Below are 72,089 nucleotides of genomic sequence, written 5' to 3' on the forward strand. Positions count from 1 at the left end.
TTTTCTATAAGTTCAATTGAATTTGAGGAGTGCATGATGAAAATTTCACATTAATCAAGACCCGTCTTAAAACGCTTTCAAACTCATCGTACATCTCTTTTAATGGTACACAAATCTAACCTTTATCCTAACAAATTAAACCGATATCAAAAAGGATTGAGCAGAATGCGAGTGTTTTTTTTTCTAGAATTCAACGAGATATTGAGGAAGTTAGGAGGGGGTGTCATAATGAATGGAAACTCTCTCTCCTGAGAAAGTGGAGGAGAAATCCTACATGTGAGCAGAATTGGATACTATGAAAAAATTTGAAAATTTTATATTATGAAGTCACTCAAATTTCTTCTCTCAAGGAGCGTTAAAAGATTAGAGATTTGTGTTTGTTTTCTTATTATCTATCTACTTGTAATCTGAATGTTTATATGTTTCATTTGGTTGTTTCTTTTCTAAATTAAGACTAGGGCTTGTTTAGTTTGATTCAAAAATTCATTTTTTTTTTCTATTTTAAAGTTTTTTTAATGAAATAAAAATAAGTCATTTTCCCAAAAATAAAAAATTGTTGGAGGTCATCTCCCTAAAAAAGAATAGGAGAATCTTTTAAAACAATTTCTGCAACCCTTTAATTCTTTTTATTTATTATTTCTAATTATTCTTTGTGTTAGATATCTTGTCTTGAAATAAAATAAATATATATAAATGATGTTACAAAAAAAATTAATTAAATACAATGTTACAAAGAATGAAATCACCATAATACAATGTTGATTCGAGGCATGTGCTTAGCATATTTCCCTTAAAATAGTTTCACCGTCTCCCCTTGTGCTAGAACTTATCGTAGATGGTTGTCTCCCAAGGTATACCGAATTTAGTAGTGATTCAACACTGGAATCACTATGCAACGAACTTCACAAATTACCTGAATTGATCACCGGGTTTCAACGGAATACGACGAGTCAATAACTCAAAGAATACTCCATTGAGTGAAGAACTCAAAGAACACTCAAGAGAATAAAGAAAAAACCGTTCGAATTCTAAAGAGATAATGAAATGAGTGAAGAAGAGATATGAGATATATGAAGAGTTCCAACATGAGGAGATTAAATTCACATTTGAATTTAGTATGAATTTATATTTATTTGGATTAAATTACATTTAATTTATTTATCCAAATTCTCATTTCCATTTTATTAATGGAATTAGTTTAAAATTCCAACCATCCCCACATTAATGGAAATTGAAAGATTAAATCGTTGAAAGGTTCAATAGTTGAATAATACATAGGATATGTAGGTGTAACCATTTGAACCTTCCCTTATTAAAGTATATAACTTTACTAGACGATTAGTAGACTCGATATTCTTGGACTATTCTGCCATTTGTATAAATGATTATACACTTTCACATAGAATTCTTCCTAATGCATGTTAAACTCTCATGGTTGTGTCCATTTTGGTCATGGAATACGTGTCTGGTTCTATGAAAGGGTCTATAATTGAGTTGTGCAAATCTTTTAAAGTGGCGCCACTTCTCCCTCACATAGGTGATCTCTTTGCTCACAAAGAGTCATTAAAATCGATTTGCTTATCCTCGTTAAAATATATATTGTTTAGTTATAGGATTAATCATCAACAATAAGCTTCCAATTCAGTACAATTAAGTTGTCCCATTGAACTTAGTTCTTGGGATCTCCAGTCTATATAGGTTGGGTTTTTTTCATACCAACTTATAATAGACTAATGTCTTTAAAAGACTTTCAAACTAACTCTCTATTCAATAGTTTGGTTATGGATCTACAATGTTATCATTGACTAATATAGTCAATTGCGACAACTTTATTAGAGAGTATAGTCAAATATGACAACTCAGCGCAATCAGGAGTCACTATGGATCAAATGGGTGCATACGAGGTTTATGAAATACGAAACCAGCATCTGGACCTGCAAAATTCATGAAGGTAAGAGCTGGTCTCTAAAAAAAATTCTTAAATTAAGAAGCGATATTGTAGATCTTTATGACATCTGGTTAGGGGAAGGGAAAGGCACTCTATTCTGGCACGACCCCTGGTTCGAAAACCAACCTATCATCCATAAGGAGGAGTTTCAAAATACCCGCATCAGAAGGTACTGCACAAAAGCGAAAATCAGAAAGAAAATATGTGAGGTAACCCGGGAAAAGTATAGAAAGTAGAATGAGCTCCTCTTGTATGGTCAACAAAGATTATCCCTAGACACCAGTTCCTCTTATGGCTCGCCTTCTGGGAAAGACTCAGCACTCGTGATCGTATCCTCAAGTATATGAGCATCCTGGATACGAGTTGTCTTCTATGTAGAGGAAATGAAGAAACCATAGATCACCTATTCAAGAGTTGTTGTATTGCTTTAGAGATTTGGGACAGATTCTATAAAAGTCTAGAGATGTTCAGTTTCTCGAGCGAATGGAATGAAATCAAAAATGCAACACTACTCAAAGTCAAGGGAAATAGATTTGCAACAAGCGTTTTCAAGTGCGGCTTTGGAGCAGTGGTGTATAACATTTGGCAAGAACGGAATGCAAGGGTATATGACTGAACCCGCAGGAGAATTGAAGAGTTATGGAAAGATATTGTATCGGATTGCAGCGCCCTCGCGGGAACCTGGACAAGAATTCCAAGCACGAAGCATAATTCCAAGCACATTTCAAGCAGAATTCCAAGTTATGGAAAGATATTACAGTTCTGCTTCGTGCTTGGAATTCTTGTCCAGGTTCCCGCGAGGGCGCTGCAATCCGATATAATATCTTTCCATAACTCTTCAATGCTTCTGCGGGTTCAGTCATATACCCTTGCATTCTGTTCTTGCCAAATGTTATACACCACTGCTCCAAAGCCGCACTTGAACACGCTTGTTGCAAATCTATTTCCCTTGACTTTGAGTAGTGTTGCATCTTTGATTTCATTCCATTCGCTCGAGAAACTGATCAGCTCCTGACTTTTATAGAATCTGTCCCAAATCTCTGAAGCAATACAGCAACTCCTCAATAGGTGATCTATGGTTTTTTCATTTCCTCTACATAGAAGACAACTCGTGTTAGAATGCTCATATACTTGCTGATACGATCACGAGTGCTGAGTCTTTCCCAGAAGACGAGCCATAGGATGAACTGGTGTCTAGGGATAATCTTTGTTGACCATACAAGAGAAGCCCATTCTACTTTCTATACTTTTTCCCGGGTTACCTCACATAATTTTTTTTCTGATTTTCGCTTGTGCAGTCCCTTATGATGCGGGTATTTTGAAACTCCTCCTTGTGGATGATAGGCTTATTTTCGAACCAGGGGTCGTGCCAGAATAGAGTGTCTTTCCCATCCCCTAGTCGGATGTCATAAAGATCTGCAATATTGCTTCTTAGTTTAAGAATATTTTTTAGAGACCAGCTCATACATTCATGAATTTTGCAGGTCCAGATGCTGGTTTCGTATTTCATAAACCTCGTATGCACCCATTTGATCCATAGTGACTCCTGATTGCGCTCCAAAGCCCACAAATGCTTGAAGGTGAGAGCTTCGTTTCACTCGATACGGTTCTTCAAACCGATGTCTCCCTTGTCCTTCGGTTTGTAGAGAGCGGTCCATTTGACTTTTTTTCCTCCTCTTCCGCTACTGCCCTAGATAAAGTTCCTCATCAGTGTATCGAGCTCCTTCATTACCTTCTTCAGAATGACCATTTTCTACGCTCAGTACCCAACAATGCCCATAACCACGGTTTCGATAAGTTCGATCCTCCCTGCATAAGAAAGATTTTTCGCCGGCCTGCCAGATATCGTGTTTTTTACCTTTTCAATCAGCGACTTGCAGTGTGAGATCTCGATCTGCTTTGCGGTTAACGGAATTCTAAGTACCTCACGGGAAAACTGACTTCCTTGATATATTTTTAAAAGATATAGAATAAAAAAAATAATTAATTTCCATTTTAATTATAGTGATCCTTCAATAAGAATGTGATTATTACCTAAATTATAACAAAATATTAATTTTTTTAATATACTTTAAAGAAAATTATAATAGAAAATTATTTCTTGGAATTATTTACAAATCCCTGTACGTATATGATGACCCTAGATGACATCAACCCAAATCTTTAAATTTGTTGTTGCTTATTTTTATTTATAAATGTCCTTCATTTCTCTACAATTGCAGTTGCATATCACATTTTCTCCTCTCATTCTCATGGCTTTATTAATTTCTTTAATCATCATCCTAACTTTGATATGGTTAACTTCACTTCTAATGAAGATGTTTTCCAAAAAGGAACAACGAATGTCACTTCCTCCAGGACCAATGGGGCTACCCATTATTGGGAGCCTCCCTTTCTTACATCCCGAGCTTCACACTTACTTCACTTTCTTGTCCAAGTCCTATGGCCCGATTTTCTCCCTCCGTCTTGGAAACAAGATCGTTGTTGTAATCTCCACTCCCTCTTTGGCACAAGAAGTTCTCAAAGATAAAGACACCATCTTTGCCAACCGAGATGTCACTATTGCTGGTAAAGTCGGTTTCTACGGAGGCTCGGACATTTTGTGGAGCCCTTATGGACCTGAGTGGAGGATGCTAAGGAAAATCTTCGTTCAAGAGATGCTTAGGGGACCCATGGTGGATTTTTTCAATGAAATCCGCCAAAGGGAGGTTCGAAAGATAGTCAATAGTCTTTGGGTCAGGAGGATGTCACCGGTGGATGTTGGTGAAGAGGTGTTCATGACAGTGCTGAATTCAATAACCACCGTATTGTGGGGAGATGAGATGGCGGAAAAGAGTCTTGGGACTGAGTTCCGGCCCTTTGTGGAAGAAATTAACATATTGTTGGGAACACCAAATATATCGGATTTAATTCCATGTCTATCTTATTTTGACTTGCAGGGTATAGAGAGAAAGATGAAGAGATTGGTGAAGAGGTTTGATAAATATTTCGATTGGATAATAGATGAACGGATGAGAGAGGATGATAATAATGAGAAGAAAGATTTTCTACAAGTTCTATTGAATTTGAGGAAAGGAGCAGGGGATAATAAAACGCCTCTAACTGTTACCCATCTTAAATCACTTTTATTGGTATATATCTCTATTCTCTATCCAAAAAAATTAACTCCATATCTTAAGAGATTTAATTGAAATAAATGAACATTTTGCTAGAAAACATTGTACACCAAAATGACTTATTTAAGATAAGACTAGGGTCTATGCACACATTTAATACCAGTCATGTTATGATTTGACATGATCTGAGTTAAAACCAAAATTTATTTGTGGAAAGTTTATTTTTATTTGCTTGGTACAGGTACAAAGATGGAGAGGTTAGAATTTTATAATTTATTTTTTGAAATAATTATAGATGAACAAATGTGAGAGTATAATTTAGTAGATGGTACATGATAATGAAGAACCATGACACACTTCATTATCACATTTATGTTGTCATTAGCATTTATTGATTTTATTCTAATATTGATAGGATATGGTTCTCGGAGGAGCAGATTCAACATCAAACATGGTAAAATTTGCATTGGCCGAGATGATGAACTACCCCCATGTAATGAAGAAAGCGCAAAAAGAATTAGAAGTCGTGGTAGGCATAGACAATATGGTTGAGGAATCACACCTTAAAATATTACCATATTTATACGCAATCATGAAAGAGACCTTACGCTTACACCCTGGGGTGCCTCTCCTATCTTCACGATGTCCTACCGAGACTTCAATCGTTGGTGGATACACAATCCCCAAGGGTGCTCGTGTTTTTATCAATGTTTGGTCCATTCACCGAGATCCTTCTATTTGGGAAGATCCGCTCAAGTTTGACCCTGAAAGGTTTATGAGTTCAAAGTGGGACTACAGTGGAAAAGACTTGAACTACTTCCCATTTGGATCAGGCAGAAGAATTTGTCCAGGCATTCAATTAGGAGAAAAAATGTTTCTTATCCTATTAGCATCGCTTATTCACTCTTTCGAGTGGAAAGTGTCTCAAGGGGAGAAGGTAGATTTAGAAGAGAAGTTTGGGTTGGTATTAAACAAGAAGAATCCTCTTATGGCAATACCAATACCAAGGCTTTCCAATCAGGCCGTATATATGTAGGAGAGCATTGAGTTGGAATTGTCGGATAAAGAGAGTTTTATTGATAAGTAATAATAAATATGAAGAAAAATCGAGAAGAGTTTTAATAGGTTTTTAGTGTTTGATTTTTCAAAATTCCGCTCATTACCTTTAACATTCTTTTCTCCCTTCTCAAGTTACAAGTGTTTGTGTAATGTATCTTGGTGAATGATATTTGTAATGTAATGTTTGTGTTCATTGTGTCAAATTACTGATTTACTATGTAATTTTTATTGTTTTGTTTTAGTTAATATATTGGTTATGTTTATGATTACATAGAAAGAAATCGTCAAACTTTATCCATAGAAAGAAAAATAAATTAATGCCATATTTTTAGAAGTAAAACTTTTATATCATTTGGTTATTTTTTTTTTTTTTTTAAATCAAAGATGTGAAGAATGTTAACTACACTCAAAACGGAGTAGGGTTCCACAAAGAAGACGGGGCAAAATTTTATATATAAGATTGCACCGAAATTTTAAGATCTAAGCGTTGTATGTTTGCGATTAATGTGATATATCCTTTTTAAAAATTTTCACATGGGTTGTGCCATGTGTGATATTTCTATTGTTTTGTTTTTGAGTTTTGAATAATTTTTTTAACAAATAATATCATAATTTATACTCAACTAATTTTTTATTTATAAGTTTCTTATTTGATTACGATCTTTGAGATTGAATAGTCTAGTTAACCTTTAAAAATAAAAGCCGTGAATAATATATTGTACTTTATGAATTCATTTCACTGTTATCAATTATACACTACAACAAAAAAAGACTTTCGACGACGCTTAAAAAGACTTCTGCCAACCTTTAAAAGCGTCGCCAAAAATATTACCGACATTTATATATGCGTCGCCAGAAGCAGGGTGGGCGCAAGTTATAGCAACGCTTAATTAAGCGTCGGTAACATTAATTTAAGCGTTGTTAAAAGTCTTTTTAATTTTTAAAAATTCTTTTTATTATAATATTGATTTATTTATTTTTTTACAATTTTTGTTTATTTTTTAAAATAAATAATATTTAATACTAATTATTAGCAATTTTAATTATAACAAAATTAACATAAATTCTTTAAATAAAATATCTCATTTAATTGTATCATAGTAAAAAGATTCAAAAAGATCTAAAACAAACAAAATAATTTTGAACAACAAAACTAAATTAAAAAACTGAAAATGGATAATTAATGTAAAAAATATTCTTTTTAAGATTAGAAATAGAAAAAAAATATATTAATGTGATATAAATATAGACAATTTGAAAGAATAAAAAAAAAACCTAGTTGATGTGTCCACATTTCTTTCTTCTTGCCGTTGACAACTTGAGGATTTATACTTCAGTCAACCATCAATACCATCAAAAGGAAAAACCAAATACGAATGATTAATTTTTCTTTAACTGTATATAACTCAAACAAAAAGTATAAAACTCATATCTAATACAAGAAGATAGGAAGAAGAATCATAATATTCGCTCATCTAATATTTATACTTAGAGAGTTCTAACAATGTACTACCAATAAAGAATATTGTAATAATCAAAACAAAAAAGACATAAAAAAAGGTAGAAAAATACCTTTAAGTAGATTCAAGTTCGCATAAAGTGGAAGATGTCTCGACAGCTCCCTTGTCAATCAACAAAGATTACAACTCAAATTGATCACATCCTTCCAACTAAAATCACACTGCATTGAAAAATGACAGCAATACCTTTTGAAATATAAAAAATGAATGAATGAATGAAATAGAATGCATTGTTTGGGGAGGTACTTACGGTCGACATTGTTGCTAAGTGTAAGAACCTGCATACCTGACCTTGTCTTATAAATTTTCTATTCATATTATTCTATTCTTTTCTCATGAATGGATTGGAAAATCAGAATATTTTTTAAAAATGTCAGTTTTCATTAAGCCCTTTGGTTCTATCAGAACGCATGAAGCTTTTGATTCTATTAGAACCGTATTTTTTCCCTTCGAATATGACTTGGAAAATTAGAATAGAAATTAGAAAAGAAAGTATTATTAACACATATTTCATAACAAGATATATAACTTTTCTCATATTTGCAAAATAAGTCAATGGTTCAACACGAGCAGCACCACTATAGACTAGTGCACCTTCCGCGAATAACACAATGTCATCAAATTTAGCATAAACTGAACCTCGGGGTTGGTTTATATTGCAAATCTGAAACCATAATGATATGATGATAAAAATGTTAAAATAGATGAAGATGTGATTTATATTGATACAACCAAATCTTACTTGTATGCTTTGTTTGAAATTTGTCAAATAGGCCAGACAAATGCAAATAAGGGGAAGCCATTGTCTGACTTGCCAATACATTAAGTAGAGTAGTCTTCCCGAGCCTGATGGTCCCATGATAACAAGCAATCGTCCTGTTTTTTCCTCCTCACTAACGTTCTTAAGAAAAAACCTTATCCACGGGTATAAACTAAAACATTCACACAAAATATGCAGCCAAACGTGCAATTTCATAGCCATTTAAGTGTTTCAACTAAAAACAGTGTGACTTTCTTTCATTAATACCCATTACATATCTTTTGTAGTTTCCATTTCAAATAATATACTCATGGAAACTGTTGTGCTCATTATGGCTCTAGTGAAAAAGCAAGACAGGTTAGGTTGAATATCAAAGACATGATTTAGACATTCTAACTTTACATGTTACCCTTAAGTTGAATGCATACAATTTTGATTACTAAATGTTTATCAATGACATGATTGTGATCATTAAGGCTCTAGTGAAAAAGCAAGACAGGCAAGGTCGAATATCAAAGACATGATTCAGACATTCAAATTGTACATGTTACCCTTAAGTTGAATGCATACAACTTTGATTACTTAATGTTTATTAAGGACATGATTGTGCTCATTATGTCTCTAGTGAAAAATCAAGACAGGTTAGGTCGAATATCAAAGACATGATTCAGACATTCAAACTATACATGTTACCCTTCAGTTGAATGCATAAAGTATAAATTTCTTAATGTTCATTACTTTGATAGCTAATATAATTCAAATCTAAGCATAAGCATATAACAAATGAAAATATCTTAATACATCCTGCATCATCTCTAGATGCAATTGTTGATTCAGTTAAGTTAAGAATTCGATTAACAGAATCCCAAATATAAAGCATAATCAAATGTCAATTCCCCAAAGGCATATGAAAATACAGGTAAATGAAAATATATAAACTCACCCATGAGCATCTTATAAACAAGCAATGGCTGTTCCAATTTCCACATCTGTTGCGAGAATTGAGCAATCTAGCGAACCAGTCACGATTGCTGGTTCAACATAAGAAAACAACTTAAAAAACATGTTCATAAATAAACCTTATAAAATCTAACAATAGAATGTTCAATAGAAAAATCAATTACCGCGACCATCGTTTATAAAACAAAGTGTCCTGCATGATTTAGTATGTGCTTTAACTTCCAGTAACCTTAAGAAACGGATAGAAAACATTATATAATTTCTCAATCCGAGATAATGTTCAATAATATAATTTAGTTATACAAATACTCATAAATTTGTTTGTTATTTTCTCGTCGAAACCAATAACTACATTTTTTTTTTCAAATAGCCTTAAAACAGAGTGAAAGACAAAAAGAAAAACATAACTCCCACCTTTCTTAATCAGCAAAACAACAAGTGTATTCATTGAGAAATCGTCTTTCCCACTCAAATCAAGAAACCCAACCAGCCTATCAACCACCACACCTTTACAGATGCACAAAACATATCTCTTTAAGTAATTTTCCTTTTCAATTTTTATAGATGAGTATGATCAAAGATATGATGATGAATGAGAGACTAACCGAAAGAATATAACACAAAGAAATGTCTTGATTGCAAGTTTTGCAACAAAAAATGGCGCATTCTGCATTTGTATTATAAATTTTAAAAAAAAAGTTTTGAAACAAAATTTTAATGACAAACAAGTTTTAAGTGTTTCCAAATTGGGGCATAATAGAGAATACTGACCTCTGCATCAACCTTGATGAACTTGGTGTCAAGATACCTTGGTGTAAAGGCCTTTAAATGCTTGTCCATTAATCCTAAAAAAGATTCAACAATTTCCAATCATTCACAGCCAGTATGCAACAAAATATACATATATTTCAGAAATGATTATTTATAACATTTTAGAATTAACGGGGCCTATTTGAAAAAACTTTTTGTTTTCAGATCATGATCTTAATCTAGATACAGATGAGAACTGATAAAAAATAATAATTCATGTCTAAGAAAGTTCTATTTCCAAACATTATCTAAAAATGTTTCCAAATTGTCAGAATTGAATAGTATAAATATTTCAAACCAAACAAGCTTCCAAGTCATATGAACGCACTGATGAGGCTAGCTTGATTATATCAACAGAAATGAAGATATTTTGTTGAATCTTCTCAGTGTAACAATGAAATGGTTCCTCAGAAAAGATATCAATGATGTTCACGAGAGATCATCAAGTGGATATGCATGCATAAGCTTCAAATGTAAGGTTCACCCTTCATGTGATTGTAATGCATGAGATTGATAGAAGAAATGAAGGAAATTTGGATCTACTCAATTAAACTCAAATCAAAGAGATGGGTCTTCTTATTCAAGCATCAAATAGATGAAATGCCTAGCTGGATTTTAGTTTCAACATCTATTCACCAAAAACCTTGTTATGTTTAAATGTGGATAAGGTTATGTTTAGTTCGGGAGATTGGAATTAGGGGTCCAATTACAAATAATTTGTTTGTTAACAACTTAAAATAAAGATTAGAATTATAATTCAAATGGAATTGAATGTATACTGTTTTTTAAGTTTTAGCTCCATCATTTTCACTTAGGAATTGAAATTCCATGATTTCTTTAAAAATAAGAACATAATTACAAATTATAGATCGAATTGCAATTATGAAGTGTGAAATATGTAATTAAAACAATCATCTACATCCAATTCCATTGGTAATTCTTCAAACAAACAAAGGATATGGAATTGGACTCGAATTCCAGTTCTAATTTCATTTTTTTTGGAAAAAACGAGTTCTCGTCATTTCATTAAAAATTCCCAAAAATGGGGAAAAAAACCACGAGTTTAAGAGATCATTATAGACAGGCCTAGAATAATTTTAAAGTCATAATATTCTGAATAAAAGCTAAAAAGCTAAAAATGTAAATGAATTATCTGATTACAATGCTTTCAATTCTAGGGAGTTTAAAAAATGATAAATTCCAGTTCCTACAGATATTCCGTTTCTGCTTCGTGCATGAAATTCTTGTTCACGTTCCCACAAGGGCTCTACAATCCGATACAATATCTTTCCATAACTCTTCAATACTCCTGCGGGTTCTGCCATATATCCTTGCATTCCGTTTTTGCCAAATGTTATACACCACTGCTCCAAAGCCGCACTTGAACACGTTTGTTGCAAATCTATTTCCATTGGCTTTGAGTAGTGCTGCATCTTTGATTTCATTCCATTCGCTCGGGAAACTGATCAGCTCCAGGCTTTTATAGAATTTGTCCCAAAGCTCTGAAGCAATACAGTAGCTCCCGAATAGGTGATCTATGGTTTCTTCATTTCCTCTACATAGAAGACAGTTCGTGTTCGGGATGCTCATATACTTGCTGATACGATCACGAGTGTCGAGTCTTTCCTAGTAGGCGAGCCATAGGATGAACTGGTGTCTAGGGATAATCTTCGTTGACCAAACAAGAGGAGCCCATTCTACTTTCTGTGTTTTCAAATTTTGTATGTACCGTGCATAGCTTATATTGTCTTAAGCTTTCTATAGGGCTTGATGATGTGGTTTATTTACATAATTCTACTATATTTGTAATAACATTATAAAATATGGGCTAATCAAATTGTTTTATCTCTTCAAAAATCATTTTAAATTTTAAATACTAGGGATAGTTTGGTCATTCAATCAAAATAAACCTTTTTTTATCTCAAACTGAATTATTTGAAAATATTTGTCTTTTTTTGAAAAAACCCAATATCAAACAAGCTCTATGAAGAATTGAATCTTTTACTATACTTTTTTTTCTAAACACATAAGAAAAGAGGACATGATTAGAAGGAAAGTAAAGAGGAAAGAAGGAAAAACTCTTTACTTGCATCTATAGAACTCCATATGGTAGAAGTTATGGTAGAAGTGACAAATGACGGTTTTTCAGTTCTAGTGACTTCTCCCATGAATAACATATGCTTATAAATTTCTTTAATGAACCCAAATAATTCCAAATTCTCGAACGAAGAGGTATATTTTCGAGGACTTCGACCCGAATATATGTCATTTATCACCTCGATTCAAGGATTGGCGCAATAGCCTTGGCTCGAGGAGTTCGAAATCTCTTGTCATCTCAAGAGTCGTTGGTCGCACAAATGACTAGAACGAGTATAAATGAGGAGTCGAACAATGCGTTATCCATGAAGAAATCAAGCTGGAAAAAGAGAAAGTCGAAGAAGGAAGAAACATGTCAGGATTCTTCAAATATTCCTAAGAAGCCACTTAAGTATTTCAGGTGCGGCAAGACTAGACACTAGAAAAATTTTCGAGTAAATTTGGATGGATATTTCGCTAGTTCAAATCTCAGAGAAAAGTCTGACCAACGTGTTGAGGAGGACTAGGACAAGTATTTTCATTTTGATGTGATGATTTTGAAGGAAAATCAAACATAGGCATCTCATGGTAAACATGAGATCGATCAAAGGTGGATCGTTGATTTAGGGTGCGGACATCACGTTACAATAGATGATTTTATGTTCTCATCAAGTCAAATTTATAATGGGGGAGGTGACATTGTCACGACAGATAACTTAGTTCATGAAGTTAAAAAGGAAGGATCGATTGTCATTAATAACGGCAAGGGAGAACCTATTACTCTAAAGAATGTCTATCACGTTTCGGGAATTCGGAATAACCTTTTCTCGGTAGCAATGGTTGTAGATGCTGTAAATCTTATGTTATTCGGTCCACATGATGTGAAGTTTTTAAGGAACGTGAAAGAAATCTAGGCGGATGTGGTTCACAATGGAACTCAAGTAAATGATCTCTTTGTCCTTTCAACATCAAATTCGTACATCGAAAAGGTGAATGACAAAAGCACCTCTTTTATATGGAATGTAAGGATTCTGCATCTCAATATGACTAAGATTAGTGTTATGTCTCAAAAAAAACTTGTAGAAGGTCTACCTGAAGATCTGAGGATCGAGGAGGGCAGTGTGTATGAAGGATGTCAATATGAGAAGACTCATCAACTTCCATTCGACAACTCTGTATCGAGAAGCAAGGGTCCTTTGGATCGAGTTCATTGTGACTTGATGGGATCAACTCATATTGTTCTCTAAATTTCTCGAGTTCAAGGATACGGTAAAAGGAGAATATGATAGGAAAATTCAAGTATATAGGACAGACAATGGTTGAAATTTTTTCTCAAAATAGTTAGAACTGTTTTGTAGGAAAAGTGACATAAAAAGAGAACTTTCCTGTCTAAAGACCCAAAAATAGAATGTCGTTTGAAGACTTAATAAGCCATTATATGGATTAAAACAAGCCACGCGTGCTTGTTATGGAAAGATGGCAGAATATCTTCAGTTATGTGGATATAAAACTTTAAAATCCAACTCAAGTTTATTTTTAAAGAATCATCAAGGACAGATGGTGGTGGTGCTTCTATATGTGGATGACATAATCTTAACGTGCATTAACTATGATAAGGTTTCTTGGCTACAAGATGAGCTCTCGCTTCGCTTTGAGAAGAAGAAGCTTGGTGAACTTGGAACTTTCATTGGTCTACAAATCAAAAATTTCGAGAAAAGTTTGTTTGTATCACAGATCAACTACGAAAAGAAATTGGTAGATAGATTTGGCATGATATATGGAAAAAAGAGTTATACTCCTCTCGACGTAAATCCTAGACTCAGTCGAGGAAAATGAACATATCTACCAGATCCTCGTCTGTATCGTACTCTTGTGGGAAGTCTTATTTATATGACTATAACAAGGCCCACCATTGCTTATGTAGTTAGAGTGGTGAGTCGATACATGCAGGAGCCATGGAAATCACACCTCGAGAAAGAGAAGAAAATTCTGAAATAAATTAACACCTCACTTGATATATGTCTATTATATGAGAAAGATGCAAAATTTGTCTTGCAAAGATTTGTGGATGCTAACTTTGTTGGAGATCGAGACGATCGAAGTTCCACATCTGAGTTTATTTTACTTTTTAGAAACACTAGCATATCTTGGAGTAGAAGGAAGCAAAATACCAGTATCCTTGTCTACGATAAAAACATAATACAAAGCATCAGTTCATGTAGCATAGGAGTGCATATGACTTCGTAGACTCTTGGAGGATCTTCATGTCAAGTTTGATCAAAAGATTCCTATCCATGTTGATAATTTGAGTGCTATTAAATTGACTTTAAATCTTGTGTTTCATTCAAGGATAAAACACATTGAGTTGGAGCATCACATTATTCGTGAAAAAACACTAGAGGAAATGATTGAGATGGTTGTTATAAGGAGTGAAGACAATGTTACTGATATCTTCACAAAAGCACTTCCTAAAGGTACTTTCGAAGATCTACGAGATCGAAGTTGAGACTAGCTCATGAGACATCACTTTAAGGGGGAGTGTTAAGAACTAAAGTGATAATAATAATAAATGTGTCTTTTTATTATTCAAGAGTCTCTTGGATTATTTAAGTCTCTTGGAATTATCTCTAGTAAATGAGACTTTTCAAGTCTCTTATTTAATGTCTAGATTTTGTTTATTTATATATAAGTTGTAATTGTGTTCTTATTTCACAAGTTTAATAGAAAAACATTCATTCAAATTTGTCTCTCACTCTCTATAAAGTCTTTATTAACTTTTCTAATAAGTTTCTTCACGGTTCGATCATCGAAGTCTTGATTATGACTTTATTCCAGACTCATGGATTAACTTCTAGGACGATGTTTAGTACAGTGTTAAAAATCTTTCCTTGTCATTCACAATCCTTATTTTCTGCCACGATTTATTTAATGTTTCGGTCGATAGTTATTGAGTTCTTTTGAGAACTTCTCAACTCCTACTGACTTAGATGATTTATAGACGACGTTCGAATATTTTCGTGAGTAGATACAGATAAATGAGATGAGTTAAATATAGAAATAACTTTATATGATTTTTTGTAGGGTGCTAGGTGGTGACTCCTTCTTCACGTGATATCTTATGTTGGCAAGATATTGATTCTTTTAAGATTTGTCATTATTACATATTATTTGTGGAGATTTCCCCATATGTTTTTCTATGAGAGAAGTTGCGTAATTCTAAATTTCTCAATAATTTTCCAATATATATCATTTCTCTCTCTATATATATATATTCCATATTTTTGGAAAAAAATTAGCGGTTAGATATTTTTTGCTAAAAAATAATTGAGTTACATTATAAAATAACTTCAAATTTTTATAAATTTCATCGACGCATTCTCATTCTTTACTAGATATGGTTATACAAATTCTCTTTACCCAACTCTAACAAATACATCCTTGTACACTAAGGTTGTCTCAAACATTGAAAATGTTGAACTCCATCTAGTAGGACAATTAAGTACCAACATTTTAGCATAATCTATACGGTATTGTTTAACAATTTCCTCACTTTTCGAAATTGCAGTCCCATAAAATACACTATAATGTATCTTTCAATTTCATCTTTAATTATATCAAGTCCATTTTCACAATTAAGTTTAATATGTGAGCACAACAACTCAAATGAATGAGCATACCTAATAACATTAACTTGTATTTTTTTTGTAGCTTTTCTATCATGTCTTTCATTAAAAGCATCATTTGTTGAACAATGATCCAAAGTTATAGTGGATAAATTTGTGTCAATATAAATAAAATAAAGTAGACTTCAATGAGAAATGAATTATAACCGCCAAAATAAAAATAATTATAAATAAAAACTGAAACATTACATTTATATTCGATTTTTCAATGTCCAAGTATTGTCAATAAAGTGTGTTGTAACAATCATGTATCTTTTTTTTTTTGTTTCTAACTGTCCACATATGAGATGTTATGACAACTATATTGGTATTGTTGTCGATCATAGACATTATTTTGTTGTTTTCATATTCACAAATTTTTAATATGTCACTTCATAATGTATTTCTCGATGGAACCTTAAAAAGTGGTCGTAAAAGATCCAATAATTTTCTAAATCCAATATGATCTATCATGGAAAAAGAGTATTCATGCATGATAATCATGTTTATTAATTCTCTTCTAGAAGTTTGAGAAAATATATAGTTTTAATGAGAAATGAATTATAACCGCCAAAATAAAAATAATTATAAATAAAAACTGAAACATTACATTTATATTCGATTTTTCAATGTCCAAGTATTGTCAATAAAGTGTGTTGTAACAATCATGTATCTTTTTTTTTTGTTTCTAACTGTCCACATATCAGATGTTATGACAACTATATTGGTATTGTTGTCGATCATAGACATTATTATGTTGTTTTCATATTCACAAATTTTTAATATGTCACTTCATAATGTATTTCTTGATGGAACCTTAAAAAGTGGTCGTAAAAGATCCAATAATTTTCTAAATCCAATATGATCTATCATGGAAAAAGAGTATTCATGCATGATAATCATGTTTGTTAATTCTCTTCTAGAACTTTGATAAAATATATAGTTTTCAATAGAATGTTTACCATCTTTTGACAAAATATTTATCAAAATGTGTTGTCATAAACCAAAACGTTTGGATCCTTGTAGACAACAACTAAAGTTGTCATCTAAATGATGAGTTCCATTTCTTGATTCACCTCCCAATAACTTAGAACAATATTTTTATTTTGCGTTATTAGCTCCATTGATATCTACAATCTCAAAATGATTCTAAACAACACTAGACTTATTATTTTTAAGCAATTGGAAATATTTATTGTACTTTCGAGAATTATTTCAGGTGTTGTTGTAATTGAATTATCGAGCTTTATAGGATTTGTTGATTAAAAGTATTAATCCTCGTTTAATTCTCAATATTTGTTGTCATTGAATACCTTTTATTAATATTTATATCATATAAATACATTAAGCTAATTAAAAATAATTATCATTAATCAAACAAATACATATTGTAACCCCGAAAAACACGTGTCCCAGAAAAGTTCGAAATTCGAGAAATTTCAATTTCGGTCTGTGTATCAGAAATCTTTTTATAATAAAATATTATTTTAAAAAATTTTAAACAAATCTTGACACGTTTGAAATTAATTATGAAAATAATTAATTTGAGTTCAAATTAAAATTAATTATGTATTAAAAGTCATGAATCAAGGAAGAGAAAGAAAAGCTTTGAAGATTTTAGATTTTCGATGAAAATTTTAGCAGCAAATTCTCTCATCACGAATAACACGATCGGCACGAACGACATGATCAGCACAATCGGCACGAACGGTACAATCGGCACGATTTGCACGGTATCAAGGTCGCGGTTCGCTTATTGTGATCACGTTGTTATTTTCTCAGGGTTGCTTGTCAAACGTCCGCACGATCTGCACAATAGACACACTCGACACAATCGACACAAACGAAACAGTATCGACTCTAATTGTTAGGTCGGTCATTCATCTACAAGCTTGGTTGGAAGGTTAGGGTTTCTAGTTTACCTTGTTTTGTATAGCTAGTGTTTTTGTTATACCCTATTATGAAATTGTTCTTCTTTGTTGCTTTTGCTTTGTTCTGTTTTTCATTAAAATGGGAAGAAAGAAAAGCAATAAGTATAAGGAAGTCAAAGAATTTGTGAAGGAAGGTTTAAGGGAGGTAGCTGAAAAGAAAATTGATAGGATTGCTGAAGAAATAATCCTGAACAAATAGGAATGTAGCAAAGGTAAATAACCAATTCCTGTTAAAAATTCTGAAGAAAATGTTGCAGGAAAACAGGGGAAGAAAGAAGGAATTTGGAAGGTTGGTTATAATGAAAGAGCCAACCTATTTGGTCTTAAAAACCAAATTACCAAACTCCTAATGCATGCTAAAAAGGGAGAAATCACAATCAGTAAAGAGAAAGCTCATCAAATAACAGTCCAACTCAATATTCATTATCTCACACTGCACTAACATTCTTTTCTGAGGTTACAGGTTTATTTATTAATGAAAGCAAAAGTGTGGCATTTTATGGAGGCGTGAATGACAAAACAAAGTAGGACATCTTCAACATCATGGGCATTAAGGAAGACAGTTTTCCCGTAAGGTACTTATAAATTCCATTAACCGCGAAGCAGATCGAGATCTCACACTGCAAGCCGCTGATTGAAAAGGTAAAAAACACGATATCTGGCTGGAAAGCAAAAAAACGTTCTTATGCAGGGAGGATCGAACTTATCAAAACCGTGGTCATGGGCATAGTTGGCTACTAAGCGCAACAAATGGTCATTCTGAAGAAGGTAATAAAGGATCTCGATACACTGATGATGAACTTTATCTAGGGCAGTTGCGGAAAAGGAGGAAAAAAGTCAAATGGACCGCTCTCTGTAAACCGAAGGACGAGGGAGGCATCGTCTTGAAGAACTGTATCGAATGGAACAAGGCTCTCACCTTCAAGCAATTGTGGGCTTTGGAGCGCAATCAGTAGTCACTATAGATCAAATGGATGCATACAAGGTTTATGAAATACGAAACCAGCATCTGGACCTGCAAAATTCATGAAGGTATGAGCTGGTCTCTAAACAAGATTCTTAAACTAAGAAGCGATATTGCAGATCTTTATGACATCTGGCTAGGGGACGGGAAAGACACTCTATTCTGGCAAGACCCCTGGTTCGAAAACCAACCTATCATCCACAAGGAGGAGTTTTAAAATACCCACATTAGAAGGGACTACACAAAAGCGAAAATCAGAGACATTAAAGACGGGAATTAGGACTCACTCCTGAGAAGAAATCTAGAAGGACATAGGATACTTGATCATATAAGTAACATACAATTACACGATAGACCGGATATTCATGAATGGAAAGTTGAGGACAATGGGAAGCTGGTATCGAAGAAAATATGGGAGGTAACCCGGGAAAAAACACAGAAAGTAGAATGAGATCCTCTTGTATGGTTAACGAAGATTATCCCTAGACACCAGTTCATTCTATGGCTCGCCTTCTGAGAAAGACTTAACACTCGTGATCGTATCAGCAAGTATATGAGCATCCCTAACACGAGCTGTCTTCTATGTAGAGGAAATGAAGAAACAATAGATCACATATTCGGGAGTTGTTGTATTGCTTCAGAGCTTTGGGACAAATTCTATAAAAGCCTGGAGTTTATCAGTTTCCCGAATGAATGAAATGAAATCAAAGATGCAGCACTACTCAAAGCCAAGAGAAATAGATTTGCAATAAGCGTGCTCAAGTGCGGATTTAGAGTAATGGTGTATAACATTTGGAAAGAACGGAATACAAGGGTATATGGTAGAACCTGCAGGAGCGTTGAAGAGTTATGGAAAGATATTGTATCGGATTGTAGCGCCCTCACGAGAACGTGGACAAGAATTCCAAGCACGGAGCAGAACTGGAATACCTGTAGGAACTGGAATTTGCCGTTTTTTAAACTCACTAGAATTGAAAACATTGTAATCAGATAATTCATTTACGTTTTTAGCTTTTTAGCTTTTATTCATAATGTTACGACTTCAAAATCATTCTAGGCCTGTCTAGAATGATCTCTTAAACTCGTAGTTTTTTTTTTCATTTTTGGAAATTTTTAATGAAATTGCGCCTAAGTCGTTCCCCCCCCCCCCCCCCCCAAAAAAAAATATTCATTATCTCCAGGACTAGAATATACTAAAGAAATAAAATATGAGGAGATAGTTAAGTTGTCAGTTGATGCAATGAAGGAGTTGATGAAGGCTCCCAAAACCAAGACTTACACTATCAAGAGTAATTCAACATAGAAAGTCAACGAGATATGGAAGAATAAAGCAGAAAAGAAATTTGAAGATCATGCCTACAAACGAAAAATCTACTTGAAGGATGTAAAAACAAAGGTAGAGGTACTCAACTCTTCTTTTGAATTCAAACTGCCTTCTAAAGTAGAGCAGAAATGTATTAAAGACTGGGAGTTTGTGGTGGTTGGAAACTTCATTGGGTATAATAGAGTATCATTCCCAACTACCAAAGATGGTCTAATTAAATAGTGGGGAGAAAAGGGGCTTGAAAAAGTTTTTGCAAACATATATGACCTCTACTTCCTACAGTTCAAAAAGGGCTCAAATCTGAAAGAAATCTTGGAGAATGGGCATACTTACATAGGATCAAATTGCATAAAGCTAGAATAGTGGTCAGAAGAGATGAATCTACAGAGCAGACCAAAAGAAACTGCCAAGATTTAGTTCAACCTCTGGAACATTCCAACCCACATGTACAATGCTGAAGCGATTAGTCACTTTGTAGGTACAATTGGGAAACCATTATATATGGACCCAATAACTGAAGGAGGAGAGCACTTGTCCTTTGCTAGAATTAGCATTAAATTGCATCCTAGGAGTGTCCTGCCAATGAAATGATAGTTGTTGACAGAAAAAGAAAGCACAATGTCATGGAAATCTCTTATGAATGAAAACCAAAAAGGCGTGCTTTCTGTAACACTTTTCTGCACAATAAATGTGATAAAGCTAAAGAAGAATAGTAGAAAAGCCAGGAAACAAAAAAGAAAAAGAAGGAAACAGATGAGGCTAAACTCAAATATCAAACATTTGTAAAAGAAAGCAAGAAGGATTCTGAGAAAAAATAGAAAGCAGCGAAAGAAAGAAAGTAAAAGGAATCAAGGTGAAGAGGAAAATATATTTTTTTTGTAATGCAAAGAATTAGTCCTAAAATGGAAGATGAACCTTAAGTTGTTGTTGAGGAAACTCAAGATGAAAACACCCAGAATTTCAAAGCTGAAACAGAGAATTCTAAAGCCGAAAAACAAGATTCCAAAACCGATGTGGAGTCTGAAGCTGAAGCTAAAGATAAGGAAGACAAGAATACAGAAATTCATGTTGAAGATAATAAAGGTAAAAGTTCTAAAATTATCATAATCAATTATTTCTATCAAATCAGAACGGGCTCGTACAAAGAGAGAATTCAAAATGAGAAACAACAATACTCATCATCCTCTTCAATACGGCATCTCAATGAAGATAGATGACATGCAAAAATCCCAAATTGAGATAATTAGGTTTGAACGTAGTCTTTTTTATTTGTAATCTCTGTTTTTTTAAAATGTATGAATGTTACTAATCAATTTTTTTAGGGTCTTTTGATTGTCATCTTTAATCATAGTTAGGGTTTTTCTAGTTTTGATTTTTGACCCTCCCACTTTTGGGATTTTAATGAAATGGTTTTAACCGTTCCCCCCCCCCCCCCAAAAAAAAAAAAAATTGATTTTAGAAACATGTCTTTAAATCAATTAAAAATACTTAAATTTAAAAATTATTTATTTTAAATAGAGTTACCAATTAATTTTTAAAATCAATAAAAAAGTATACGTGTACAAACTTATTTTTCAACGGAATTTCATTTTGTTCGAATTTGGTGACACTCGAGAAAGGACTTTTGCACTTCATCCTCAATAGACATTTTTAAAACGGTCTCTACTTTTTAAAATCTTGATTTTCAAAATTTGGTTTTATAACGTTTTAAATTAACTAATTAATCTTTCGGTTCTAAACATGCACAAGTTTTATGTATTTAAAATTGTAACAACAATATTTAAATTCTGGAGCATGTTGTTGATGGCGATGACTAGGAAAGAATATACTTGAAGAACATCAATATTTAAAAAGCATTAGGGTTTATAAATAAATTTCAAACGAGCCCTTATCAAAAAAACTATTCTGAAAATATTCCAATAATATTTTGAAATAATTTTCTATTTTTTTGGGATTTTTAAAAAATAGATAATAATCCCAAAATTACAAAAATAATTTTGAAAAATGAAAGTTGCAACCAAACAGACCGTATGACCGGTGTCCTCTGTCCTAGGTACTTTTTTATCGGATAGGGTATAAGACTTTCGGTTCTAGGTCAGATGACTTGGGATTCTCGGTCGGGGTGCTAAGGTGTCCCGGTCCTTGGCTAGAATTCTTAGTTGAGTGCAAGAATTCTCGGTCAGATGTCAAGATCCTCGGTCCTGGCTGAAATTTCTCGGTCGGACTTCTTGGTTCCAATTGAAAATTTCGGTCGAACCTCTAGGTCATGGCTGAAGAACCTCGGTTGAATCTCTCGGTCCTGGCTGAAGACCACAGTCGGATCTCTCGGTCCTGGTGGAACCTATTGGTCCTAAAGAACATTAAAACTACATATACAGATGAGGGTGCAATTGTTTATAAATATTTATTATTTAAATTATAACAATAATTTATTTATTATTAAATCTAAAAACTGAAATAAAAAAAAATTCATCAAAAATATACTACACAGAATTAAAAAATAAAAAAAAAACAAAAATCTTTAAATTGAATTAAATTTTAAAAATATAACTGGGTATTAAATTTTAAAGTAAATGCTATTGTATTTTACTTATTTGAGAATAGATTCAATGTATTATATATTTTACAAAACAATTTAAAATTGCGGTAAAGTTGAAAATGAAAATATTAATTATTGGCTATGTGTCTAATATTTTTTTTATGTAAACATTTGGTTTTTTCTATATATTTATAAAATATAAAATAATATTAAAAATTAACTTAAATTTTTTTTTATCGGCGCATAACAAATTTTTTTAAGCAGCACAAGGTAAATGTCCATAAAATATATTACCGACGTATATTAACTTTTATCGTCGCAAGTATATGTTAGGAATGTATGTACAGACAATAAATCTAGACGGTACATTATATGTCGCAATTATTGTTGGCGGCGCATGTATGCGCCAGTATTTCCGTTTTAATAAACTAAACAATTAATTCGTTCCATTAAGCCAATAAAGCAATTTTCCAAAAAAAAAAAAAACAATCTTAGTATCAATTTAAGGGTATTAATTGTCCCACACAAGTTTGATGTAAAATAACTCATATTGTTAATGATCTACATTTAAGATACATATTGCTCATTTCATTCATTTTATTCTCTAGGAATAAGTAATGACCAATAAGCTGAAACACGCATGCCTCAGATTCTTTTTCTTACTTTATTTCTTTTAAACTTATATTGTCGTTTAACCCTTTAAAAGAAAAAAAAAAACAAATCTTCGATTTGACCTAAAATATAAAAAAATATATATAAACTGATAGGCTCATTATTGTCAACAATTTTTAAATTTATCTTATCATAAATGAAGACATTTGACAGAATAAAATTCGTTTCACGCATGCCATAAAATAGTTATTTAGAAGGTCTTTTCTTGATAATAAAAAAAAATGATATCATTGATTTTTCACTCCCCAGAGCTCCTTTGACATGGGTTTTTAATTTATTTACAACAAAAAAAAAGTTCAAACTAAGTTTAACTTTTTATGAAAAATGTAAGAAGAAAATTTCATTTTAAGCATACAATATATTTTATTATAATCTTATAAGCTAAATCAAACAAACTATTAATAATTTGATGGTTAAAAAAATTTGATAGTGGAGGTTTGAGTAATAAAACTCATTTTTTTTAACTTAGTTCCAAACTAAGTTTGATCATATTAAGTTAAGATTTTTTACTTTACGAGACTTACAAGATTAAAACAATATATTCATAACATTTTAAATTGAAATAGGGATATACGTGGGAGTTATGTTTCTTTTTTAATTTTAAAAAAAATCTTTTAGAAACAATACTGCCAAACAGAATGTTAACATCTCTAGCTCTTAGAGCTTGTTTGATATTGTTTTTTTATTCTTACCAAAAATCCAATATTTGTTTTTCTTTCACTTCATCTATCATATTACTCCTATTATCCATTCAAATATCAAAAAATATATATATTTAATATCTTCTCTCTCATTTTTCTATCTTATATATATATTTAAATAAAAGAGTAATCATTAAACTTTAAAAAATTAGTTAAGTCAAACAAATTTTTTATCTAAAATCTAGATAAAATAAAATAAAAATCCAAATCAAACAAGCTCTTAATAAATACCTAAGCTTCAATCATGTTAAATTAAGATTGTATGATATTTTTTTTTCTGAACAATTACCGCATATGTTCATATTTGATTAATTAACGACTTATTCATTAGAGTAGAATATGCTGATACCGACGCTTAATATAGGCGTCGGTATTCCATGCAAACTTTAATTAAATTTGGATTTATTTTCTAAAGCTTGAGCTGATGTAAACCATCTCCCAAACCATAAATTTAATATATTTACATTCTTCGTTATTCTATCCTAATTTATAAAGTAAGTAGCTGATTTATTTTATTTTTTGCAAGTAATTACAATCATTTAATTTGAATGTTGTAATCCAGACTTAATTAAAATACACAATATATATGTTATCTGTCTAATAAATGTTATTTTCAAACTATAAGTTGAAACAAACAGGCCTTTTATATTTTTTCCTTCTCTTATTTTTCACTTTATACTAATGGATCAATTTATAGCAAATAACTTTAAATGAATAAGCCGAATTAGACTAATCAAGAATCTTAAATAAAAGAAAAATTATCCGCTGATGATTACGGTTGTTTTTGATGAAAATTGTTGCACAATTATGACCAGACAAACTTTTTATTTTGTAGCCTTTATCCTTTAAAAGAAAATCAAAATACAAATTTTCATTTGGAGCTTGTTTGATATTTGGGTTTTAAGGTTTTCATTAAAGATTTTTACTTCAAATTTATCATCACTTCATTCATCTAATTACTCATATTTTTTTTTTAATAAAATACTAAAATTATCCTTTATATTAACCTAATGAAGAGGAGAAAATGAAGATGTTTTGGTATATTAATATCAACAATCTGTTTTTTTCAAAACATTTATCAAACAATTTTTTTAGAAAAAACCTGAACAAAACTCAAAAAAAAAAATTTCCTCAAACGAACTCTGATGTAAAATATAAAAATATCAATTTAAAGGTTCATTATTGTCCATATATATGATTTAAATTTCTTATATTATAAATGATTGAGATTTGAGAGGGAGAGTCAATTTATTCTGCCATATGCTTTTCTTTCTGTCAAGCATGCCTTAAAACAGTGATTTACAAGTTTTTTTTTTTTTTTAACATAGGGAGGTATTACAACTGATGATTTTCTTAAAAAAATGAGTAAAAATAATTGATTTCTCACATACTAGAGCTTGTTGATGCTGGATTAAATGGATTATTTGGGGATTTTATTGTTTTTTTTAAAAAAAATCTTATTTAATGAAAAAATGAGTCATGTAAGTTTTAATTGATTAAATTATTATAATATTTTAAAATTTAAATTTTATAAAAATAAAATAAATGTATTTTGTTTGATAAATTTAATTGAATTGTTAATTTTTTTTTATAGTTCAAGTTTATTAAATTAAATGAGATTTATTCTCCGTCTATAATTTTTTAGGTTTATAATTTTATAGTTAACGTACAAAATAATATAAAATTTATAAGACAAGGTAAAATATCACGTGAAAAGAGAATCACCACATTTTGCTCCATACAAAAAAACATCACTATGTAACTTTTTTTGGGGAGAAAAAACGACTTATCGTTATTTCATTAATAATTCTCAAAAACGGAAAAAAAAACCACAAGTTTAAAAAATCAATCCAGACAGGCCTAAAATGATTTTGAAGTCATAATATTCTGAATAAAATCTAAAAAGCTAAAAACGTAAATGAATTATCTGATTACAATGCTTTCAATTCTAGTGAGTTCAAAAAACGGTAAATTCCAGTTTCTACAGATATTCCAGTTCTGCTCCGTGCTTAGAATTCTTCTCCATGTTCCCGCGAGGGCGCTGCAATCCGATACAATATCTTTCCATAACTCTTCAACGCTCCTACGGGTTCTTCCATATACCCTTGCATTCTGTTCTTGCCAAATGTTATACACCACTGCTCCAAAGTCGTACTTGAACACGCTTGTTGCAAATCTATTTCCCTTGCTTTGAGTAGTGCCACTTCTTTGATTTCATTCCATTCGCTCGGGAAACTGATCAACTCTAGGCTTTTATAGAATCTGTCCCACAACTCCGAAGTAATACAGCAGCTCCCGAATATGTGATCTATGGTTTCTTCATTTCCTCTGCATAGAAGACAGCTCGCGTCCAGGATGCTCATATATACTTGCTGATACGATCACGAGTGTTGAGTCTTTCCCAAAAGGCGAGCCATAAGATGAATTGATGTCGATGGATAATCTTCGTTGACCATACAAGAGAAGCCCATTCTACTTTCTGCGCTTTTTCCCAGGTTACCTCCCATATTTTCTTCGATACCAGCTTCCCATTGTCCTTAGATTTCCATTCATGAATATCCAGTCTGTCGTGTAGTTGTATGTTACTTATATGATCAAGTATCATATGTCCTTCTAGATTTCTTCTCAGGAGTGAGTCCCAATTCTTGTCTTTAATGTCCTTAATTTTCGCTTCTGCGCAGTCCCTTCTGATACGGGTATTTTGAAACTCCTCCTTGTGGATGATAGACTGGTTTTCGAACCAGGGGTCGTGCCAAAATAGAGTGTCTTTTTCGTCCCCTAGCCGGATGTCATAAAGATCTGCAATATCGTTTCTTAGTTTAAGAATCTTTTTCAGAGACCAACTCATACTTTCATGAATTTTGCAAGTCCAGATTCTGGTTTCGTATCTCATAAACCTCGTATGCACCCATTTGATCCATAGTGACTCCTGATTGCGCTCCAAAGCCCACAGATTCTTGAAGGTGAGAGCTTTGTTCCACTATTTATGTAACTTACTAACATTAAGTTTATGTTGTATTTGATTCTACTTGCGAAACTCTTCGAATATGACTTTGACGGAAACATTTTTACGAATCACCCCTGAAGCGAGAATTGGAAATGACAAACCACACATCAAACATTGTCCCAAAAGCCTTACCATTATTAAAGCAAGGGAATCGTTAACCATGTCTATAACTTAATTTCAATCACTAATCATTATTCTCCATCTCTTACCCACATTCATATTTTTTTTTGTAGGTCAATGAAGATATAAGTTCGATCTCTATTAAGTCACTTAAACTAGAAGTTAATGGAAATGAGTGTTGTACACTTACGAGATCCTTAGTTATATATGTATTTAAATGTTTCTCACATACTTCCAAATTATTTTTATGTCAATATGTACAATCTGTAATGGTTGGTAAAGGTAATGAAACATTGTAAGACATTAAGGAAATTGTTAAAAACATTAAATCTAAGGCAAATAAGACGGGTGGAAAAGACATAATCATGAGGTGATAATGTAGAGGTAATAAGTAATGCATATTTTCTTTTGATCTTGTTTAAATTGACAAAGGATAAATAGCAACTTTTTATAATAGGTCATTCTGTAAGAGAGATTTAGAACATTATAAGGTATGTTGTATCATTTTTATGCACTAATATGAAATAGATTGCTCTTATCAATAGTATGAATAATACATTTATGAAATTTCTATGATGATTAAAATGTAATAATCTTTTAGTTCTAACTTTTCACAACTTTTGATTTTGCTTAAAATGAAAAGGGTCTGCTCATCTACATCTTTTATTTTTGGTTAAATTAAAATGACTTGTAGTCTTAATGAAAGTTATGGTGCATTGGAATATGTTAGGCGATGAATAAATTGACAAATAGTTGGTAATAGTTAATTAAATATGACTTGAAAACAAGCTCTTACCATTTTCTCCAAAAACAATACTTTCTATAATTCTTCTATGTCTGGTCAATGTTCAAATCTCTTCCCTATCATCATTCAGAAATCAAACAAGATTGGTAATCTTGTTTGATTTCCAAAGTGAATCAAAACATTATCCATTCAATTTCCCTAGTGTTTTAACTTCTTTATTTTTTTTGGAAAAACGACTTAGCGTCATTTTATTAAAAATTACAAAAATAGGAAAAAAACCACGAGTTTAAGAGATCATTCTAGACAGGCCTAGAATGATTTTGAAGTCGTAACATTCTGAATAAAAGCTAAAAAGTTAAAAACGTAAATTAATTATCTGATTACAATGCTTTCAATTGTAGTGAGTTTAAAAAACTGTAAATTCCAGTTCCTACAGATATTTCAGTTCTGCTCCGTGCTTGGAATTCTTGTCCACGTTCCCGCGAGGGCGCTGCAATCCGATACAATATCTTTAGGGTTCATGATTAAAGGTTGCCAATGTTCTAACTAGTTATCTTATATAATATTTTGACCACTTGTCCAAAGGGCCTTAAGGGAGGAAAAGAGATGATATTTGATGATTTTTTACCATTGTGAAATTTTGAAATTTCATCCAAAATGTCTTATTTAATGGAATGTAATGTTCAATTACACATCCATAAGAAAATACATCAATATCTTTGCTAATCAATATAATTTTTTCCATGTCACTTTTAAGTCAAACCCTCACTCATATTTTCATTTTTCCTTAGGCCAAGATTTAGGGTTTCTTGTGAAGTTCATTGAATTAATATTATTGAGTTATGTTTAGTTGGATCAAAGATCTTCATATTGTAAGTTACATCCATTAATGATAGTAAATAGATTTTCATTTCAATTATCTTTTGGGATCATTTAATTTGAAGAAAATAGAATAATCTTTGCAATTAAATAAGTCCCTTCGTGCTAAGTTGATTTTGAGTTTCATTTTTATTATTGACTCAAGCGTTGTCGAGAATTCCATTTTTTAGTTGAATTATTGTTGATCCGCTCAAGTATCTCAATAAATCTAGAGTTATCGGTTTCTTTAGATGTAATCTTGTGTGTCAATGTCAACTTTTTATGTCTATTTTCTCTTCACTTTTGCTTTATCCATCTCTTGTAACCGTTCTCTTGATTTTTGAATTGGTTGGAACAAGAGGCTATTTTTATATTCCATTAGAGGCAACATATTTTTTATTTATTTTCAGTTGGTGTTAAATATGCTTGATAAAAATCTTAACATAAAAGATTATTTCTTTAAATGTTGGTTTAATTATCCTACGACATGCAATCATGTGACAGTTTTTTTGTCTTCATTCCAATCAAGACTCCACAAGCTTGACATTAGTAATTTGTTGTTGCTTATTTTTGTTTATAAATAGCCTTCATCTTCTCTACATTTTAGTGACATGCATGTTATGTTTTCTTCTCTTATTTAATGGAATTATTAACTTCTTTGATCTTCATACTGATTTTGATATGGTTCACTTCACTTCTACTTAAGAAGTTCTCCAAAAGGGCACAAGTGTTGTTGCTTCCTCCAGGTCCGACGGGGCTACCCCTTTTGGGGAGCCTCCCTTTCCTACATCCCGAGCTTCACTCTTACTTCACTGACTTGGCCAAGACCTATGGCCCAATCTTCTCCCTCCGGCTTGGAAAAAAGATCGCCATCGTCATCTCCACTCCCTCTGTGGCACGAGAAGTTCTCAAAGATAAAGACATCATGTTTGCCAACAAAGACATCACTATTGTTGGTAAAGTAGGGTTCTACGGTGGCTCCGACATTTTGTGGAGCCCTAGTGGACCCGAGTGGCGGATGCTAAGAAAAGTCTTCACTCGAGAGTTGCTCAATGGACCCATGGTGGATTTCGCCAAAGAAATTCGACGGAGGGAGATTCGAAAGATGGTCAATAACCTTTGGGTCAAGAGGATGTCAACGATGGATGTTGGGGAAGAGGTATTCATGACGGTCCTGAATTCAATAACCACCATATTGTGGGGAGATGAGATGGAGGAAAGCAGTTTTGGGACTGATTTCCGACCTTTTGTGGAAGAGGTGACGATGTTGATGGGAAAACCAAATATATCAGATTTCATCCCGAGTCTTGCTTATTTTGACCTGCAAGGTATAGAGAAGAAGATGAAGAGATTGATGAAGAGGTTTGATAAAATCTTTGAATTGGTGATACATGAACGGACAAGGGACGATGTTAATAATGAGAAGAAAGATTTTCTTCAAGTTCTTTTGAATTTGAGAAAAGGAGGAGGAAATGACAAAACGCCTCTAACCATGACTCATCTTAAAGCAATATTAATGGTATGAATCTATATGCTCAATCATAATAAATTAAATTTATCAAACAAATCCGAAAGGAATCATTTTGCTAATACACCAACATTATCTTTTATGAGACTAGGGACATTCCACCTAAACTATGGTGAAAAAAATGAATTTCAAACCATTATTTTGTTTCCAGCTTGTTATGGAGAAGATTTTGGTGTGCTGAGAAAGCCAAATATACAAAATTTCATTTGAGCATGGTCTAGTTGTGGTGTAAGGTATTTTGATTTGCATGTTATAGATAGGATAAGATGAAGTGGTGTAATGTTTTTTGGGAAATAATGATAATAGATGACTGGATGAGGATAATAATGAGAAAAATAATTCTACCAGTCTTTTGATTTGAGACAAAGAGAGAGAGATGAACATTTAAGTACTTAGATCATGGAAAACACAATCAGAATATGCACAATTTATTGCAACACATGATCAACATATATATACTCCATTGGTAATATTATAATAGCTTGGGCAAGATAAGGATTTTATCCCCTGTATCTATATAATTAATACCATTTTCATTATGTAGCTAGGCACCTAATTATGGCATTATAAATAAAAATATTTCTAGATCATGATTAAAAATGAGAAACCATGATACACTTGGTTAATACATTCCTGTTAGAATTTATATTTGTTTTATTCTCTGATAGGATATGATTATTGGAGGGACGGTAACAACATCGCACATGGTGGAATTTGCTATGGCTGAGATGATGAATAAGCCCCATGTGATAAAGAAAGCGCAAAAAGAATTAGAAGTCGTGGTGGGCACAAACAATATGGTTGAGGAATCACACCTTAGAAAATTACCTTATTTGTACGCAATCATGAAAGAGACCCTACGCTTACACCCGGGTGTGCCTCTCCTTGGTACACGATGTCCTACTGAGTCTTCCACTATTTGTGGATACACAATTCCCAAGGGAGCTTGTGTATTCATCAATGTTTGGGCAATTCATCGAGACCCTTCGATTTGGGAGGACCCACTTATGTTTGATCCTGAAAGGTTTATGAATTCAAAATGGGACTATACTGGAAATGACTTTAACTACTTTCCATTTGGTTCCGGTAGAAGAATCTGCGTGGCCATTCAACTAGCAGAAATAATGTTTTTGCTCTTGTTGGCTTCACTCATTCACTCTTTTGAGTGGAAACTGTCTCAGGGCGAGAAAGTAGACTTGGAAGAAAAGTTTGGGTTTGTATTAAAGAATAAGAAATCTCTTGTTGCAATACCAACACCAAGGCTTTCTAATCCAAATTTATATAAGTAATTGGGCATTTGAAGTTGGAATTGAGGGCTAAAGGGAATTTTGATTCATAATTAAATCAAAATATTTAAATATGAAAAGAAGAGTAAATGGTTCCAATTTCTAATTATGTTTTCATTATTATATTTCTTCCATTTAAGTTACTAGTATGTTTGTGTAATGTGCCATGGTGAGTATTTGTAATAGAATATTATTGTTAATTCTTGTAATTTGGACAACTATGCAACCAAGAAACTTTTACTACTTTTGTGTTATTATAAGTTTGGCAAATAAACTCATGTACATGAACAATATTTTTTGGGATTTGACAATCATTTATAAATTTACTATTTGTTTGTTTCTTTTCTTTTCCCAGTCAAAGATGTGGGGGAGTGTTTTTTACTCTTTGAAAATCCTTTTATAATACCCACCTCATAAGTTCTATTTATAACGTTTTTGGCATGTTTAACACAGTTTTAACATATTTAACACGTTTTAAACATGTCATAAGTGTGTTAAATGGGCCAAAACGTATTAAACATGTCAAATTACGGTAAATATGCCAAAGTTAATCAAACGTGTTAAACGTGTCAAAAATGTGTTAAACATACCAAAACGTATTAAACGTGCCAAAAATGTGAAAAACGTGTTAAACGTATCAAAAACGTGTTTAAAGTGTCAAAAATATGATAAACGTGTTTAATTTATTAAAAACGTGTTAGACATGTCAAAAATGTGTTCAATGTGTCAAATAAGTGAAAAACTTGTTAAACGTGCCAAAACGTATGTTAAACGTGTCAAAAAGTGTTAAATATGTTAAAAATGTGTCAAATGTGTCAAAAACGTAAAAAAAACATGTGAAATGTGTCAACAACGTGTTAAACGTGTCAAAAACATGATAAACGTGTTTAATGTGCTAAAAACGTTTTCAACGTGTTAAAAACATGAAAACATGTCTAAAACGTGTTAAACGTGCCAAAACGTGAAAACGTGTTAAACATGACAAAAATATGGTAAACATGTTAAAAACGTAAAAAAAAATGTGTTAAACATGTCAAAAACGTGTTAAACTTGTCAAAAACGTGTTAAACGTGCCAAAAACATGGTAAACATGTTTAATGTGTTAAAAACGTGTTAAAAACTTAAACGTGTCAAAAACATAAAAATGTGTTAAACGTGTTAAAAACGTGTTAAACGTGCCAAATATGTGAAAAACTTGTTAAACGTGCAAAATGTGCCAAAATGTGAAAAACGTGTCAAAAAAATGAAAATCGTGTTAAACGTGTCAAAACGTGTTAAACGTGTCAATGACATGAAAAACGTGTTAAATGTGTCAAAATGTGTTAAACGTACAAAAAAAATGTTAAACGTACCAAAAACATGTTAAACGTGCCAAAAACGTGTTAAACGTACCAAAACATGAAAACATGTGAAACGTGTTAAACGTGACATAAATGTAATAAACGTGTTTAATGTATGAAAAACGTGTTAAACATGTAAAAAACGTAAAAAACGTGTTAATTTGGAATTACAATTCCGATCTAAAAAGATTAAAATTGAGAACTATCAAATTACACTATATTGAATTCCATTGGAATTATAATTCAAATTCTTAATATTAAAGTGTCTAACAAACATAAGAATTGAAATTGGTCATTGAGTACAAGTAGTTGTCAAACTCTTTTAATGAGATAAAATTAAAATATGAAACTGGTAACTCTTTTTTATGTCAAATTTCAGAACCACAAGTTTTTGCAAATAAAATGGTTGAACTCTCATCTGAGAATGAGAAACTCAAGGAAAAGGTTCAAACTCTATTTTCTGAAAACCAACGTTTGACAAATGTGGTCACTTCTTGGAAAAAGTCTAGAGATGTAGTTAGACAACAGATAAGTATGTTGAGGCCTGTCGGATGCAAATCCAGTTTGGGATTTGACAATGCTATCCCAGACAAGTCATGTAAAAAGTTAAACCCGACAACAGACAAACATAAGACAATGAGTTTTGTTAGGGGGTAGTTTAACTAATAAAGAAACTAATTCAAGCTGCAATGATTTAACTTTAAAAGATGAAGTGATTTATTTTAAACCAACTTTAAACTGGCTGAAACTTGAAAGAACGACAGGCAGTTGGTATGGCAAGGAAAAACGTGACAGGAAGTCAATAAATTTTTCCCAAAAATCATCCTTTGAAGCTAAAAAATCATCACCAGGCAGAGAATAATCTGCCAAATATAGTGTACTCACACACAGCGGGAAATCCATAAAAATAATCAAAGTATGGATTCTCAATGGACTAATAAGCCACAGACCCAAATAAAAATGGGTATCAAATTTGTTAGTGTCTATGAATATAGGTAAATTAAGACAAAAGCTTGGAAGAAACAGCATTGCATTCGGACAGTCAGTTGCTGACGGACATAGCATATGAAAGGCAACAAGCATGAAGTGGCTAACATCCTCACGAAGCCACTTCTCGAGTCTAAGTTATTTTAGCTTAGAAATATTCTAGGATTGTTAGATTATAATAATGCCTAAACTAATTTAATTATAAACTTGGCTGGTTTTGATAATTTTAGGATAAAACAATCAAAAAGGTAGAAACTGTTAGAAAAATTAACTTAATATAAGTGGTCAACGATTACAAGGTTTTGAATATTTAGTTTAAATAATCATAAAAGGAGAAATTGTTATAATATATTTGCTAATTAACTTAGGAGAACTAGTCAACAATTATAAAATTACCAAGTTTTGAATACTTAGTTTAAATAATCAAAAATGGAGAAATTGTTAGAATATAATTGTTAGAATTTATGAAAAGTTTTTAATAATAAATGGATAAAACTAAGTTCAATTAAATATATAAGTTAAATTATATATACATAACTGCTAAGTCATATCAAGTATATTAATTGTTTTAAAGATAATAATAAGTGTTGCAGTGCAATGTTAGACACTCCTTTTTGTCACACTAGTGACCACGGATCGAATTTCACTAGCTACAAATAATAATTGGAGTTTTGTTATTTCAGGAAGTTGAGAAAATGCCGAAATTTCCATCCAGGCGAAATCGTATTTCCCGCACAAGTCTCAGAATTCGGATATTCCGTTCATATAAAAAAAAAAACGAATCGGCTATTTGCTAAGACAGACTTCACTGAGAACAGTAGGTTGTTTCCCGTTTAGTGCAACAGACCATTTTTGGAAAATACAGAATGAATCTTTCATATGATCAAACTGTTTCATTGCCATTTTGGTGCAAGTCTGATGAAGATCTCTTGGGAACATATTTCTGTCAGCCTAATTCATATTGATTAATTAGAAGACAAAATCTTGGGAGCAGATGCAGTAGAGGCAGACTGTCACATGCCAAGATTAATGTCAAAATCTCTGCAAAGAAAGCTTTAGTACAACATGCTCCATTAAATATATTTCTCTTATCAACAACAAACAAGATCAAAGAAGGTCGTCTCTGCTGTACCGATTCTGAAACTCCACCAATCAAAAGAGGACTAGTGTCATTTGAAGTCAACATGTCTGTTGGAGAAAATATGACTGTTGCTGTGTATTTTGGATATATAAGAAGATTAAAGGAAGAACAGAAAAGGAAGAAACTTGAAGAAAAATGGAGAACCTTGAAGATCATAGGTCTCTTGTTAATTAAATGATCTCTCTCTACAAATATATTCAAGTCTTTGTGTAAGCATATCTTTTGTGTGTGAGAGTGTCTTCATACCGAAAATCATTGTATCAAGTTCTGTGTAAGTTGATAGAATGTCTATCAACTAGTGTTGTGTGTGCTAGGAGTTCGAAAGCAGGCAACAACTATGCCCTGTCTGTTTGACTGGGTTGTGTACAAGTGTGTTATATTTAATGAAATCTTCTAGTGAATACTCTTCTCAAGGTTGAGAAGAGTATCATTCTCGAGGTCGAGAAGAATGGGTGACATAGGAGCTTTATTCATAAATTTCGTGTTGTGTTTTTATTCTACTTTGTGTCCTTTTATTGCTGTCTAAACCGTGCTTGCGTTACTTCAAGTTGAAACGAACAATTCCACACTTGAACTCGGTTCAAGAGTTTGTGACAACTTGTGTAGTATTGAGACCGATATTAATCTCTAATAAGGATAGTATCAACCGACGTGTTGTATAAGCGTTCGACCTAGCGAGACCCCCAGTCTCCAGCGGCGATCCCGATCCTAACAAGTAAAGAGAAAGCTCAACAAATAATAGTAAAAGTCAACATTCATTATCTTTATGATTAGAATTTACTAAAGAATGAAGAATTTGAGGAAATAGTTAAATGGTCAGTTGATGCAATGAAGGAGCTGATGAATAATCTCAAATCCAAAACCTACACTATCAAGAGTAATTCAACATGGACAATCAACGAGGTATGGAAGAATAAAATTGAAAAGCAATTTGAAGAATCATGCATACAAAGGAAAAATCTACTTGGGGGATATCTAAACAAAGGTATAAGTACTACACTCTCATTTTGAATTCAAACTTCCTTCTAAAGTAGAGGAGAAATGTATCAAAGACTAGGAATTTATGGTAGTTGGAAACTTCATTCGGAAAAACAGACTATCATTCTCAACTATCAAAGAGGCTCCAATTAAACAATGGGGAGAAAAGGGAGGCTTAAAAAGGTTTTTGTAAACATTCATGTCCTCTACTATTGCAGTTTAAAAAGGGCTCAAGTCTGAAAGAAATTCTAGAGAAAGGGCATAATTACATAGGATTAAATTGGGAAACCATTATATATGGACCCAATAACTGAATGAGGAAAGCACTTGTCCTTTTCTAGAATTAGTATTGAAGTGCCTCGTAGGAGTGTCGTGCCAATATAAAAATGTCACTTGTTGACAGGAAAGGAATGCACAATGTCATGGAGATCTCTTATGAATAGAAACCAAAGATGTGTGCTTTCTATAACACTTTTCGACACAATAAATGTGATAAAGTTAAATAAGAAGAGTAGAAAAAACAGAAAAGCCAGGATATAAAAAAGAAAAATAAGAAAATAGAGAAGGCTAAACTTAAAGATCAAACAGTTGTAGAAAAAAACAAGATGGATTCTGGGAAATATGAAAGTAGTGAAGAAAAAAAGTAAAGGGAATTAAGGTAAAGAGTAAAAGAAAATTTTCTATAATGCAAAGGATCAGGATGAAAATGAAAGATGAACATAAAGTTGTTGTTCAGGAAACTCAAGAGAAAAACACACAAAATTTCAATGCTGAAACAACAAATTCTAAAGTCGATATAGAAGATTCCAAAACCGATGTGGAGTCGGTAGCTGAAGCCGAAGATAAGGAAGACAAGAACACAAAAATTCAAGTTGAAGATAACAAAGGTAAAGTCATTAAATTTTTAGAAATAATTTTTTCTATCAAATCAGAACGGGCTCGTACAAAGACAGAATTCAAAATGACAAACCACAATATTCATCATCCCTTTAAAAAATTTTTTTTTCATCGTTAGAGAAAAAGGAAGGGAGAAGAAGTCCTCTCAATTAAAACAGATGACATGCAAAATACGAGGCTTGGTTTGAGTACAAAAGGGCAGTGAAGAAAAATAAGAATGTGGGACTACCGTGTTCCAAGAGAAAATATGCATAATTATCAACGATAATATATTAACTTTGCGATGGTGAGGCATAATTATCAACGATAATATATTAACTTTTGCGATGGTTTTCTGTCACGATTCTGCAATAAATTGTAGGTTCTATTCAAACAATATCTTAAAAGGAACTCCAGAAACCCAAAGAACAAGATATATCTAAAAAAAGAATTCATATATACATAGCATTCGTTGAAGTGGATACTTGTGGCTTAATAGTAGAGGCCAAAAATTTATGTACTCAAGGTCAAATTAGAAAAATTATCTAAATTTGTTATACTAGTCAAAATAAAATAATATAAATCATGAACTAAAAATAATTTGGTTGTTAATTAAAAAACTTAGATTATACTAGTTTAAACTATAAATTATATCCATCTATGAAATAATCTGAATCTGAATAATTACTCAAAGTTTAATATAGATTATAATTAAAAAAACAATCTTATAAAAATAGTTTTTAATTTATTTGATGATGTACCAATGGACCATTAACAAAAATATTGGGATCCTTTGATTCGGCGTTTATAAGCCACGTATAATAAGTTGCTACAGTAATTTTGTATAATAAGCTAACGAAAAAAAATTATAATCAAAAAAACTTTTGCGTTTAAACTCAATTATCTCTCTCCCTCTTTCCTCAGCGTTTAAGATTATAATCTCAATATTTTTCTCGCTCATTATTTTTATACATTCTCTCATCTATTTATTTATTTATATGCATTTTATTTATTCTCTCTTATTTATCTAATTATTTATCTCTAAACATTTTATTCATTCTCTTTCATATATTTAATCTTTTTCTAATATTCAGTTTCTCTCATTTATTCCATATGTTTATAATATTTTTATATATTTATATAAAATTATTATAATAAAAAATATACATTAATTAAATATTTTTTATTATTATTTATAATATATATCTTAAAATATAAAATATGAAATATAAATACACTCTAATTTTTTATTTAGTTATAGTTTTAGAAATTAAACTAGTCTTAATTAATTAAAAATATGATTAAAATTGAAATAAATGATAATACAAAGATGGTAAAAGAGCTCCAAAATAAATTGATAATAAAAAGATTGGGTTTAAAAGAGAGTGTGAAAATGTGAAAAATATATATAATAATAATAATAAATTAGTTTCTTTATTCCTATCATTTATTTTAAAATATATTATTTTTTAATTAAAGTCATTTAGTAATATTTAAAATTATATATTAATAAAAAAAATTATAAAAATTAATATATTATTGTAATTTATTTTGAAATATATATACTATTTTTTAATTTTAATTATTTACTAATATTTAAAATAAAATGAATAAATATATATATATATATATAATATTAATTATTAAATAATATTATAAATATAAATAATAAATAAACTAGACATATAAGCTGAATTAAACATAATTAAATAAGTTAAGTTCATATTAAACTAAACTATCAGAGAATAAGCTAAGCTAAACTAGATAAGCTCAATCAACTAGCCTATCAATTATTGTCCTCCCCGCATGCATATAAAATATCCCATATTTATTAATGATTAAGACTTGAGAAATCTAGTGCTGTATATTTATTAATGATTAAGACTTGAGAGATCTAGTGCTGTATATTGTTGACAAAAAAAAATCGAAAGTATCCACAATACAATTATCGGCAAGATCAGGGACGTACAATTATTTTTGTTCCTGTTGTTTTGTTGAAAATTCTAGATAACACAATACAATTATCGGCCAGAATACGACGTACCTTCACTAGGGCGCCCAACCCTTAATTTTTATATATATATATATATATATATATATATATATATATATATATATATATATATATATATATATATATATATATATATAATAAAATAAAAAATTTGAGATCCTTGCTTCTCACTCATTTTCAATGTGTACCATATATAGTATAAATATTATATAATATATACTAATTTTACAATATCATTAAATTTCCCAATTTTTTTTTTTATTTAGAATTCAATTTTATTTCACTAATTTAATATACTATTAATAATTCTTTACTTTTTTATTATTTTTATTAAAACATTTTATATTTATTTTTTTAATTTTCTTTCCTAATATTAATCTTCTTAATTTATATATTGGTTAACTTTATAATGTTTATAACTGATTTGATTTTATTTTTGTAATTAAAATTACAAGTATCATCATCTTTTTTTTTCTATTTTTTTAATAATTATATTATAATTGTTTAATAAAATATTTATTTAATTTTAACTTAAAACATTTCTTACTACAAATCAACCATTTTCAACAAAATAGAGTATGACTTTTTTACCGACTCTTTAACACTCTATATTGAACGATATTTATCTAAGAAGGTAAATATATATTTTATTATAGATGAATTTAATGTTTTTAAATCCGGTAGTGTTTAACTTATTTAATTATTATAATATAACGTCTTCTTTTGTTGTATAATTTATTACACAAAATTTAAGCTCACGTAATGCGAATTTCTGGATATGTCCTCGGGCGAGATTTCCTTTTCGTTTGCATGCCTTGAATTATGATTGACCAATACTTTCCATTCAAAATTTGAGTAGAACCCACGAGTTTAGTTTAAGTAATCAAATATTTTAATTTATTTTAGATAATCAATATTTTTGTTTGATAATAATTAAGAATGTTATAATTTAATTGGAGGTCAGTATAGCACGGATCATGTTAACAACCATACCAGTATATTAAACTTTTATAATATGTGTTGGCGGGTTACGTGCTTAACCCATTGTAGCCACATTTAAAAAAACGTCAAAACCCTAGAAATAGAGAGAAAAGCTTTCAAGATTTAGAAGAAAGCGCGATCGGCACAAGAGACACAACACGATCGTCACGACGACACGATAGGCACAGGCGGAAAGGCCAGATCGGCACAGGCTACAAGATTTTGTCATGCGCCGTAAGTCATCAAATCAGCGTTACAATCACCATTGATTAAAGGAAGCGCGATGTGCATAAGCGACATAGCACGATTGGCACATGCGGCACGCGCGATAGACAACATAGAAAGATCGGCACTAGCGGCATGATATAGTTTGCGCCGTAAGTCAACCATTAAGTGTTTCTAGTCTTGGGTTTATTGTGTATTTGTAAGCGTCGTTGGAATTTTTCCCTTGATTGTAGTTTATCTTTGATCATCTCTTAAGATTTCTACATTTACCCTATTCTTTACTCTATTTATGCCATAATGGGGAATGGGAAGAACAAAAGTAATAAATCTAAATAAGTAAAGTAATAGTTCATTCTAGAAGAAATTAAGAATTTTGCGGGAAAAGAGATTGAGAGGATAATTGATAAAGTTATTCAAAAAAGTAGGAAGAAAATAATATTACATCAATAGATCTTGTAGAAAAGTATGCAGAAAAATAGGGCAACAAAGAGAGGGTATGGAAGGTTCATTTTAACAAAAGAGTTAACATGTTTGGTCTTAAAATCCATATTACCAAACACCTGATGCATACTAAGAAGGAAGAAATCACAATCAGTAAAGAGAAAACTCAACAAATAACATTCAAACTCAATATTCATCATCTATATGACTGAAATTTGCTGAAGAAATTAAAATATGAGGAGATAGTTAAATGGTCAGTTAATGCAATGAAGAAACTGATAAATCCAAAACCTACATTATCAAGAATAATTCAACATGGAAAATCAACGAGGTGTGAAATAATAAAGTAAAAAAGAAATTTGAAGACCATGCTTACAAAGGAAAAATCTACTTGGGGGATATCCAAACAAAGGTAGAGGTACTCAATTCTTCTTTTGAATTCAAATTGTCTTCTAAATTAGAGAAGAAATGTATTAAATACTGAGAATTTGTGGTAATTAGAAACTTTATTGGGATAAACAGAGTATCATTCCCAACTTTCAAAGAGGATTTAATTAAATAGTGAGGATAAAAAAGTTTAAAAAGGTTTCTGCAAACATACATAACCTCTACTTTCAAAAGTTTAAAAAGTGCTCAAATCTGAAAGAAATTCTAGATAAAGGGAATAATTACATAGGATTAAATTGTATGAAGCTGGAAAAGTAGTTAGAAGAGATGATTCTACATAGTAGACCAAAGGAAACATCGCAGATTTGGTTCAAGCTTTGAAACATTTCAGCCCAAATGTATAATGTTGGAGAAATTAGTCATTTTGCAAGTAAAATTGGGAAACCATTATATATAGACCCAATTACTGATGGAGAAGAGCACTCGTACTTTTGCTAGAATTAGCATTGAAGTTCATCCTAAGAGTGTCCTGTTAAAAAAATGGTAGTTATTGATAGAAAAGGAAATCACAATGTCATGTAGATCTCTTATGAATGTAAACCATAAATGTTTATTTTCTTTAATACTTTCCTGCACAATAAATATGATAAAGCTAAAGAAGAAGAGCAGAAAAACTAGGATGTAGAAAAAAATGAAATAAAGGAAGTTAAACTCAAAGATCAAACCGTTGTAGAAGTAAGTAAGAAGGATTCTAGAAAAAAGAAAAATAGTGAAGGAAACAAAGTAAAGAGAATAAAGGTGAATAGTAAAAGAATATTTGTTATAATGCAAAGGATGATGATGAAAATAAAAGATGAACCTCAAGTTGTTGTTGAGGAAACTCAAGAGAAAAAGACACCCAGAATTTCAATGCTGAAACATATAATTTTAAAGTCGATAAAGAATATTTCAAAACCAATGTGGAGTCTATAGCTGAAGCCAGAGATAAGGAAGACAATAACACAAAAATTCAAGTTGAATATAACAAAGGTAAAAACCCTGAAATTCTTAGAAACAATTCTTTCTCTCAAATCAAAACGGACTCGTACAAAGAGATAATCAAAATAAGAAACAAAAATACTCACCATCCTCTTCAATACAATCTCCTTTCATTGTCAAAGAAAGGGAAGAAGAAGAAGAGGAAGGGGAGGAAGTTATCTCAATGAAAACGGATGGCATGTGAAAATGCGAGGCTGAGATGGTTAAGTTTGAATGTATTCTTTTCTGTTTATAATCTCTAATTTTTTAGAATGTATGAATGTTAATAATCAATTTTTTAGGGTCTTTTTGATTGTCATCCTTAATCGCATAGCTAGGATTTGTCTAGCTTTGATTTTTTACCCTACAACTTTTAAGATTTTAATGAAATTGTTCTAACCGTTTTCCAAAAAAATGTTTGATAAGTTTTATACTCTTTATATTATAAGAAATCTAACATAAAAAACAATTTCTTGTACACTTGTAGTGATTCCTTATCGGAGTCAATGGCCTCCTAACATTTTTTTATGGATCTAGGTATGATCCGACTCATTTTAAGATCTTTATAGAAGACAAGTTTGAGCACAAAAGGGTAGCGAAGAAAAAGAAGAGAGTGCGACAACTGGGTTCCAAGGAAGAATATGCATAACTATCAACGATAATCCTTTTGCGATGGTGGTCCGTTACCATCATGTACAACACCCTCCACCGAAATAGAATTAATAGCATTATTTATATTAAAATACTAAAATTATCTTTTATTAACCCAATGAAGAGAGAAATTAAGATGTTTTGGTATATTAATACCAACAATCAATTTTTTCAACACTTTTATCAAACAAGTTTTTTTTAGAAAAAACCTGAACAAAACTTAAAAAAAAAACAATTTCCTTTAAAGGTTCATTATTGTCCATATGATTAAATTATACTTAAAGGTTCATTATTTTCTTATATTATAAATTATTGATATTTGAGAGGGAGAATCAATTTATTCTGTCATGCTTTTCTTTCTGTCACGCATGCCTTAAAACAGTGATTTATAAGTTTTTTTTTATAACTTAGGAGCTATTATAACTGATGAATTATTTTTAATAAAATGAGTAAAAATAATTGATTTCTCACATACTAGATCTTGTTGATGCTGCATTATTTAGAGATTTTATTGGGTTTTCTTATAATAAAATAATCTTATTTAATGAAAAAATAAGTTATTTAAGTTTTTAATTGATTAAATTATAATAATATTTTTTATTTAAATTTTAAATTTTAGAATAATAAAATAAATGTATTTTGTTTGATAAATTTAATAATTGAATAATTAATTTTTTTTATAGTTCAAGTTTAATAAATTATATGTGATTTATTCACCGTCTATAATTTTCTAGGTTTATAATTTGATAGTTAACTTACACAATTATAAGATTTATAAGACATGAGTAAAATATAAGACGTAAAAGGAATCAGCACATTTTGCTCCCTACAACAAACATCACTATTTTATGTAACTTACTAACATTAAGTTTTCTGTTATATCTGATTCTATTAAGTTTTCTGTGATATCTGATTCTACTTGAAAAAATATTCGAATATGACTTTGACCGAAACATTTTTACGAATCGCCATTGGAGCGAGAATCGAAAATGACAAAACACTGTATCAAACATCATCCAAAAAGCCTTACCATTATTAAAGCAAGGGAATTGTTACCCATGTCTATAACTTCATTTCAATCACTAATCTATTTTCTCCATCTCTTACACACATTCATACTTTTTTTCTAGGTCAATGAAGATATAAGTTGGATCTCTATTAAGTCACATAAACTTGAAGTTAATGGAAATGAATGTTGTACACTTACGAAATCCTTAGTTATATATGTATTTAAATGTTTCTCACATTCTTCCAAATTATTTTTATGTCAATATGTTCAATCTGTAATGGTTGGTTAAAAATAAGTAATGAAACATTGTAAGACATTATGTCAATAGTTAATTAGAAGGTAATGTTGTGTTTTTGTACGAGTGATTACTTAACAAATCAATTTCTAATGGGCAAGAAAGGATACTTGAAAACAAGTTCTTACCAGTTTCTCGAAAATAAACTCTTACTCTCTATAATTCTTCTAAGTCCGGTCAATGTTCAAATTTCCTCCCCATCATCATTCAGAAAGAAAACAAGATTAACATGATTGATGAGATGTTTTCAAAGTGAATAAACATTATCCCATTCAATTTCTCTAATGTTTTAACTTTAGGGGTTCATGATTAAAGGTTGCCAATGTTCTAACTAGTTATCTTATATAATATTTTGATCACTTGTCTAAGAAAAAGAATTTTTATTTTATTTATTTAAGGTAAAAATATGACATTACTTCCTAATTTTCTAAAAATTTTCAATATAATTTACGGTTTGTTTATATAATTATTAAAAAAAAATGGTAAAACTTACCTATTCACTTGTTTTATCCAAAAAAAAAAAAAAAAACTCGTTATTTTTTATGTATACCTCAAACATTTTTCAAGTCCACCCCAACTTTGAATACTGCCACAACAAGAGACTACTTTTAGAATCAATTAGTTGTTGTTCAGTTGGTGTTAAATATGCTTAATAAAAATCTTAATATAAAAGATTATTTCTTTGGAAATGTTGGCTTAATAATATATCCCATGACGTGCAATCACGTGACAGTTCTTTTGTCTTCATTCCAAACAAGACTCCATAAGCTTCACATTAGTAATTTGTTGTTGCTTATTTTGTTTATAAATAGCCTTCATCTTCTCTACATTTCAGTGACATGCATGATATATTTTCTTCTGTCATTTAATGGCATTATTAAACTCTTTGATCTCCATACTGATTTTGATATGGTTTACTTCACTTCTACTTAAGAAGTTCTCCAAAAAGTCACAAGCGTTGTCGCTTCCTCCTGGACCGATGGGGCTACCCCTTTTTGGGAGCCTTCCTTTCCTACATCCCGAGCTTCACTCTTACTTCACTGTCTTGGCCAAGACCTATGGCCCAATCTTCTCCCTCCGGCTTGGGAAAAAGATCGCCATTGTCATCTCCACTCCCTCTGTGGCACGAGAAGTTCTCAAAGATAAAGACATCATCTTTGCCAACAGAGACATCACTATTGTTGGTAAAGTAGGGTTCTACTGTGGCTCTGACATTTTGTGGAGCCCTAGTGGACCTGAGTGGCGGATGCTAAGGAAAGTCTTCACTCGAGAGTTGCTCAATGGACCCATGGTGGATTTTGTCTATGAAATCCGAAAGAGGGAGATTCAAAAGATGGTCAATAACATTTGGGTCCAGAGAATGTTATCGGTGGATGTTGAGGAAGAGGTATTCATGACGGTGCTGAATGCAATAAGCACGATATTGTGGGGAGATGAGATGACGAAAAGGGGTCTTCGGACTGAGTTCCGACTCCTTGTGAAAGATGTGACGACGATGATGGGAAAAACAAATATATCAGATTTCATCCCAAGTCTAGCTATATTTGACTTGCAAGGTATTGAGAAAAAGATGAAGAGATTGATGAAAAGGTTTGATAATTTTTTTGAATTGGTGATAGATGAACGGACAAGAGAGGATGATAATAATGAGAAGAAAGATTTTCTTCAAGTTCTTTTGAATTTGAGAAAAGGAGGAGGAAATGATAAAACCCCTCTAACCATGACTCATCTTAAAGCAATATTAATGGTATGAATCTATATGCTCTATCATAATAAATTAAATTTATCAAACAAATCCGAAAGGAATCATTTTGGTAATACACCAACATTATTCTTTATGAGACTAGGGACATTCAACTTAAACTATGGTGAAAAAAAATTGAATTTCAAACCATTATTTTGTTTCCAGCTTGTTATAGAGAAGATTTTAGTGTGCTGAGAAGCCAAATATACAAAAAATTTCATTTGTGCATGGTCAAGTGGTGGTGTTAGGTATTTTTATTTGCATGTTATAGATAGTAATAAGTTGAAGTGGTTTAATGTTATTTGGGAAATAATGATAGATGACTAGATGAGGATAATAATGAGAAAAATAATTTCGCCAGTCTTTTGAATTTGAGACAAAGAGAGATAGATGAACATTTAAGTACCTAGATCATGGAAATTAAAAAAAAAAACATACATAATTTATTGCAACATGATCAACATATATATACCCCATTTGTAATATTATAATAACTTGGGCAAGATAAGGAGTTGTATCCCTTGTGTCAATATAATAAATACCCTTTTCATTATGTATGCATCTAATTATGGCATTATAAATAAAAATATTTCTAGATCATGATTAAAAGATGGTAAATGGTAATGAAGAACCATGATACACTTGGTTAATACATTCCTGTTAGCATTTATACTTGTTTATTCTCTGATAGGATATGATTATTGGAGGGACGGATTCAACATCGCACATGGTAGAATTTGCAATGGCTGAGATGATGAATAATCCCCATGTGATGAAGAAAGCGCAAACAGAATTAGAAGTCGTGGTGGGAACAAACAATATGGTTGAGGAATCACACCTTAGAAAATTACCTTATTTGTACGCAATCATGAAAGAGACCCTACGCTTACACCCGGGTGTGCCTCTCCTTGGTACACGATGTCCTACTGAGTCTTCCACTATTTGTGGATACACAATTCCCAAGGGATCTTGTGTATTCATCAATGTTTGGGCAATTCATCGGGACCCTTCGATTTGGGAGGACCCACTTATGTTTGATCCTGAAAGGTTTATGAATTCAAAATGGGACTATACTGGAAATGACTTTAACTACTTTCCATTTGGTTCCGGCAGAAGAATCTGTGTGGGCATTCAGCTAGCAGAAATAATGTTTTTGCTCTTGTTGGCCTCGCTCGTTCACTCTTTCGAGTGGAAAGTGTCTCACGGCGAGAAAGTAGATTTGGAAGAAAAGTTTGGGTTTGTGCTAAAGAATAAGAAATCTCTTGTTGCAATACCCACACCAAGGCTTTCTAATCCAGATTTATATAAGTAATTGAGCATTTGAAGTTGGAATTGAGGGTTAAAGGGAATTTTATTCATAATTAAATCAAAATATTTAAATATGAAATCAAGAGTAAATGGTTCCAACTTCTAATTATGTTTTTATTATTCTATTTCTTCCATTTAAGTTACTAGTATGTTTGTGTAATGTGCCATGGTGAGTATTTGTAATACAATATTACTGTTAATTCTTGTAATTTGGACAACTATGCAATCAAGAAACTTTTACTACTTTTGTGTTATTATAAGTTTGGCAAATAAACTCATGCACATGAACAATATTTTTTGGGATTTGACAATCATCTATAAATTTACCATTTGTTTGTTTCTTTTCTTTTCCCAGTCAAAGATGTGGGGGAGTGTTTTGTACTCTTTAAAAATCCTTTTATAATACCCACCCCATAAGTTCTATTTTTCACATTTTTGACATGTTTAACACAGTTTTAGCATATTTAACATGTTTTAAACATGTCACAAGTGTGTTAAACGGGTCAAAACGTATTAAACATGTCAAATTGTGGTAAATGTGTCAAAGTTAATCAAACGTGTTAAACGTGCCAAAAATGTGTTAAATATACCAAAACGTGTTAAATGTGCCAAAAACGTGAAAACGTGTTAAACGTATCAAAAACATGTTTAAAATGCCCAAAACATGATAAACGTGTCTAATATGTTAAAAACATGTTAAACATGTCAAAAATATGAAAATGTGTTAAACATATATAAAATGTGTTAAACGTGTCAAATAAGTGAAAAACTTGTTAAACGTGCAAAATATGTGTTAAACGTGTCAAAAAGTGTTAAACGTGTCAAAAATGTGTCAAATGTGTCAAAAACGTAAAAAAACATATGAAATGTGTCAACAACGTGTTAAACGTGCCAAAAACATGATAAATTTGTTTAATGTGTTAAAAACGCTTTCAACGTGTTAAAAACATAAAAACATGTCAAAAACGTGTTAAATGTGCCAAATATGTGAAAAACTTGTTAAACGTGCCAAAACGTGACAAAAATGTGGTAAACGTGTCAAAACGTAAAAAAAACTGTATTAAACGTGTCAGAAACGTGTTAAACTTGTCAAAAATGTGTTAAACGTGCCAAAAACATGGTAAACATGTTTAATGTGTTAAAAACGTGTTAAACGTGTCAAAAACATGAAAAACGTGTTAAACGTGTCAAAAACGTGTTAAACGTGCCAAATATGTGAAAAACTTGTTAAATGTGTCAAAACGTGCAAAATGTGCCAAAATGTGAAAAATATGTTAAACGTGTCAAAAACACGAAAATCGTGTTAAATGTGTTAAACGTGTCAAGGACATGAAAACGTGTTAAATGTGTCAAAATTTGTTAAACGTACCAAAAACATGTTAAACGTGCAAAAAACGTGTTAAACATGCCAAAAACATGAAAACATGTTAAACGTGTTAAACGTGACATAAACGTAATAAACGTGTTTAATGTATGAAAAACATGTTAAATATGTCATAAACGTGAAAAACGTGTTAATTTGGAATTACAATTCCGATCTAAAAAGATTAAAATTGAGAACTATCAAATTACACTATATTGAATTCCATTGGAATTTTAATTCCAATTCCAATTTTTAATATTAAAGTGTTCAACAAACATCAGAATTGAAATTGGACCCTCCAATTCCAATGACAATTCCAGGTTATCAAACACACCTTTATTGTCTTTACTCTTCACCAATTAATTAACTGATCATGAAAAATAATAAAGTTGATTAAAACTAGTTTAAATAAATATATAAAATATAAATGATTGGATTTAAAGAATTTGATATCTAAAATATGATCAACCAGTTCAATATCTAGTATATCCAATTTGTGGGATAAAAGGTTGGATGAAAACTCTTAATAAAGTATAACCCACATTGCAGAACTGAATTTTTGTTTTTTTAAATTGGTCATCCCATGCGCAATCATATGTATTGGCCTACCGGAGTGAAGTCTCAAAGCTTGATTTTATATATATAGGTATAATATTAAATTTATCCATCAATTTGAGATTTTCAAGGCAGTGCTCTATCTGTAAATAAACTCTACTCATAAAAAAAGATGCAAGTACAAATTGAAGAATCTACATCTTGAAAGTTGAGAATAGTGTAGTAATATAATGCAGAAGAACCATCTCCAAGAGATAAGGATGTAGAGTCCTTTCTCAACACCAAAGAAAACCTAAAATTCAAGAATTATTTTGAGAGATTTTAATTTGAAGAGTTGAAGTTAACATGATTTTAATCTCCTTAAAAAGAATAGTTAGATTGAATGAGTGGCTCATAGTATAAGTTTGACTTCATCATGCCCAGGCTCATCCTAATATAAATAAATGTATATGTTTTTTTTTTTTGAGATACAACTTATAGTCATTTAATTAAAATACGAAAAGAATGTAGATATTTAATATAGTCTCTATAACAAACATAACTATAATATTTAATTATTAATTTGTTATCTTGGGGTTGATAATAGACCTTATTATTTTGGGACCATGCCATTTTGCATTTATCTAATTCTCCATATAATGTTCAAAAACATTAGAGGATAAGGTTGATCAGTGGTTGGAAGACAAGACCATGATTGATGAGATGTTTTAGAAAGTTAATAATTCAAAATATTATTACTTTGACATGCCCTCTCAAATGTGTTTGAGTTTTTTTGAAGTGAAAAGCTAACAGATTTTTCCAAAAGAGAAATACTAATAGCTTATAGATATTTTTAGGGTGTAGTTTTTCTAATCTAGTTGTTGCCTAGGGTATTTATAGCCTATTTTTCTCACAATTTATGTCGACCCAGATTTGGAGTGATACAGTTAGTTTGAGCAGCTACTTATATGGACAAATATAAACATCTCTTTATGGAGGTAGAGTGTTTCTTTACTGCTTTTGTAAAATTATGAAACTCCATCCAAATTATTTTATTTGGGAGGAATGCATTCAAATGCACGATCTTTGCTAAAATATGTCCATTTGACCGAGGACTCATCCCCGAAATTATGTTTCCATTGTTTCTTTGTGTCGACATCTAGGTGTTCCTATGAAGACACATACCTCTCAAAATTGTTTTGTTAAAACAAGAAATAACTCACTCAATATTAATTCAATGCTTCATAGGATTTCCATTTTAATTATAGTAATCCATCAATAAGATTGTGTCTGTTACCTAAATTATAACAAAGTATTAGTTTTATAATATGCTTAGAAAAATGTCTACTTATTGGCATGAAACCTTAGAAAAGATTTTAAGAATGATTCCGCAAACATGCCGTCAACTAACATGACTCCTGAAGTTAATCTGAAAGTTGATGATAACAATTCCCCTTCTATTATGTGAAATACTAGTTTGTAAGCAAGTGTCTAATGTCGTAATAAATAAAGACATTTGTATTGACAATCCTGATGAGATGTCATCTTCTTTTTGTAATTAAGCATCCAATAAAACTCCATAGTATAGTTTCGAATATGTTTCAGATGATGATGTTTCATTTCAGTCTGAATTTAATTTTGAAATGAAGAACTTCTTAGAACATGAGGACGAAATCCTTTCAGCAGCTGAAACGATAATCGAAATAAACCTCAATACGCAGAACGATCCTCAAATCGTGTTGATTGGACAAAGTCTGAATGACACCGAGCGTCATGAGATGATAGAGTTTCTCAAGACCAATAAAGACGTGTTCGCTTGGTCTTACAAGAATATGCCCGTAGTGAATCCTGCCATCGTTCGACATCAGATACCCCTCTATCTAGAGGCCAAACCCGTCAAACAAAAGTTAAGATGGATGAAAACTGAGGTTATTACCAAGGTTAAGAATGAAGTCAAAAAACAGTTGGTAGCAAAGTTCCTCGAAACTGTGGACTATTCCACATGGATAGCCAATATGGTTCCCGTCTTGAAGAAGGACGGAAGGATGCGCGTGTGTGTAGACTACCGCGATCTAAACAAAGTCAGTCATATTGATAGCTTTCCTTTACCTCATATCGACATTCTGGTCCATCATGCAACTAGAAATCAACTATTGTCTTTCATGAATGGATTCTTAGGATACAACCAAGTCCTGATCGCTGAAGAAGATAAAGAGAGAAAACTATCTTCATCACGGAGGTGGGCATGTTCTATTTCAGTGTCATGCCCTTCGGTCTCAAAAACGTCGGGCTACCTATCAACGAGTAGTAACGATGATCTTACACGATATGATCCACAAAGAGGTGGAAGTCTACATATACGACAAGATCGTGAATTCTAAGGATAGATAGGGACATATTCCCAACTTAGACAGATTCTTGCAAAGAATTCGAAAATATTAGCTTCGATTGAACCCGAAGAAGTGTGTTTTTGGAGTCTCCTCTAGTAAGATGCTAAGATTTCTCATTACCCAACGCGTAATAAAAGTCGATCCCTCCAAAATCGAGGCAATTACGACTATTCATATTCCTCGAAATGAGAGAGAAGTTTGTGGCTTCCTCGAAAAAATCCAGTTCATCAGTCGGTTCATCAGCAAACTGACTCTCACTTGTGATCCTCTTTTTAAGCTACAGAAAAAGGATAATAAATTTCAATGGGATGAAATTTGTCAACAAGCTTTTGACAAAATCAAAGACTATCTAAAGTCACCACTAGTCCTTATGCCACCAAAGCCCAGTGTCCCATTAATTCTCTATCTCACAGTGACAAATTCGGTTATGGGCTGCATATTGGCTCAAGAAAACGAGGATAAACTCAAAATCATTGTCCACTACCTTAGAGAAAGAATGATTGGGTACGAATTGAACTATTCAACACCTGAGAAAGTATGTTGGGCACTTGCATGGGTCATCAAAAGACTAAGACACTATATGCAAGTTCACCCTATCAAGTTGGTATCTAGATTGGATCCAATCAATTATCTATTTCAACGAACGTTGTTGTTTCCCAGACTCTCTAAATGGATGATGATGATCTCTAAATATGATATTGTATACACAGTTCAAAAAAATCCATTAAAGGAAGCGTTGTTGCAGATTTCCTGACTGATCAACCTATCACGGTCAAGTTATTCTACACATTTGTTGAAGGTGAAATGTATTTAGTTTAAGAAAATAATACTAATGAAGAACTTTATGTGTTCTTTGTCTAATCCAAACAAGAAAGATAATCGTAAATTTCAATATGAATGTAAGTACAAGAGTTCTTGACCTTTTTCTCGTTTAATATTCTAGTTGACATTTTAGAATTATCCTTCACATTTGTCAAACTAATTGTAAAATATGGTTAAAATGACATATTAAAATATGATAAAAATGTACTTAATTCACGAAGAATCATGGTGATTAAAAACTTTATATATTCTCTATCTAACTCTAGATATGAAACATAAAACATATATTTTTAAAAGTAAAGCAATTATAAAAGTTTGTTATCCTACTAAATACACAAATTTTTCTTCAAGAATGTCATTATTAATAGGTTCTCTCTCAATTAGAACTACCCTTCCTTATTTTCTTAAATTTAAACTCACATATACCATTATATATTATCCTTTGTTGATATATTACTAACTATACTCTAAATCCCTCAAATTCAGACTCACATATATACTATCAAGAATGCATCCACTCTCAATTCGAACTACCATTCTCTCAATTCGTACCCAAATATAACATTATTATCATCATCATTTTAATACCCACACTCTCTCAATTCTTTATAAAATGACATTATAAAAATGATAATATCTACTTAATTCACAAAGAATTAAGCTCATTAAGAGCTTTATGTCTTCTCCATCTAACTTTAGACATGAAAGATAAATCAAATATATTAAAAAGGAAGACATTAAAAAAATCTTTATTTTATAAAATACACAGATTTTCCTTCAAAGATGACATTATTAATAATTAGTCTCTTAAACACCCTACTATGATATGCTTTTAGGTTTTGATAGGAATTAGGTTTTAATAGAAAAATCACGACTTAGCATCATTTCATTAAAAATTCCCAAAAAGAAAAAAAAAATCACGAGTTTTACGGGATCATTCTAAACAAGCCTATAATGATTTTGAGTTCGTAACAGTTTCTGAATAAACGCTAAAAAGCTAAAAATGTAAACATATTATCTCATTACAATGCATTCAATTCTAGTGATTTCTGTAAAAGGTAGATTCTAATTTATGCATATGTTCCAGTTCTGCTCTGTGCTTGGAATTCTCCTCCAAGTTCCCACGAGGGCGCCACAATCCGAGACGATTTCTCTTCATAGCTCTTCAACGCTCCTGTGGGTTCTGCCATAAACTCTTGCGTTTCGCTCCTACCATATGTTGTAGACCACTGCTCCAAAGCAACATTTGAATACGTTTATTGCTAATTTGTTTCTTTTGGATTTGAGTACTACTATCTCCTTGATTTTTTTCCATTCTCTCGGGAAACTGATCAGCTCCAGAATCTTTGCAAAACGATCTCAAAGCTCTAAAGCGACACTACAACTTCCAAACAGGTGATCAGTGGTTTCCTCGTTTATGTTGCATAGTAGACAGTTCACGTCTAGGATGCTCATATACTTACTAATGCGGTCTCGAATGCTGAGTCTTTTCTAGAAGGCAAGCCATTGAATGAACTGGTGTCGTGGAATGATCTTGGTTGACCATAAAAGAGGAGCCCAATCTACTTTCTGTGCTTTTTCCTGGGTTATCTCCCATATTCTCTTTGAAACCAACTTCCCATTGTTATCGGCTTTCCATTCATGAACGCCGGTCTATCGTGAAGTTGTATGCTGCTTATGTGATCCAGTATCATCTACCCTTCTAGAACTCTTCTCGTGAGCGAATCCCAATTCTCGTCTTTGATATCTCTAATTTTCACCACTATATAGTCTCTTCTAATGCGGGTATTCTTGAACTCCTCCCTATGAATGATAGGCTAGTTTTCGAACTAGGGGTCGTGCCAGAATAGAGTGCATTTTCCGTCCCCTAATCGAATGTCGTAGAGATCTGCAATATCGTTTTTTAGTTTAAGAATTTTCTTGAGTGACCAGCTCATACCTTTGTTGATTCTGCAAGTCCAAATACTAGTTTCCTATTTCATAAACTTCGTGTGTACCTATTTGATTCATAATGATTCCTAGTTGCGATCCAATACCCACAGATGCATGAAGGTTAGAGTTTTGTTCCACTCGACATACTTCTTGAGTCCGATGCCTCCCTCCTCCTTCAGTTTGTAGAGAGCGGTCCATTTGACTTTCATTCCTCCTCTTCCGCTACTGCCCCAGATGAAATTTTGCATCAACGTATCGAGTTCCTTCATTACCTTTTTCAGAATGACCATCTGCTGCGCCCATTATCCAATTATGCCCATGACTACACTCTTGATAAGCTCAATCCTCCCTTCATAAGAAAGTTTCTTCGCTGCCTAGTCAGAAATTGTGTTTTTTACCTTTTCAATTTGTTTCGCGGTTAACAGAATCCCTAAGTATCTTACGGGAAAATTGCCTTCCGCAATGCCCATGATGTTGAAGATGTCCTATTTTGTTTCGTCGTTCACTCCTCCATAAAATGCCAAACTTTTTTTTCCGTTAATAGTAAGACTTGTAACCTCAGAAAAAACGTTAGTAAAGCCCCTAATAGTTTTAATAGAGTCAACGTCAGCGTGCGCAAGAATGAATAAATCATCAGCAAAGCATAAATGAGTTACCTCCTCTACCTCACATAACGTGTGAAAGATGTATGAACGACTCTTTCGGAACATCATGAGGATGCTCTCAAAGATTTCCATGATAGCTATGAAAAGGTAAGAATAGAGGGAGTCCCCTTGCCTTACTCTATTTTCACCCTTGAAGTAGCCTCCATAGACTCCATCGAATGATGAATGCATAAATACAGAGTTTTCTAGCTCCCAGAGAAGGCGAGTTAGCAACAAGAACTTTGAATTGCCCAAATTGACGGCTAAGGGAGAAAAGGTGCGGGTCACATTCTACCCAATTGATAGAAAGTCATGCTAAAAAAATAGGGCTTATGGAATCGGCATTTGGGGGGCCACTGTTTGAGAGAATAATGTTATTCCACATTGTACAATCCATTGGAACCACCTCACCCCCACCGTCTTAGATACTACGTGGCATTTCGTTATCGTAACTTAATCGTTGTTAATATATTTTCGTTTGAAATGAATCATTTGTTTCTTATAAATCATTCTATTTCGGAATAAATTTGATTTAGATGATATTGAGAGTTATCGAGACGACGCCTTGAGACACAAGAAGACGAGGTGGGAGGATTGGAGGTAAGACATAAATGCCAATAACATAAGGAAGAAAAAAGGAAATGTGGAAGCAATCAAGGACAATAAGTCTGGTGAAATGACCTAACAAGATTGGGAGTGGCTGCTTGAAAACCATTATTTTATCGATACATTTCAGGCTTCTTCTTTCAAATTTTGTACTTAATATAACTTTTGTAATATAACATTATATATATATTAATTGTAGAAATAAAGCGCTACCATTATAGAAAAAAATCATAATATGCACATTGGTCAGTTAGCAAATCATTTACGCAGCTGCAACGAGATATGGTAACACTTATTTTTTAACTTTTCTTTCAAATGAATTAAAATTGAACTTTATAATCTTAGGAAGTGCAAGAAGGATCCAATCAAATCTATGAATATTTCTTTTTGGCGATTAGGACAAAAAATGATAAAATTGTTGATCCGCACATACTTGAGAAAGTGATAAGTATAAAATATGTTTATTTTACATTTTATCTATTATTGGAATTAACATATTTTTTTGTAGGATGACCTAAGACATTTGCGAGCTGAATGTCCCGAAATTTCTGATGTCGATTTAGTTGAAGGAGTTTTTGGCCCTCGAGATAAGAGAAAAATTATTGGGATGGGATCAGTTTCAGCTTCCCAAGTTTGAGGGCCAGCACAGTCTAATAAACAACTACATTAGGACAATGTGATAATGCAAAGAAGACTCGATGATATGGAAGAGACGATGAGGGCCTAAAGGGACATAGAGAGGGCCGAGAGGGACGAAATATAAAACATATTGAAGGCTGGAAAAGAAGAGAGGATGATGGTAGAGAGAGTCGAAATGATGCGTTTTATGACACCGTTTATGTATGATGGTGCTTCAAGAGATCCAACATTGTTTGCACAATTTACTAATATCGGCGGTTAATCATCCGATCATGGGTCATCCATAGTAATTCCACCTGTGCAGCCCAACAACAAGACAATGATGATTATAGGGAAGATGCGAATTAAGTAAGAACTTTTGTTATGATTTTGGTTTGATTTCAAATGTTGGTGTAGTAATTTGATTATTTGTTTGTTTAAGAACTTATTTTGTTATGATTTTTGTTTATGTTATTGTAATACTTTAATTGTGGATTTATTTAAGAACAGTGGTTATGATTTTGGTTCAATTCAGGGTTTGGTTTATGGTTTAATTTTCAGTTTTATATTAGGTATTGTAATATTATTAAATTAAATATTTTTAATTATATAGGTATTACCGATTTGTTTTTTAACCAATTGGTGTCTCTCCAACCAGGTATTACCGATTAGTTTGTTAGCTAATCGTTATAGGCTTGTGGGAAGTAGCGGTTGGTTTATTAACCAATTGATATGGGCTTCACTGATTGATCATTGAGAGCAATTGGTCTACATCCAATCAGTTTTGGCTTATACTGATTGGTAAAGAGGTTAGTAATCATCGGTATAGGGTGTTTTTTTACTAGTGACTATCATGAGTACTCTCAATATCTCAAATTCCAACTTATAGATAATATTAAGGATACATGAACTCTTAATTCAAACCATCATTCTATTAATTTATACCTACATATACCACCGTCATAGTCATGTTAATCTTTATAATACCTACACTCTCTCAATTTGAACTACCATTCTCTCATCCTCAAATTTGGACTCATATATATCATCATATTATTAACATTACTCTCAATTCAAACTACTATTCTATCAATTCACACCCACATATACCACTACCATCATTGTCATTTTAATATTTATAAATTCACAATTAGACTCAAAATATGTTCTCATGTTTGAAATATGAACATTCTAATCACTTCATCAAAGATTATTTTTGTATTTAATTTATAAAAGAAAATTAATTAATTAGATAAATAATAAATATGTTAATGGATATTAGATGAAAGATCTAATGAATAAAAGAAAATTAATTAATTATATAAATAATAAATATGTAGAGAAAATATATAAAAAGTATTTATAAATTTTAATTAGAGAATAAAGTGAAAATATTCTTATTAATCTAGGCATTATGGATACTTGGGTCGAATTCTGGGTTCACCCGCCCATAAACTTAAAACGGTTAAAAATAAAATTAAAAATGCTATAGGTATTTTTCGAACTCGCAATCTAATAGAACAAGTACATCTCTTTAACCAACTAGGCTAATAACACTTTATATTTTTAATTTAACACCAAATTTAATGAATGTGGGATGTTGTAACAATATATTTTTATCCATGTCCATCGCACGGGGATCTTCCTAGTGTATATAGAACATCTAATAAAATTAAAATCAATGTGAAATTTTTTTGAATATAATTGAATATTTGAGTTTTCTTAATATGTTGGTCTAATTCTCTATTCGTTAGAATTTTGTGTTTGTTATGGTTTTAAGGACTAAGTGTTATATAAACTCATGTTATATTCGCAGTCTTTTATGTCATTATCTTTGTTCTGATCTTCTTAATAATATTCTCTTTTCTAGATAAACGTAGTCAAATTTTATCATAGTGATTACGTTAAATTTGTGATATTTCTTTATTATTTACCTTATCTTTCGCAATCAGTTATAATAGATCCCTTAAAAAAGTCTTCAGCTAGAGAAATATCAAGACCTAGTGAAGGCCAAATATATCATATTTCTTTTCAAGTTTGGTATATTTTGATTTTAAGGGTATCAAGAAACAAATGAAAAAAAATGACTCATATGTTTGATAATATTTATGAATCAATGATAATTGAGGGATCTAATATGATGATAGTCATGAGAAAATGGATTTCTATAAGTTCAATTGAATTTGAGGAGTGCATGATGAAAATTTCACATTAATCACGCCCCATCTTAAAATGCTTTCAATCTCATCTTACGTCTCTTTTAATGGTACACAAATCTAAGCTTTATCCTAACAAATTAAACCATCAAAAAGATGGAGCGGAATGCGATCGTTTTTCTAGAGTTCAACGAAATAAAGAGGAAGTTAGGAGGGGTGTCATAATGAATGGAAACTCTCTCTCCTGAGAAAGTGTAGGAGAAATCCTACATGTGAGCAGAATTGGATACTCTGAAAAAATTTGAGAATTTTATATGATGAAGTCACTCAAATTTCTTCTCTCTCAATGCGCCTTAAAAGATTAGAGATTTGAGTTTGTTTTCTTATTATCTATCTACTTGTAATCTGAATGTTTATATGTTTCATTTTGTTGTTTCTTTTCTAAATTAAGACTAGGGCTTGTTGATTCAAAAAAAAATTCAATTTCAAAGTTTTTTTTAATGAAATAACAAAAAGTCATTTCCCCCGAAATAAAAAATTATTTGAGGTCATTTCACTAAAAAAGAATAGGAGAATCTTTTAGAACAATTTATGCAACCCTTTAATTCTTTTTATTTATTATTTCTAATTGTTCTTTGTGTTAGATAACTTGTCTTGAAGTAACAGAAATATATATATAAATGATGTTACAAAAAATTAATTAAATACAATGTTACAAAGAACGAAATTACCATAATACAATGTTGATTTGAGGCATGTGCTTAGCATATTTCCCTTAAAACAGTTTCACTGTCTCCTCTTGTGCTGGAGCTTATCATAGATAGTTGTCTCCTAGGGTATAACGAATCTAGTAGTGATTCAACATTAGAATCACTACGCAATGAACATGACAAAGTACCTGAATCGATCACCGGATTTCAACGGAAATACGATGAGTCAGGAACTTGAAGAATACTCCATTGAGTGAAGAACTCGAAGAACACTCAAGAAAATAGAGAAAAAATCGTTCGAATTCTAAAGAGATAATGAAATGAGTGAAGAAGAGATATGAGATATATGAAGAGTTCCAACATGAGGGGATTAAATTCACATTTGAATTTAGTATGAATTTATATTTATTTGGATTAAATTACATTTAATTTATTTATCCAAATTCCCATTTCCATTTTATTAATGGAATTAGTTTAAAATTTCAATCATCCCCGCATTAATGGAAATTGAAAGATTAACTCACTGAAAGGTTCAATAGTTGAATCATATATAGGATATGTAGGTGTAACCCTTTGAACCTTCCCTTATGAAAGTATATAACTTTACTAACCGATTAGTAGACTTGATGTCCTTGGACTATTCTGCCATTTGTGTAAATGATTATAGACTTTCACATAGAATTCTTCCTGATGCATGTTAAACTCTCATGGTTGTGTCCATTTTTGTCATGGAATACGCGTCTGGTTCTGTGAAAGGGTCTATAATTGAGCTGTGCAAATCCTTCAAAGTGGCGCCACTTCTCCCTCACATAGGTGATCTCTTTGCTCACAAAGAGTCATTAAAAGCGATTTATCCTCGTAAAATATATATTGTTTAGTTATAGGATTAATCATTAACAATAAGCTTCCAATTCAGTACAATTAAGTTGTCTCATTGAACCTATTTCTTGGGATCTCCAGTCTGTATAGGTTAGGTTTTTCTTCATACCAACTTATAGTAGACTGATGTCTTTAAAAGACTTTCAAACTAACTCTCTATTCAATAGTTTGGTTAATGGATCCACAATGTTATCCTTGACTAATATAGTAAATTGCGACAACTTTATTAGAGAGTATAGTCTAATGACATTATGTCTAAGACATGTATGTCAAGACTTGTCATTGACTCTAAGTTTGTTCAATACATTTTAGTAGACAAAATAATAAGCATAGTCATTCATACATACTTATCATTTAAATTTCCTTTCACAATAATTAGAAATTTCCTTTTATAAAATCTTGAAATATCTTTTAATAAGCATAGTCATTCATACATACTTATCATTTAAACATTCTCTTGTAAACATATTGTTTACTTGGCTAACTAGTAGACAAAATATTTTTGAATTATTATGCCTTCGTGTAAACGATTACATATTTTATAAAAAATATATTTTTCGTTAGAAGATTTTCACCCATATAGTTGCACTTTCAAGTGTAAACATATTCACTTGTAGACGTAAACTCTTTCATATTACTTTATCATTTGATAACAACATGATGCCTTGTTTAGTGCAACTCACATCCTTAGTGAATTTAATCATTTTTATCGTAATTTCCAATAATAACAATATCGTATAAAGACACGTAATGAAATAACCACTCTTATTATCTTCATGATATATAGAATTGTCACATTTATTAACTTTTCAGTTAAAATCAAAATATGATAAAAAAATTTATGCAATTATTATAAACATTGTTATAAGTCATACAAAACTTTACAAGCCAAATGTTGTTTATTAATTTATTTAATAAAATCTATTTTGAAGATATTTATTCTTCAGATTTGTATGAAAATAATATTAAAGAAAAACGCGTCTTTTGATTTCAAACCTTCAACAATCAAATTTAGCACCTACTAAGAAAATATAAATAAGACATTTTATTGCTATGTTAAGTTGCACAACTTTATCGTTTGTTGAGAACATATTTCTCTAACAATAGATCATTCTTTTATTTATCATGATATACACAATAAAATTTTATATTATTATCAATAAAAACATTTGCCCCCACATTCGTGTTAGTACCTTTTAAAACACACATCTATGTGAATTAAATTGAAAGTTTATTTTTAATCAGGAGATTGCCACACAATTCTTGTGGTATACTTATCATGAAATTAATAAGATAACTATTGTGAATATTTAATTAAATAAATCATTCATATATAATTTCTATATAAGAATTTTTATTCATATATAAATCATTCTTCACATAATCTCTATATAAGAAATTATAATGTTGAATCAATTAAAATATTCATTTCAACATATTATTTCTATAAAAGAAATTAGAATATTTAACCAAATAAATATTCATCATCATGTCACACGATTTCTATAAAAGAAATCATAATATTTCAAACATTTTTGGCCAAAGCCACTTGAACAGTTATTTTTGGTTGTACGTTTGCATTCGATAATGTCGGCACATATGTCGCATCATTCTAAAATCAATTAAGATTTTTCATTGTAAGACCAAATCAAACAAGATCTTAGTATTGAGATCTTGAACAAAATAAAAATAGGCTCAGATCTCTATTAGTACATCATTATTATGAATCTTCTTTTTGGCTCTTCAAATTCAATCTACACAACTCTTCAACTTCTTGGTCTCCAACTTTATTCCTATTAAGGACCTTCTATTTCCTTTAATTAGAAGAATTTATTTGTTTTCTTTAACTAAAGTCTGTCAACAAACAAATATATACACATATAAAAATAATATCTTAATACCATAATAAAAATATAGTATATAAAATAAATAGATCATCTTTCGACGCTTAATTAATTTAAGAATGTATATATTATAAGTAATTATTTTAAAATAGAAATCATATACTTTCAATTATAATTAATTTTAATTACTATTAATCAATATAACTATTATTTTTTTGAAAAGTATAAACTAACATTTCTGTTACCTTTTTATTTATTATTAATAATAATTTTAGCAATCAACAAATATTTAATTAAAAAAAATTATTATTTTTTAATTTATTTTCAAGTAAAGTAACGTTTGTATATTAATATACAATTTTTCTTGAAAAAATTTATAAACGTTAATAATTAACATATATATATATAATAAAGATTTATCTTTATAAGGAAATTCTTCTCCTTTTTAAGATGAATAATTTCAATTTGTCAAAATGAGCCATCATCTTTTTTGCAACATCACAACTCTTATTTTTGAAACATCAAAGACAAAGATTTTCGACGGCAAAAGCTACAAAATCGAAAATGTTTTAAGATTGTTAGATATCTTGTCTTGAATTAACAAATATACAAAGAACGAAATCACCAAAATACAATATTGATTCAAGTCATGTGCTTTAACACATTTTCCTTAAAATAGTTTAATGATCTCCTCTTATACTGGAGTTTATCGTAGATGTCTGTCTCTCATGGTACAACGAATTTAATAGTGTTTCAGCACCGAAATTACTACGCATCGAGCTTGACAAAGTACCTGAATCAATCACCGGGTTTCAATGGAAATATGATGAGTCAAGAATTTGAAAAACACTTGGTTAGTAGAAACTCAAATAACACTCAGTTAAAGAAACCTTTCAAATTCTAAAGAGATAATGTAATGAGTGAAGAAGATATATGAGATATCTCAAGAGTATAGCTGGAAATTAAATCATCACAATAAATTCATTTATCAATTCCAACTGTTGTTGTGCCGATAACATTTTTAGATTAGACATTCGATATTATCATTGATATTCAATTTGATCTATTGCCATTAAATTTCATCAAAAATTTATATTTGAATTTAGTATGAATTTATATTGATTTAAATTAAATTATATTTAATTTGAGTAATAATAGGGGAAGCGAATCTGGGGCCACGAATGTAAGCTAATATTGGATATTCTGTTTAATGACAGAATATTCTTCATTTTTTTTAATTAATTTCTCTCACTTTCCTCATTAATTAATTAATTTTTTCCACTCTCCTCATTATGTAATTAATTTATCTCAAGTCTCTTTTATTAATTATTTTCTCTCTCTCACTAATTAATTATTTTTTTTTACTGATTAATTATTTTCTCTTTCCCACTAATTAATTTATCTCTTTTACTAATTTATGTCTTTTTTATTTAGGGTAAGGTTTAGGAGTTTAGGATTTAGAATTTAGGGTTTAAGGTTTAGGGGTTTAGGATTTAGAATTTAGAGAAATTAATTAATAACACGAGGAAAGAAAATATTCTATAATTAAACAGAATATCCAATATTAACTGACTTTTGCAGCCTCAGATTCACATCCCCTATTATTACTCATTTAATTTATTTATTCAAATTCTTATTTTTATTTATTTAATGAAATTAGTTTAAAATTCCAAATACTTTGATTGTGATCTTTTAGACTGTATTACACGATATATTTTCCTTGTTTAATTTAAATGTATGTTAGGATGACAAATATAGGAGTTATTGAGAATTACTATTCTCCGATAAGATAAAGAATTTGATATATTTTTAAAAGATATAGAATAAAAAAATAATTACTTTCTATTTTAGTTATAGTGATCCTTCAATAAAATATGACTATTATCTAAATTATAACAAAATATTACTTTTTTTAATATACTTTAAAGAAAATTACAATAGAAAATTTTTTATTGGAATTGTTGACAAAACCCTGTATATGATGACACTAGGATGACATCAACCCAAATCTTTAAATTTGTTGTTGCTTATTTTTGTTATAAATGTCCTTCATTTCTCTACAATTTCAGTTGCATATCACATTTTCTCCTCTCATTCTCATGGCTTTATTAATTTCTTTAATCATCATCCTAACTTTGATAATTTTAACTTCACTTCTAATGAAGATGTTTTCCAAAAAGGAACAACGAATGTCACTTCCTCCAGGACCAATGGGGCTACCCATTATTGGGAGCCTCCCTTTCTTACATCCCGAGCTTCACACTTACTTCACTTTCTTGTCCAAGTCCTATGGCCCGATTTTCTCCCTCCGTCTTGGAAACAAGATCGTTGTTATAATCTCCACTCCCTCTTTGGCACAAGAAGTTCTCATTTTTTAGTTTAAGAATTTTCTTGAGTGACCAGCTCATACCTTTGTTGATTATGCAAGTCCAAATATTAGTTTCCTATTTCATAAACTTCGTGTGTACCTATTTGATTCATAATGATTCCTAGTTGCGATCCAATACCCACAGATGCATGAAGGTTAGAGTTTTGGTCCACTCGACATACTTCTTGAGTCCGATGCCTCCCTCCTCCTTCAGTTTGTAGAGAGCGGTCCATTTGACTTTCATTCCTCCTCTTCCGCTACTGCCCCAGATGAAATTTTGCATCAACGTATCGAGTTCCTTCATTACCTTTTTCAGAATGACCATCTGCTGCGCCCATTATCCAATTATGCCCATGACTACACTCTTGATAAGCTCAATCCTCCCTTCATAAGAAAGTTTCTTCGCTGCCTAGTCAGAAATTGTGTTTTTTACCTTTTCAATTTGTTTCGCGGTTAACAGAATCCCTAAGTATCTTACGGGAAAATTGCCTTCCGCAATGCCCATGATGTTAAAGATGTCCTATTTTGTTTCGTCGTTCACTCCTCCATAAAATGCCAAACTTTTTTTTCCGTTAATAGTAAGACTTGTAACCTCAGAAAAAACGTTAGTGCAGCCCCTAATAGTTTTAATAGAGTCAACGTCAGCGTGCGCAAGAATGAATAAATCATCAGCAAAGCATAAATGAGTTACCTCCTCTACCTCACATAACGTGTGAAAGATGTATGAACGACTCTTTCGGAACATCATGAGGATGCTCTCAAAGATTGCCATGATAGCTATGAAAAGGTAAGAATAGAGGGAGTCCCCTTGCCTTACTCTAATTTCACCCTTGAAGTAGCCTCCGTAGACTCCATCGAATGATGAATGCATAAATACAGAGTTTTCTAGCTCCCAGAGAAGGCGAGTTAGCAACAAGAACTTTGAATTGCCCAAATTGACGGCTAAGGGAGAAAAGGTGCGGGTCACATTCTACCCAATTGATAGAAAGTTGTGCTAAAAAAATAGGGCTTATGGAATCGGCATTTGGGGGGCCACTGTTCGAGAGAATAATGTTATTCCACATTGTACAATCCATTGGAACCACCTCACCCCCACCGTCTTAGATACTACGTGGCATTTCGTTATCGTAACTTAATCGTTGTTAATACATTTTCGTTTGAAATGAATCATTTGTTTCTTATAAATCATTCTATTTCGGAATAAATTTGATTTAGATGATATTGAGAGTTATCGAGACGACGCCTTGAGACACAAGAAGACGAGGTGGGAGGATTGGAGGTACGACATAAATGCCAATAAGATAAGGAAGAAAAAAGGAAATGTGGAAGCAATCAAGGACAATAAGTCTGGTGAAATGACCTAACAAGATTGAGAGTGGCTGCTTGAAAACCATTATTTTATCGATACATTTCAGGCTTCTTCTTTCAAATTTTGTACTTAATATAACTTTTGTAATATAACATTATATATATATTAATTGTAGAAATAAAGCGCTACCATTATAGAAAAAAATCATAATATGCACATTGGTCAGGTAACAAATCATTTACGCAGCTGCAACGAGAAATGGTAAGACTTATTTTTTAACTTTTCTTTCAAATGAATTAAAATTGAACTTTATAATCTTAGGAAGTGCAAGAAGGATCCAATCAAATCTATGAATATTTCTTTTTGGCGATTAGGACAAAAAATGATAAAATTGTTGATCCGCACATACTTGAGAAAGTGATAAGTATAAAATATGTTTATTTTACATTTTATCTATTATTGGAATTAACATATTTTTTTGTAGGATGACCTAAGACATTTGCGAGCTGAATGTCCCGAAATTTCTGATGTCGATTTAGTTGAAGGAGTTTCTGGCCCTCGAGATAAGAGAAAAATTATTGGGATGGGATCAGTTTTAGCTTCCCAAGTTTGAGGGCCAGCACAGTCTAATAAACAACTACATTAGGACAATGTGATAATGCAAAGAAAACTCGATGATATGGAAGAGACGATGAGGGCCTAAAGGGACATAGAGAGGGCCGAGAGGGACGAAATATAAAACATATTGAAGGCTGGAAAAGAAGAGAGGATGATGGTAGAGAGAGTCGAAATGATGCGTTTTATGACACAGTTTATGTATGACGGTGCTTCAAGAGATCCAACATTGTTTGCACAATTTACTAATATCGGCGGTTAATCATCCGATCATGGGTCATCCATAGTAATTCCACCTGTGCAGCCCAACAACAAGACAATGATGATTATAGGGAAGATGCGAATTAAGTAAGAACTTTTGTTATGATTTTGGTTTGATTTCAAATGTTGGTGTAGTACTTTGATTATTTGTTTGTTTAAGAACTTATTTTGTTATGATTTTTGTTTATGTTATTGTAATACTTTAATTGTGGATTTATTTAAGAACAGTGGTTATGATTTTGGTTCAATTCAGGGTTTGGTTTATGGTTTAATTTTCAGTTTTATATTAGGTATTGTAATATTATTAAATTAAATATTTTTAATTATATAGGTATTACCGATTTGTTTTTTAACCAATTGGTGTCTCTCCAACCAGGTATTACCGATTAGTTTGTTAGCTAATCGTTATAGGCTTGTGGGAAGTAGCGGTTGGTTTATTAACCAATTGATATGGGCTTCACTGATTGATCATTGAGAGCAATTGGTCTACATCCAATCAGTTTTGGCTTATACTGATTGGTAAAGAGGTTAGTAATCATCGGTATAGGGTGTTTTTTTACTAGTGACTATCATGAGTACTCTCAATATCTCAAATTCCAACTTATAGATAATATTAAGGATACATGAACTCTTAATTCAAACCATCATTCTATTAATTTATACCTACATATACCACTGTCATAGTCATGTTAATCTTTATAATACCTACACTCTCTCAATTTGAACTACCATTCTCTCATCCTCAAATTTGGACTCATATATATCATCATATTATTAAAATTACTCTCAATTCAAACTACTATTCTATCAATTCACACCCACATATACCACTACCATCATTGTCATTTTAATATTTATAAATTCACAATTAGACTCAAAATATGTTCTCATGTTTGAAATATGAACATTCTAATCACTTCATCAAAGATTATTTTTGTATTTAATTTATAAAAGAAAATTAATTAATTAGATAAATAATAAATATGTTAATGGATATTAGATGAGATCTAATGAATAAAAGAAAATTAATTAATTATATAAATAATAAATATGTAGAGAAAATATATAAAAAGTATTTATAAATTTTAATTAGAGAATAAAGTGAAAATATTCTTATTAATCTAGGCATTATGGATACTTGGGTCGGATTCTGGGTTCACCCGCCCATAAACTTAAAACGGTTAAAAATAAAATTAAAAATGCTATAGGTATTTTTCGAACTCGCAATCTAATAGATCAAGTACATCTCTTTGACCAACTAGGCTAATAACACTTTATATTTTTAATTTAACACCAAATTTAATGAATGTGGGATGTTGTAACAATATATTTTTATCCATGTCCATCGCACGGGGATCTTCCTAGTGTATATAGAACATCTAATAAAATTAAAATCAATGTGAAGATTTTTTGAATATAATTGAATATTTGAGTTTTCTTAATATGTTGGTCTAATTCTCTATTCGTTAGAATTTTGTGTTTGTTATGGTTTTAAGGACCAAGTGTTATATAAACTCATGTTATATTCGCAGTCTTTTATGTCATTATCTTTGTTCTGATCTTCTTAATAATATTCTCTTTTCTAGATAAACGTAGTCAAATTTTATCATAGTGATTACGTTAAATTTCTGATATTTCTTTATTATTTACCTTATCTTTCGCAATCAGTTATAATAGATCCCTTAAAAAAGTCTTCAGCTAGAGAAATATCAAGACCTAGTGAAGGCCAAATATATCATATTTCTTTTCAAGTTTGGTATATTTTGATTTTAAGGGTGTCAAGAAACAAATGAAAAAAAATGACTCATATGTTTGATAATATTTATGAATCAATGATAATTGAGGGATCTAATATGATGATAGTCATGAGAAAATGGATTTTCTATAAGTTCAATTGAATTTGATGATAGTCATGAGAAAATGGATTTTCTATAAGTTCAATTGAATTTGAGGAGTGCATGATGAAAATTTCACATTAATCACGCCCCATCTTAAAATGCTTTCAATCTCATCTTACCTCTCTTTTAATGGTACACAAATCTAAGCTTTATCCTAACAAATTAAACCATCAAAAAGGATGGAACGGAATGCGAGCGTTTTTTCTAGAGTTCAACAAGATATTGAGGAAATTAGGAGGGGTGTCATAATGAATGGAAACTCTCTCTCCTGAGAAAGTGGAGGAGAAATCTTACATGTGAGCAGAATTGGATACTATGAAAAAATTTGAGAATTTTATATGATGAAGTCACCGAATTTTTTTTCTCTCAATGCGCGTTAAAAGATTAGAGATTTGTGTTTGTTTTCTTATTATCTATCTACTTGTAATCTGAATGTTTATATGTTTCATTTTATTGTTTCTTTTCTAAATTAAGACTAGCTAGGCTTGTCTAGTTTGATTCAAAAATTCATTTTTTTTTCATTTCAAAGTTTTTTTTAATGAAATAACAATAAGTCATTTCCCCAAAAATAAAAAATTATTGGAGGTCATTTCACTAAAAAAAAATAGGAGAATCTTGTAGAACAATTTTGCAACCATTTAATTCTTTTTATTTATTATTCTAATTATTCTTTGTGTTAGATAACTTGTCTTGAAGTAACATAAATATATATATAAATGATGTTACAAAGAATTAATTAAATATAATGTTACAAAGAATGAAATTACCATAATACTATGTTGATTCGAGGCATGTGCTTAACATATTTCCCTTAATACAGTTTTACTGTCTCCCCTTGTGTTGGAGCTTATCGTAGATGACTGTCTCTTAGGGTATAACGAATTTAGTAGTGATTCAACATTAGAATCACTACGCAACGAACATGACAAAGTACCTGAATCGATCACTAGGTTTCAACAGAAATATGACGAGTCAAGAACATGAAGAATACTCCATTGAGTGAAGAACTCGAAGAACACTCAAGAAAACAAAGAAAAAATTGTTTGAATTCTAAAGAGATAATGAAATGAGTGAAGAAGTGATAGATTATGAGAATAATCTTTATATTAGGAATATAAAATAATATATGTGATATAAAGATTATTCTCATAATCTATCAAGAAGAGATATGAGATATATGAAGAGTTCCAACATGAGGGGATTAAATTCACATTTGAATTTATTATGAATTTATATTTATTTGGATTAAATTACATTTAATTTATTTATCCAAATTCCCATTTCCATTTTATTAATGGAATTAGTTTAAAATTTCAATCATCCCCACATTAATGGAAATTGAAAGATTAACTCGTTGAAAGGTTCAATATTTGAATCATACATAGGATATGTAGGTGTAACCCTTTAAACCTTCCCTTATGAAAATATATAACTTTACTAGACGATTAGTAGACTCGATGTCCTTGGACTATTCTTCCATTTGTGTAAATGATTATACACTTTCACATAGAATTCTTCCTGATGCATGTTCAACTCTAATGGTTCTGTCCATTTTTGTCATAGAATTCTTCCTGATGCATGTTCAACTCTAATGGTTCCTGATACGCGTCTGGTTCTATGAAAGGGTCTATAATTGAGCTGTGTAAATCCTTCAAAGTGGCGTCACTTCTCCCACACATAGGTGATCTCTTTGCTCACAAAGAGTCATTAAAAGTGATTTGTTTATCCTCGTTAAAATATATATTGTTTAGTTATAGGATTAATCATTAACAATAAGCTTCCAATTCAGTACAATTAAGTTGTCCCATTGAACCTATTTCTTGGGATCTCTAGTCTATATATGTTAGGTTTTCCTTCATACCAACTTATAGTAGACTAATTTCTTTAAAAGACTTTCAAACTAACTCTCTATTCAATAGTTTGGTTAGTGGACCCACAATGTTATCTTTGACTAATATAGTCAATTGCGACAACTTTATTAAAGAGTATAGTCAAATGTGACAACTCTATTACAGAGTATAGTATAATGACATTATGTCTAAGACATGTATTTCAAGACTTTTCATTGATTCTAAGTTTGTTCAATACATTTTATTATCATAATAATTAGAAATTTCCTTTTATAAAATCTTGAAATATCTTTTAATAAGCATAGTCATTCATACATACTTATCATTTAAACATTCTCTTGTAAACATATTGTTTACTTGGCTAACTAGTAGACAAAATATTTTTGAATTATTATGCCTTCGTGTAAACGATTACATATTTTACAAAAAATATATTTTTTGTTAGAAGATTTTCACCCATATAGTTGCAGTTTCAAGTGTAAACATATTAACTTGTAGACGTAAAGTCTTTCATATTACTTTATCATTTGATAATAACATGATGACTTGTTTAGTGCAACTCACATCCTTAGTGAATTTAATCATTTTTATCATAATTTCTAATGATAACAATATCGTATAAAGACACGTAATGAAATAATCACTCTTATTGTCTTCATGATATACATAATTGTCACATTTATTAACTTTTCAGTTAAAATCAAAATATGATCAAAATTTTCATGCAATTATTATAAACATTGTTATAAGTCATACAAAACTTTACAAGCCAAATTTTGTTTATTAATTTATTTAATAAAATATATTTTGAAGATATTTATTCTTCAGATTTGTATGAAAATAATATTAAAGAAAAACGCGTCCTTTGATTTCAAACCCTCAACAATCAAATTTAGCACCAACTAAGAAAATATAAATAAGACATTTTATTGTTATGTTAAGTTGCACAACTTTATCGTTTGTTGAGAACATATTTCTCTAACAATAGATCATTATTTTATTTATCATGATATACACAATAATACTTTATGTTATTATCAATAAAAACATTTGTCCCACATTCGTGTTAGTACCTTTTAAAACACACATCTATGTGAATTAAATTCAAAGTTTATTTTTAATCAAGAGATTGTCACACAATTCTTGTGGTATACTTATCATGAAATTAATAAGATAACTATTGTGAATATTTAATTAAATATATCATTCATATATAATTTCTATATAAGAATGCTTATTCATAAATAAATCATACTTCACATAATCTCTATATAAGAAATTATAATGTTGAATCAATTAAAATATTCATTTTAACATATTATTTCTATAAAAGAAATTAGAATATTCAATCAAATAAATATTCATCATCATGTCACATGATTTCTACAAAAGAAATCATAATGTTTCAAACATTTTTGGCCGAAGCCACTTGAACAGTTATTTTGGTTGCACATTTGCATTCGATGATGTCGACATATATGTCGCATCGTTTCTAAAATCAATTAAGATTTTCATTGTAAGACCAAATCAAACAAGATCTTATTATTGAGATATAGAACAAAATAGGCTCAGATCTCTATTAATACATCATAATTATGAATCTTCTTTTTGACTCTTCAAATTCAATCTACACAACTCTTCAACTTCTTGGTCTCCAACTTTATTCCTATTACGGACCTTCTATTTCCTTTAATTAGAAGAATTTATTTGTTTTATTTGACTAAACTCTGTTAACAAACAAATATATACACATTTAAAAATAATATCTTAATACCATAATAAAAATGTAGTATATAAAATAAATAGATCATCTCTTCTTAGTTAGTATTCACCGTCCCACATTCTTATTAATTATGACTTAGTTTAAGAACTTATATATTATAAATAATTATTTTAAAACTAATTTTAATTACTATTAATCAATATAACCATTAATCTTTTGAAAAGTATAACTAATATTTCTGTTATTTTTTTATTTATTATTAATAATAATTTTAGCAATCAACCAACATTTAATTAAAAGAAAATAAATTATTATTTTTTAATTTATTTTCAAGTAAAGTAACGTTTGTGTATTGAATATACAATTTTTCTTGAGAAAATTTATAAACGTTAATAATCAATAAATATATATATATATATATATATATAAATATATAATAAAGATTTATCTTTATAAGAAAATTCTTTTCCTTTTTAAGATGAATAATTTCATTTTGTCAAAATGAGCCATCAGCTTTTTTGCAACATCACAACTCGTATTTTTAAAACATCAAGACACACGAAAATGTTTTAAGATTGTTAAATATC

The 72,089-nt window shown here is 31.0% G+C and overlaps 4 protein-coding genes across 4 annotated transcripts; 3 read left to right on the forward strand and 1 right to left on the reverse strand.

The window, feature by feature from the left end:
• The first annotated feature begins 4,131 nt into the window (after positions 1-4,131).
• Positions 4,132-6,400, forward strand: LOC124928783 (flavonoid 3'-monooxygenase CYP75B137-like). The gene is made up of 2 exons (XM_047469030.1): positions 4,132-5,079; positions 5,480-6,400. The coding sequence occupies exons 1-2, from the start codon at positions 4,144-4,146 to the stop codon at positions 6,098-6,100; spliced, it is 1,557 nt and encodes a 518-aa protein (XP_047324986.1). The 5' UTR covers positions 4,132-4,143; the 3' UTR covers positions 6,101-6,400.
• Positions 6,401-9,357: 2,957 nt separating this feature from the next.
• LOC124930448 (thioredoxin domain-containing protein PLP3B-like) lies at positions 9,358-12,341 on the reverse strand. Its single transcript, XM_047470790.1, has 5 exons — positions 12,260-12,341; positions 10,135-10,208; positions 9,969-10,030; positions 9,778-9,854; positions 9,358-9,434 (listed from the first exon to the last, which is right to left on the reverse strand). Exons 1-5 carry the CDS (start codon positions 12,339-12,341, stop codon positions 9,358-9,360), a joined length of 372 nt encoding a protein of 123 aa, XP_047326746.1.
• Positions 12,342-29,404: 17,063 nt separating this feature from the next.
• On the forward strand, positions 29,405-31,589 carry LOC124930449 (flavonoid 3'-monooxygenase-like). The gene is made up of 2 exons (XM_047470791.1): positions 29,405-30,291; positions 30,969-31,589. The coding sequence occupies exons 1-2, from the start codon at positions 29,413-29,415 to the stop codon at positions 31,587-31,589; spliced, it is 1,500 nt and encodes a 499-aa protein (XP_047326747.1). The 5' UTR covers positions 29,405-29,412.
• A 13,207-nt stretch (positions 31,590-44,796) lies between these two features.
• Positions 44,797-47,004, forward strand: LOC124932590 (geraniol 8-hydroxylase-like). The gene is made up of 2 exons (XM_047473245.1): positions 44,797-45,675; positions 46,364-47,004. The coding sequence occupies exons 1-2, from the start codon at positions 44,797-44,799 to the stop codon at positions 46,982-46,984; spliced, it is 1,500 nt and encodes a 499-aa protein (XP_047329201.1). The 3' UTR covers positions 46,985-47,004.
• The last annotated feature ends 25,085 nt before the right edge of the window (positions 47,005-72,089 follow it).

The sequence above is a fragment of the Impatiens glandulifera genome, chromosome 3 (assembly GCF_907164915.1).
Source record: "Impatiens glandulifera chromosome 3, dImpGla2.1, whole genome shotgun sequence".
Classification (NCBI taxonomy): Eukaryota; Viridiplantae; Streptophyta; class Magnoliopsida; order Ericales; family Balsaminaceae; genus Impatiens; species Impatiens glandulifera.

Excerpts from the sequence above, each read along its gene's own strand:
- LOC124928783 (XM_047469030.1), top strand. The coding sequence starts at position 4,144 with ATGTCCTTCATTTCTCTACAATTGCAGTTGCATATCACATTTTCTCCT. Across the intron at positions 5,080-5,479 it reads ATCTTAAATCACTTTTATTG|GATATGGTTCTCGGAGGAGC; the intron begins GTATATATCTCT and ends TAATATTGATAG.
- LOC124930448 (XM_047470790.1), bottom strand. The coding sequence starts at position 12,341 with ATGGGAGAAGTCACTAGAACTGAAAAACCGTCATTTGTCACTTCTACC. Across the intron at positions 10,031-10,134 it reads TCATCAAGGTTGATGCAGAG|AATGCGCCATTTTTTGTTGC; the intron begins GTCAGTATTCTC and ends ATACAAATGCAG. Across the intron at positions 9,855-9,968 it reads CTTTGTGTTATATTCTTTCG|GCTGGTTGGGTTTCTTGATT; the intron begins GTTAGTCTCTCA and ends GGTGGTTGATAG.
- LOC124930449 (XM_047470791.1), top strand. The coding sequence starts at position 29,413 with ATGGAATTATTAACTTCTTTGATCTTCATACTGATTTTGATATGGTTC. Across the intron at positions 30,292-30,968 it reads ATCTTAAAGCAATATTAATG|GATATGATTATTGGAGGGAC; the intron begins GTATGAATCTAT and ends ATTCTCTGATAG.
- LOC124932590 (XM_047473245.1), top strand. The coding sequence starts at position 44,797 with ATGGCATTATTAAACTCTTTGATCTCCATACTGATTTTGATATGGTTT. Across the intron at positions 45,676-46,363 it reads ATCTTAAAGCAATATTAATG|GATATGATTATTGGAGGGAC; the intron begins GTATGAATCTAT and ends ATTCTCTGATAG.